A 72,089-nucleotide genomic window follows, 5' to 3' on the forward strand; every position below is an offset into this window, starting at 1 on the left:
ATGACTGAGTACTACTACATACTATCAGTCTGTCTGTCTGTACTGTAGTAGCTAGTCTTGCCCAGTGCCACTCTTTGTGAAAGGTTGTAATATAAAACTCATATTCACCAGTAGCTCGTACAATCCGTTGGGTCGTTGTCTTGTACTACTTTTTACTCTTGTTGATGTTTAGGCTTTGAAAATTCACAGCAACAGCCCTACCAGATTTCTTAATATTTTGATATGATACCCTATAGGACATACAACTGTTGTAGGGATCTTGCACATACATTTGCACCAGAAAATAGGATGTTGGTGATGGTAGGTTGGACCTTCCTTGCACACCTCAATCAGAAATTCCGCACCCACCACAATTCCACTGCTTGACTATAGTACTGTCTTGTCATACCTATTAGGTCTCGGAACCCTCCCCCCAAGACAACCAACAAGTAGACAACCCAGAACATTAACACACCCAACCTCTGTCGTGGAAGCAATTCACATGCACACCCTTACTTTAATTTGCTCAATCGTGTAAGTTAGTCCACTCCACACCAAATACCACAAAGTCTATGTAAGTTTAAAATTTTTATTTCAATTTGAGAAGGTCTGTACACTGTTATCTTAGCAGCACCAACCGGCAAATCAATAACATTAAAACAAAATACATTGTTACACTAATACAGTTGGGAATTAAATCATGATAACTGAAGTGGTGGAAGGCAGCACCACCATCCCATAGCAATTTAGTTTATATACATTTATAAATGAAGATGTGAGTGAAGGGACCCCTCACCTCAGAAGAACCTAGTACTGGTAGTTGGTGCATCGTTCAGAAGCTCTGGTTCGTAGAAGCGAATCTTGCGTCTGTAATGCGAAAAAAGGAAATGGTGTGCGTTAGTATATTGCAACTTGCAAGCATTTCTCAGCCGTGCCAAAAAGTGTAGCATCTATGGATAAGCAATATGGACTAACAGTAACAGTAGTACACCAGTTCTTCCTAAAAAAGTGGCTTGTTAATGTTTGTTGACCGCCTGTACGCAGCGCGTAGACTAGACAGTAGCAGTGTGAGGCAGGTCATGTGGGCTCAAAGGTGTCTTAAGAAGCTGCAAGGTAAAGGTAACGTCACATGTGCATGGCTAGGGCTAATCAAGCAAATGCTACAATGATCATATAACTTAGTGTCTACTCTACTACTACCTGATTTGTACTAGTGATTTATGTTAGTATTAACTCATTTTTCAACCTTGCTACTGATCAATAGGGGGGAGGTGTATATGTTGCCTAATAAATGTGTAATGTTTTCTAGGCGCACTACCGACCACCATTGCTGGGGCCAGCGAAGGCGACGCAGAGGGCGAGGATGCGGCAGTTGCAGATAGCAACGGAGGGGGAGTGGCAGCACCAGTGGCAGGCGGTGGTAAGTTAGATTCATAATCTTTAACTATTGTTGAACTTGACAGCACACTCACTGCAAAGGTGTACTGTATGTATATGTATACTGTAAAGTTGTGAATTAGGGCCCCATTAGGATGGTGGGCGTATTGCCCCCGCCGGGCTGGCTGGAATTCACTGCCGTCACAGCAGGGGCAAACCTCCCGCCATCCCTGTAGAAAATATTCAGACATGTCTAGGCGGAAAAGGGTTCAATATGGCGGTGGTGTCTCTCTCACCACACCGGCAGCCATATAATCTGCATTTTGGAATGCCTTTGCGTGGCGGCATTACCGTCCGCCACGGAAAGGCATGCACACATTGCAGAGTATGCTTGGGGGCCCCCATGGAGGGTACCTACCGATGCTATGGTACCCCCCGACTTTCAAAGCAAAACGTGACAGGCTCCGTGCGAGGCCCGTCATGTTGTGCTTGGAAAAGCAGCACAACATTTTAGCATTGCTTTCAGCGTCACTGTGCCGGGCGCATCATCCTAATTAATTGTCCCCACGGGACCCCCACCCTTTTTAGCAGTCGGATGGCGGGCGGACAAAGTCCGCCCGCTATCCGATGTCGTAAGTAAGTATGAGTTCTTGGGGACGTTTGAAGAGTGAACTAGAAGACTAGAATTCCCTTTAATTGGTATAGGACTAGGAGCCAGAGTATTGAGTAACCAATGGCCTCATCTATCTGATTTCAACTCCGCTTTGAAAGTTTTATGGAGAAGAGCACCTGGTGCACTGTTCAACTAAAAAGTGTAAGACAGGTGGAAGGAAGAAGGACGGGCGACATTTAAAATGTTATGTACTACTGTGCTTTATTTTATAGTGCTACTCTACCATGCCACTATGTGTATAAATAATTACCTTGTCCTACTGTTTTATTAAGACTATATTTTACAATTGTCTTGTTTTTTTCTTTTTGATACACAGCTACTCCGAAAATCAACCGGAAGGAGTTGGCCGCCAAGGCACGGCGCCGGAAGCTGGAGGCAATCCAGCAGGAATACCGGCGGCTGGTGGTCCTAGCCGAGGAGGAGGAGGAGAGTGCAGCAGCAATTGAAGCCTCCTCCAGTGCCCCGGGCCCCAGCCACCGCCCTCCAGCGGTACGGCGCCACCGTCTGGCGGCTGCCCGCCGCCACCGTGCCATCTCCGGTGCCCCCCCCCACTGTGGTTGCAACTGCCGCGGCCTTAGACGCCGCGTCGCCCATTTAGAGGACCAGATTCGTGTCCTCCTCCAGTCCCGCCCCACCAGTTAGTCCCTGTCACTGCCCCTTTTTTAATTCCTGTTTGTTTCCTCACTCGTTTGGGCGTTCTCTATTTCTATGGACAGTCGTTGGGGTTAGGGAGGGGGGTGGGTCAGCTTTTGTGGGTTTAGTTTATTTGTTAGGGTCAATTAAATATATTTTTCTATGTTACATGCAATGTTGTTAATGTTTTGTAGGTGGGGTAACTGTTTTACATCACACTGTTTCTTTGCTGGTGCATGGCCGCCCATAGCGTGTGTTTGATTTCAATAATTTGCTGACTGTATAAGACACAAACAGATAGATGCGACACACCTCACTCATTGACTGGTCCTACTATGCATTCTTTGGAGTGGTGTTTGAAACTGACATCATTGACAACATGTCCATTATTGATTCTGCCTCCCCCAAACTTCTCTCTTACCGGTGCTTGATGTTTATGTCCAACTGTGGCACAGCACTGGCTGCATGGTGAAGATGGTTTCCTTTTTCATACATGCCATGATTGGGGTGGTGGTGGTAGTATAGTAGTAGTATACACTGGCAGGGTAGCAGCATTTCCAAAAAAAGAAAAGGAGATAGTCAATCGCCTTTGAGAGACTGTTAGAGGAGTAGTTGAATGAAGTACATCACAGAATTTACCGAGCAACAATTATATGCTCAAATATTTGACAAAAAAAATGAATGCTGGATATTATGAGGATAGCCTACTAGACAGAGTTACAAACTATAGTTTTTTCGACTTGGCTATGCCTACAGTCTAACAGTTAGTGCTGTATATGAGGAATGACAACAAACAAATCAAATCAATGCCGGCAATTCATGCTGAGGTATATGTTCCTTTGTTAAATAAAATAACCTGTGAAATATCCTACTCATGGGTGGGCAAGCAGAAGAAGATCATCGCTCTGCATTGAAATTGAAGTAGTGTTGCTTTCACCACATCCGCCCCAGCAAGTGTGTGATTAAGTATTGGTGTACATTTAATTTAGTTACACCTCGACAATAAGTCACACAGCCCGGGGGAAGAGGGTTAGGGTCCGTTGATTGGATGGGAAGGGGGATTTTGGGAAAGGTTTGACATAGAAAAACAGTATGCATACATAGACAAACAAACGACAATCATTGAAGACTACCATACCATATCCATTCCATATGTTAAGGTATAAAAAAGGAAATGCATGCATGATGAGACCCGGATTACATACACTTCTATTTCTTGTTCTGTTCCGGCCTTAAAACTTTAACAGATAGCAAATAGAAATTTTAAATATTGGTAGTGAAGAATCGTAAACACAGAGCAAACGTAATGATGATTGATAATAACAACTCCAAGAACACACTGTTGTAAAGAATGTATACAAGATATTAATCAAATTATTTAAAAGAAGTGAAAAGTGGATACTGTTACTGTGTTATCCTGGTCAAAAATGTGGACTGGTTTTTTGCATCTCGGCATTCCTCTTGCTCCTCTCGTCCATCAATCTTGGGTGTGTCGCCTCACCACTCGCCACTGCCCGGCTGGAATAAAAAGGTGATTGATTGGTAAGGTAATTAATATGCATTGTAATGTTTTACAAAGTTTTGGACAAGGCCCGGCCTGTAATTTTAGATTGAAAACCAAAGGGGATATTCAGAAAGAAAGTGAAAACAAATGCACAAGTGATGGTGTAGTGCAACAAGAACACTTTCCGAGGTGGCATGTATGCATATGCATCATCTCTACTGTAGTCTGTTTCCAGCATAGACCTTCAACAGTAACAGGAGAGATCAGGCCCACAGTGCTTACCATTAGCACATCCTACGTTAACACTTTAGAGTCCTTTTTTTTTTTCTCTCAAAGAGTTGGACAAACGCAAAGCACATTATCCATTCCAGACATAGCATTTTACAGTTAAAGTTAGTAAAATCAATGCACTGCAGTCATCCCACCGCTACACTCTATTCAACTTCTACACAGACATTTGGGTGTGCTGTGGTTGTGGTTCACGTGTTTACCTTTAGGCTTTTCCGTTTTATGCCACTCATGAAACATCCTCCTGACTTCATCATCAGCTCTGATACTTCTACTGACTGAAGATCGGCCTGCAGTACAAGTGTAATTTTTAGAACACAACAAGAGTAGAAATATAAATATTACTGACTTGAGTCATTCTTTATTGTGTACAGAAAGATAGATTAACACTAGTACACTTTGACATCATTCACTTTGTGCACAACAAACAACGCAAACACAAAGATCAATAGCTCAGAGTCAGGTGTCCAATGCATGCCATTAATTATCATCATTTATTACCTGTTACTTCTCATCTTAAGTTAACGGGCCGTCTCTTTCGCCATCATCATGACGGACGGTGCTGTTTAAGTCACAGTCATTTGCATTGCGCAGCAGATTGAGTGAGTCCCCTTCCTGTATTGAATTAAAAGCAATGTATCACCAAGATGCAGGAGAAGTACACATTTCTTGTTTGCCAGAAGAGGAAAATTAGTAATTACTAGTGTGTTCTGTAGAAAGTTGATTAGTGGCAGTGCACAATTACATCAATTCATGCGAAACACACCACAAAATCTACATCATTCAGTCTGCTATTCTGCGGCCAATGCATGGCATCAATCATTACCTGTTGCATCTCATCTCGTTAACGCTGCAGGCCGTCTCTTTCGCCATCATCATGATGGACGGTGCTGTTAAGTCACAGTCATTTGCATTGCGCAGATTGAGTGAGTGCCCTTCCTGTATTGAATTAAAAGCAATGTATCACCAAGATGCAGGAGAGAAGTACACATTTCTTGTTTGCCAGAAGAGGAAAATTAGTAATTACTAGTGTGTTCTGTAGAAAGTTGATTATTGGCAGTGCACAATTACATCAATTCATTCATGCGCAACACACACAACAAAATCTACATCACTCAGTCTGCTTTTCTGCGGACAATGCATGGCATCAATCATTACCTGTTGCATCTTATTTTCAGTTAATGGCCAGTCTCTCTCGGCTCTGAAGGAGGATAGCTATAGAAGTCATCAGATTCATGGTCCACTTGTTTTGGAAGGACGAGGAAAGTTTGAATTTGTTGTTACCATCATCCAATCATCATTCATGAGGGAAATGGAATTGACCAGGAGATGCAGTATGATCGAGCGGAGGAGCTGGATTCTGAGGACTGTAGTGTCAAATGGCAGACACCTGAAACTTGTATCTTAAATTAGAAGATTAGAAGACGGTGATAATGCATTGGTTGCGATTCACAAGTTTATAACCGGAACAACAGACACAAACAAAGGGGGAAAAAAGGGAGGAAGACAGTAAGTGCGAGCCTAATTGTCAGGGAAGTATAGCTCGTCCTCAAACTCTGGGGGATCGTCCAGTAGTAGGTAATCATCTGACACAATACTTCCGTCACCTGAGCCGCTGTCCTCATCTTCCTCTGTTGATTCATGCATTGTGTAATTCGGTGGTATGAAGTGCTGATTCATTTTGATCATTGTTAACCTCTCCACGTTTTTGGGAGATAGACTGGTCCTTCTCAAGGTTACAATGGAACCAGCAGCACTGAAAACACGTTCGGAAGAGACACTTGCGACAGGGCAAGCCAGATAGCTTATTGCCAGCCTGCTGAGCTGTGGCCATTCAGACCTTTTCCTATACCAATACTGCACTGGGTTTTGATCAACGTACACCTCTGTTGGGTCGTCCAGATAGGCCTGGACCATCCGCTCAATGTTCAGGGTTGCTGCTGGTAAGCTTTTGTGCTGTTTTTTCTGTGCATCAGCACTGTGCTTACGGCCCATCTTTACATACCAATCTGATAATGATTGTACTCGGCTGAATGATCCAGTTATTGTTTTTGTAGTCGATGGTGATGGTGAGTGTTGCGATTGTGAGCCAACCGCACTGCCCTCAGCCGACGAAGTTGCACTTGATTCTGCATGGCCTGCTTCAGTATCAGTACTTGTTGTGGGTTGATGTGGCGGGCTTTTAATTAGCAGCCCTTCGTTTTCAAACTTGATGGCTGCTTCAGCTATACAACTTTTGTAGCGGGCAACATCAGTGTCGGAAAAAGAAAGGAATAGTCCTAATTTTGCACGTGGATCCAGAATTGTGGCACAAATGTAATGGTCTTGTGACAAAATTTTATTTTGTATCCTTACATTTTCTGATAAGCGCCTGGATAAGCTCTCCACCAAGTCATGGGCTTGCCTTCTGTCCTCTACACCTTTGTAGGATTCAGACACATTATTCAGCTCATGCTCTAGCATTTGCAACAATGGGATCGCTTGGCCCATTGTACAGTCCTCCTTGCTGACTTCACGTGTGAAGACCTCAAAAGGAGACAGCATCTCAGTCAGGCATTGAATTAGGGTCCATTGCTCCCTCTGAAGGGTCATGCCTTTAACACTAGCATCACTGCTTCTGTACCAGACATTATCATTGAGTGACCTGTGCTGTTCGTACAGACGATCAAGCATGTAATACGTTGAGTTCCAACGTGTTGCCACCTCCTGGATGAGTGCCTTGACTGGCACCCTACGCTCACGTTGGAGGATCCTCAGCTGCTTCCGAGCTTTAAAAGAATGGCTGAAATGAGTGCATATTCTTCGGCAGATGGACAGTAAATTGCTTACTATGGGTTCTTTTTTCAGAAAGTCTTGCACTATAATGTTTATGCAGTGTGCCAAACACGGAACCCTGAAATAGGAACCAAGTTCCATGGCCTTAAGTACATTACTGCCATTGTCTGTGGCAACAAAACCAATACCAAGCCCTCTGGGCTGCAGCCATTCCAAAACCTTGGTGCGAAACTCTTCTAAAATGTTTTCAGCCGTATGAGATTTCTCCATGGCGAACATGGCTACAGTTGCATGTTTCCGAGTACCTTCAAAAATCGCAGCTGTGTCAACAACACCTCGTGCAGATAGTTGATCTTTAACCCCCACAAAAGAGATCCAGTGTGCAGTGATACACATGTAATCTGTGGCTTGGCAACTGGTCCACATGTCTGTTGTCAGGTGGATATTGTGCACAGCACTCTTCTGCAAAGCTTGTCCAACCAATTCCAGCACATCATGATGTAGTGCCGGAACAGCAATTCTTGCGAAATAGGACCGGCTTGGAACTTTCCATTTCGGGCAGATGGCAGACACAAATTCAAGGAAACCCACCCCTTCCACAAATGAAAAAGGAAGAAGGTCCAGCGCTAACATTTTAGCCAGCTTCGCATTGTACAATCGTGCCGTTGGGTGGTTGCGTTGGAACTGCCCCTCCAACCTAAACATGCTGTCAATGGTAGGCTGGCTTACTTTCCTTAGTGGTGCCATTAACCCACTAAGGCTCAACGACACAGATTGTCTCATTGAGGTACTCGCCGCCGGTCGCCTTGGTGTCTCACCCACACTCTGAGTATGGCTCTTACTGCGGTGCCACTCTGATGTTACTGAGGAGGATGTGGGCGTTACCACTGCAGTGACTGCACTACTGGAGACAGGGCTAGAAATGCCTCCCTGTTCTTCACCTGCCACCACAATAATATCGCTCCCTGATTCCTGACCAACTTCAAAGGGTTTAGTTTTCCTACTTTCTTTTAACTTAAGTAGGTGATCCTCCCACACAATAGTGTGGTGTATTCTGAGATGACTTGCTTGTCCTCCGGTACCATAGTTTGTACCAAGCTTACCACGCCGAACACCTTGCCGACAAATTGCGCATATAGCAATGTTCTCCTCCTTGGCGCTAACAGAAAAGAAGTCCCAAACTGGGGAGGAGAACTTTCTGGCACTGCTGGATGTGCCACTTTCAACACCAGATGAACTTGAGGGGGTCCTTGAAAATATGTGACCCTGTCCACCTACACTGTGACTTTTACTACCACTTCCTACTGAGGTGGTTGAGCTGGATGTAGGTCCCTGCCGGGCCTTGGAAAATATGGCAGCTGGAGGTAGTGGTGGTGTAACCTGTGTTGGTGAGATCCGTGCTGCATCCCACTCAGTAGCAGCCTTTCTGGATAGGGTTAGAATGTCGGTCTCCAATCCCTTTGGGGCGGGAGTAATGTGCGTGATGACTGGCTCGTCTTCATCAACATCATCACCCTCCTCTTCTACATCTACCTCCATAACTCTAAGTTTTTCTGGGACCTTCCTTTTCAGAAGCAATGTCTTGTGGCGTACTTCACTCTCAGACCGAGCTGGTGGGACCCAAGTGTCATCACGATCATCAGAAGCGGGGCTTGAAGAAGAAGATGATGGACTAAGCCTCCTTTTCCTTGCTGGTGGTCTGGAAGACAATAGATGTTCTGAAACAGTGGTTTGACTTCGCTCCGCTTTGTCTGCAGGAAGCTCGATTTCCTGAAATGCCCCTACGTCAGGAGCAACAACTACTATGGTGGGCTGTTGTGGCGGCTGCTGCTGTTCTGGTTGCGGCGGCTGCTGCTGCTGGTCTGGTTGCGGCGGCTGCTGCTGCTGGTCTGGTTGCGGCGGCTGCTGCTGTTCTGGTTGCGCCGGCTGCTGCTGCTGTTCTGGTTGCGCCGGCTGATGCTGCTGTTCTGGTTGCGCCGGCTGCTGCTGCTGTTCTGGTTGCGCCGGCTGCTGCTGCTGTTCTGGTTGCGCCGGCTGCTGCTGCTGTTCTGGTTGCGCCGGCTGCTGCTGCTGTTCTGGTTGCGCCGGCTGCTGCTGCTGTTCTTGTTGCGGCGGCTGCACACTGATCTGCTGAGTTTGCGCCTGCGTTGAACTTGATTGTGTACTACTTTGCGGTAATGACATTTCTTCAACATCGCTGCCCGTTAGTAGACTGGCTACCTCTGCGACAGTAAAGCCCTTGGGCCTAGGTTGGTGGGGTTGCTGGACCGCTGTGCTGCTCCCAGCTTGGTTCCCGGACAACGCTTTGGTGCCAAAAAAAACCTTGGCCGGCACACCACCAGTCGTGGTTAATGGCACTTCCTTTTTCTGTTCCTTCTTCTCACCAGCAACTTTCTTGGTACTGGACCTGGTACCTTTCTTTGGGGCCATCTTATTCCGACGTCAGGCAGGAGGCAGATGCACAACAAGTTCTGGTCACACGTGGGCGTGATGCGCAGCAGGACTTCTGTCTGGCTGGCAGTACAACGGGTAGCCAGGTGATGCCGATGACACCTCCTACTCTGTCTTTTGTGCACCTAAAAGCAAAGAAGACAGGAGAAGAACATCAGTGAAATGTTGCATTTGTTTTTGTGGTTCAGTTACTTAGTACTGTACTAGTGCAAACAAAAGATAGTCTAGCCATTTATGAATTTTTTTTAACTAGAGCTATGTTATACTACTAGTACTGTGTACAGCCACACTACACTCTCAGGAAGGTGATGTCTAAAAATTCAACAGATCACATAGAAAACACTTGATCAATAAAGCTGTGGCTACCTGCTCTGGTAGCAGTGGATGAAAGCAGGCCTGCTGGCAGACAAGGCCAGGCAAGCTTGCAGGCCTAGGCCTCAAAATGGCCACCAGCCACATGGAGAGCCCCAACAACAACAGCAAGGCCACCCCAAAATACACACTTCCCCAACTCAATCCAATGCCATCCATGCCCAAAATGATGTCTAAAATCAACAGAACACACAGAAAACAGTAGATTACTAAAGCTGTGGCTACCTGCTCTGGTAGCAGTGGATGAAAGCAGGCCTGCTGGCAGACAAGGCCAGGCAAGCTTGCAGGCCTAGGCCTCAAAATGGCCACCAGCCACATGGCGCGCCCCAACAACATCAGCAAGGCCACCCCAAAATACACACTTCCCCAACTCAATCCAATGCCATCCATGCCCAAAATGATGTCTAAAATCAACAGAACACACAGAAAACAGTAGATTACTAAAGCTGTGGCTACCTGCTCTGGTAGCAGTGGATGAAAGCAGGCCTGCTGGCAGACAAGGCCAGGCAAGCTTGCAGGCCTAGGCCTCAAAATGGCCACCAGCCACATGGAGAGCCCCAACAACATCAGCAAGGCCACCCCAAAATACACACTTCCCCAACTCAATCCAATGCCATCCATGCCCAAAATGATGTCTAAAATCAACAGAACACACAGAAAACAGTAGATTACTAAAGCTGTGGCTACCTGCTCTGGTAGCAGTGGATGAAAGCAGGCCTGCTGGCAGACAAGGGCAGGCAAGCTTGCAGGCCTAGGCCTCAAAATGGCCACCAGCCACATGGAGAGCCCCAACAACATCAGCAAGGCCACCCCAAAATACACACTTCCCCAACTCAATCCAATGGCATCCATGCCCAAAATGATGTCTAAAATCAACAGAACACACAGAAAACAGTAGATTACTAAAGCTGTGGCTACCTGCTCTGGTAGCAGTGGATGAAAGCAGGCCTGCTGGCAGACAAGGCCAGGCAAGCTTGCAGGCCTAGGCCTCAAAATGGCCACCAGCCACATGGCGAGCCCCAACAACATCAGCAAGGCCACCCCAAAATACACACTTCCCCAACTCAATCCAATGCCATCCATGCCCAAAATGATGTCTAAAATCAACAGAACACACAGAAAACAGTAGATTACTAAAGCTGTGGCTACCTGCTCTGGTAGCAGTGGATGAAAGCAGGCCTGCTGGCAGACAAGGCCAGGCAAGCTTGCAGGCCTAGGCCTCAAAATGGCCACCAGCCACATGGAGAGCCCCAACAACATCAGCAAGGCCACCCCAAAATACACACTTCCCCAACTCAATCCAATGGCATCCATGCCCAAAATGATGTCTAAAATCAACAGAACACACAGAAAACAGTAGATTACTAAAGCTGTGGCTACCTGCTCTGGTAGCAGTGGATGAAAGCAGGCCTGCTGGCAGACAAGGCCAGGCAAGCTTGCAGGCCTAGGCCTCAAAATGGCCACCAGCCACATGGCGAGCCCCAACAACATCAGCAAGGCCACCCCAAAATACACACTTCCCCAACTCAATCCAATGCCATCCATGCCCAAAATGATGTCTAAAATCAACAGAACACACAGAAAACAGTAGATTACTAAAGCTGTGGCTACCTGCTCTGGTAGCAGTGGATGAAAGCAGGCCTGCTGGCAGACAAGGCCAGGCAAGCTTGCAGGCCTAGGCCTCAAAATGGCCACCAGCCACATGGAGAGCCCCAACAACATCAGCAAGGCCACCCCAAAATACACACTTCCCCAACTCAATCCAATGGCATCCATGCCCAAAATGATGTCTAAAATCAACAGAACACACAGAAAACAGTAGATTACTAAAGCTGTGGCTACCTGCTCTGGTAGCAGTGGATGAAAGCAGGCCTGCTGGCAGACAAGGCCAGGCAAGCTTGCAGGCCTAGGCCTCAAAATGGCCACCAGCCACATGGCGAGCCCCAACAACATCAGCAAGGCCACCCCAAAATACACACTTCCCCAACTCAATCCAATGCCATCCATGCCCAAAATGATGTCTAAAATCAACAGAACACACAGAAAACAGTAGATTACTAAAGCTGTGGCTACCTGCTCTGGTAGCAGTGGATGAAAGCAGGCCTGCTGGCAGACAAGGCCAGGCAAGCTTGCAGGCCTAGGCCTCAAAATGGCCACCAGCCACATGGAGAGCCCCAACAACATCAGCAAGGCCACCCCAAAATACACACTTCCCCAACTCAATCCAATGCCATCCATGCCCAAAATGATGTCTAAAATCAACAGAACACACAGAAAACAGTAGATTACTAAAGCTGTGGCTACCTACTCTGGTAGCAGTGGATGAAAGCAGGCCTGCTGGCAGACAAGGCCAGGCAAGCTTGCAGGCCTAGGCCTCAAAATGGCCACCAGCCACATGGAGAGCCCCAACAACATCAGCAAGGCCACCCCAAAATACACACTTCCCCAACTCAATCCAATGGCATCCATGCCCAAAATGATGTCTAAAATCAACAGAACACACAGAAAACAGTAGATTACTAAAGCTGTGGCTACCTGCTCTGGTAGCAGTGGATGAAAGCAGGCCTGCTGGCAGACAAGGCCAGGCAAGCTTGCAGGCCTAGGCCTCAAAATGGCCACCAGCCACATGGCGAGCCCCAACAACATCAGCAAGGCCACCCCAAAATACACACTTCCCCAACTCAATCCAATGCCATCCATGCCCAAAATGATGTCTAAAATCAACAGAACACACAGAAAACAGTAGATTACTAAAGCTGTGGCTACCTGCTCTGGTAGCAGTGGATGAAAGCAGGCCTGCTGGCAGACAAGGCCAGGCAAGCTTGCAGGCCTAGGCCTCAAAATGGCCACCAGCCACATGGAGAGCCCCAACAACATCAGCAAGGCCACCCCAAAATACACACTTCCCCAACTCAATCCAATGCCATCCATGCCCAAAATGATGTCTAAAATCAACAGAACACACAGAAAACAGTAGATTACTAAAGCTGTGGCTACCTGCTCTGGTAGCAGTGGATGAAAGCAGGCCTGCTGGCAGACAAGGCCAGGCAAGCTTGCAGGCCTAGGCCTCAAAATGGCCACCAGCCACATGGCGAGCCCCAACAACATCAGCAAGGCCACCCCAAAATACACACTTCCCCAACTCAATCCAATGCCATCCATGCCCAAAATGATGTCTAAAATCAACAGAACACACAGAAAACAGTAGATTACTAAAGCTGTGGCTACCTGCTCTGGTAGCAGTGGATGAAAGCAGGCCTGCTGGCAGACAAGGCCAGGCAAGCTTGCAGGCCTAGGCCTCAAAATGGCCACCAGCCACATGGAGAGCCCCAACAACATCAGCAAGGCCACCCCAAAATACACACTTCCCCAACTCAATCCAATGCCATCCATGCCCTAAATGTGATTGAAAATGAAATATATTCAAAAAACAAAAGGAACAGTTGCTTCATCATGCACACACACACCCATGAGGCCATGCCCATGGCTAGCTCGGGCCTACTACTACAACCCACAAAATTAAAATAAATTAAAAAAAAAAAAAAGGAATGATGATAATTAATTATCAAAAATAAATTGTAGTTACACAACAACTGCAATGCCCACAATCAAACACAACAACCACTTACTTGTAAAATATCCTATTCCAAAAATCCTGAAATCCAATTGCAATGATGCAGCAGACAAAAAGAGAGATCTTTCCAGCTCCAAATCCAAAGGCAGAATGAGCAGGAGATGGACAAAGCACTGGGAGGAGCCTGCTGGACAGGAACAGGAAGTTGGAGAATCTGTGTCACTTCCTCCCTCTCTCCACTTTGTAAAAAAAAAATGACTCCTGGAGTCCTTGCACAAAAAAGGAAAGCCAAATGTGAATGTAAGGAGTTCTTTTCATCCAAAATCAGTATTTGCAGATGGTTTCATGCTGCTAGAGCCGATATTCCTCTCCAAATTGTAAATTTTACATTGTTGAGTTCTCCAGCTTCACATTACTTCCGCCGGCGTGTCGAAAACGATATGATCGCGTTCTCTTCTTTGTCCCTGTCGCGTTGGATATGACGTGTTCGCGGTCTCTTTCTCCTGTTCGCGTTCGATTTCATGTGCCCGCGTCCTCATTCTCTGGCTCGCGATGTAGAATGACATGTTCGAGATCTCAATCTTCTCATACTCGCGCGGTGCATGATCGCGAGAAGAAATACCTGATCGCGCGACAAATGACGTGATCGCGTGAAAAATGACTTGAATGCGGCCGCGAACTCTCGCGAGACAGCGCAAAATGGCTACCAAAATCCAACATCTCGTGGAGAACGCGACCGGGTCAAGAAAACTTGTCGGAGAACGCAGGGATTCAGGTAAGGCGATCGCGCGCGCGCGAGAATGTATTGTTTTACAGCGCGAGCAAGAAAAAAATTATCGCTAAGCTGCGGAATGCGGAAATTTTGACATTTTCGCGCTTTCCGCGGAACGCGAGAATGCCAAAATATCGCAACTTCCGCGAACGGAACGGAATTTTGGCCCAGGCCTAATCCTAACTATAACTACCTACAGGTTACCACCAGTAGGTAACATATATATATATATATATATATATATATCCAACAAAATCGTTACGCCGTTTTTTCAAGAAACGATGCCATGGCCACAGGATTATCTCAGCGTGTATTTATTTAGATGGTTTTTGTCACTCTACGCGTTTCGGAGAACACCTCCTTGTTCACGAGTATATATATATATAGCTTCTGGAAAGTTCGAGGGCATTTGTTGATTCATTGTTGCAATGCGGCCTCCTCACCGCATCAGGAATGCACCATCTTCATGATGAAAGAAATGAAGAGGCTGGGGAGAAAAACTTGTTCGAAATCTCTCAGCGCAGCGAGCTAGATATAATTCACTTTCCAGAACTTCTTGCATTCTACTATAGGATTGATAATGGACATTGATAACGTATGTGACTGTGGACTTACTCAAGGGAAGTTACAGGCTCTTTTCTTTTCTTTTGAGAATAATACAATTCCCAGAATGCAACAGATTGGAACACAAACTGAGTGCAGCCCACTGAGGGCTGGGAACCAATGAGACATTTGCATGAATTGATTAAAAAGGGCCTGTCACACTCACAACTAGTAACAGCCTATGATTAAGGGGTGGAATGCCCTGAAACGTGTCAGGCAACATAACTCACCTAAGAAGTGACGTAAAGTTACATCGTGGAAAGTCGGAGGGTTAGCTTGCCGCTGAGTGCATTTGTTGATTCATATATATATATATATATATATATATATATATATATATATATATATATATTCTCTCTTATATCACCAAAGCCAGCTCCTCACGGAAAAGAATTGAGCCGCACTCCCAGGGTGAGTCAAGTCATTTATTTATTTCTGCATAGGCAAAATGCTGACGCGTTTCGGTCAACTTTGACCTTCTTCAAAGGTAAGCCTTTAGGCATCCACCACAATGATTGCTGTCATTTCTAATTTTGGCCCTCAGTGACCGACCTGATGGGACATTTTTAGGAAGCATGCTGGAACTTGTGGTGTATTGAAAGTTCAATCCCTCCAGTGGGCGATGCATTCAATGTTCAAAATAGAATCAATTTCTGCTCACAGCTGCTCTCTGGCATACCTATTTTTGAGGTTGTTGGAGTCCGTACCGAAGCCAGTGGCGCACTGCTGAACCCTTTTCGTTTTCACGGACACTCCAAAGGTCTGCCTGTTACTCCGCAAGCCTGCCAATGAATCTTCAGTGTCAGCCGTGGCGGCAGAAGCCACAGTGCATCTATCGAAGTCCAGATTCCAATCGGAAAGGAGGCGGCACACCAATTCAAACCACGGGTAGTTTATTTGAGCAAGAACAACGCGTTTTGGCCAGAACGGCCTTTGTCGAGATTGGGTACCCATGTGCGGGTTCGCGATATGTAACATTTATATGTCATTACAGTAGTTTAGTGAGGTACCTGGAGAATATTTTCTGTCCAGGAGACACTTTTTGTTCTTGCCTCTAAGTGCATGTTACCATAGACCTGGATAAAGGCAGACTCCTGCTTGGTATATAGGTTGATTCTGTGTATAACATAACATGTGTATTTGTAAAGCATACGTTCACCCAGAGGTCTCTTGGCACTGAAGAACAGATGTTTATGTATGTTCATGTATACTGTTGGTATGGTTGATCATGTATAATTCAACATCTTCATTGTTTGGCTTATCTTCATACAGAATCTTCTTTCGCATATTACTTACCAGTACGCTGTGCTTTGAGGTGCCGGGTGTTTTGCCTATACCTCCTAGGTAAGAAACAGTGCTAGCACAGTTTTTCCGTTTACCATGCCCAAGGGTATAGACACCTTAGTGAGACATCAGTCACGTTGCTTGGGTGACAAGTTGCTCCCTAACACTTTTTACCTGCTTTAATAAATAACTATATCTTCCTTTTTGTTCCATTTACAATAGCATATATCCTGTGATTGGTTCTCTAAGGTAATGCTATTTCATTCAATAGTACTTTTTCTCCCTGTTTACGCTTTTTCTAATGGTGCTTGTGTGTGGTGTTGCTCTTATTGGGGATTGTCTAGCCTGTGGACGTTCTCCATAGTTTTTTAATCTGTATATACATTTTTGAAAAAGTCAGTTGGACGAAACACGTGTTGGCTGCAAGTGTGTGTTTTTTATATGAATTTGGAGAAGAAAAGAAGAAGAGAGTAAAGAGAAAGCAATACTTTAAATGGACTTCCTGTGATTACTACGTTGGTTACTGCCTATGTAGCAATATGGACTAATTCTGTGTGCCTCAGCAAAAGCGTATGTTATGGGTGAATAAGTGGTTGTTTGAAAAGCTGTGTAGGTGAGTGGCTGTGTGATTGGTTGTATTGGTGAATAAATGGGTGTGTCAGTGGCTGTATGAGTGAGTGAGTGGCTCTTTGACTAGCTGTATGGGTGAGTGAGTCGGTGTCTAAATAGCTGTATGAGTGAATGACTGTGTGTGTAAGTGGCTGTATGGATGAATGAATGGCTGTTTGAGTGGATATTTGGTTAAGTGAATTGGTATGTGAGTGACTGTATTGGAGAGTGGCTGTGTGTTAGAAAGGCATCCTTTTGCCCTGTTCACCTCAAATTTTTGCTGAAAGATACTGGTGTTAACGGACTCTGACTGTACCCTGGACTCTGCAAACCAGGCCCAGGGCCAGTGCTATGTTTAAAAAGGTACATGTAATACGGCACACTTAGAATTGGCAATGGCCGACCCTATAAGTCCCTAGCAGATAATAGGGTCAGGAGGTGCAATCTATATATAAGTCCCTAGTATATAATAGGGTATGGAGGTTTAGAGGCCTAGAAGATTTCCTTCACTTGGATGTTTTCTCTGCTGTATGACTGCTGTCCTTTTAAAGGCAGTCCTGCCTAGCAGCTTGTCTTTAAAAGTACATTTTCACAATTGGTATTGATACACCCTATAAGTCCTTAGTATGTGATAGGACTAGGGGGTTCAAACTACCTATACGTTCCTAGTATATGATAGGGTATGGACGTTTAGAGGGCCCCAGTAGATTTCCTGCACCTGCATGTGTGCACTGCATGAGTGACTGCTCTCATTTTAAAGTCAGCCTGGTTTTGCAAACTGTTGGTAAAAATTAATTGTGTGCAAATTCAACTTTGGTAGTATGGGCACTTTAAACGTGATAATCTGCCTAATCTCTATATATTAGGTGCCCCCAAGGTCTTCCCTAGGTGTCCCAGGGGTGGGGGCATAACTATAAGCAGGGACCTTATAAAAGATGTTTTATATGCACTGGTGAATGTAAAAGTGACTATTTCATTTTTCCCCATTGGAGATACTTACATAGGCTAACATAGTAATATTTGATTTCATTTAGGTATAACTGTTTCATGGAAAAAAGGAATATATTATTCAATAATGTAAAAAATTGGTATTGATAAAGTCAATAATTTGCCACTGTTAAATTTATCATAACTGGTACAGAAGAGAATTTATATAATGTTCTCTTTGGTAAGCCAAATTCCAGCCTTCTAGTGGTCTCTGCGGACAGGTCAATCTTAACAAGTTTATCCAGGCTACTTTGATTAGCTGATAAGTTATTGGCCAGAGCAGAGGTTATCTGATGGAGAGAACTCAGAAGCAGTGGAGGATAGGTCATAAAGAGGGGTCTTGGTAAATCAAACTGAGCTCAAAGAGAGAGCAGATCAGTTAGGAATGTCAGGCACACCTATCCCCCACATCCTGTGCCCCAACCAGATCACAGGCTTAGGACAGGAATTTATAGCGGTCAGGGGAGGGGAGCTAATGGCAATATAGTGTTGGTTGTTTTAGCCATCTCTTACTCCTCTGGGGAGGAAAATCACCTTTGTTGGATTTTGGAAGTGCTGTGCATTGTGGGACAACAAAAAGGCCACACTTTGGAGGAAGTTGCCATGCTTTTGGGTTTCACCCAGCATCTCATTGGACAGAGGTGCCCCCTGCTTGCCGCCCAAGAACACTGAATAAATATGTAGGAGCTGCAAAGTCTCTCAGACCAGCTGCTAAAAACTACAAGGAGAAGAAGGACTACCCTGCTTGAATGATTGGTCTGCACCCAAATGCCTGAAATCTGAATGACTGTGCCTGCTGCTCAATCTGGTAATACTGCCCTGGAGACCCTGCCTTGCCTCAAGGAGGATTAAGGAGTGGATTCCCCACAAGCTACAGGTCAACATAGCTCACCCGCATCATTTCCACCAAGAGTCCACATCCTGGAGTGCGTCCGGTGGACTTTTAAGGATATGGCCATTTGCCTTATGGGAATTGTAGTCCAGACATCCCAGAGACTATCTAGGAGATTCCAGACCTTTGGATTGGTGATTATGCCACTTTGAACCCACAAGGAAACCTTCAGAAAGCACCTACTGAAGTTTGGAGAACTTTTGTGAAAAAGCTCCATGAGGTGACTGGCCCGACTGTGAGATTCAAGCCTTCAATCGTGACCCAACCTGGATTTCAGGTTTGTCCCGCTGAATGATCTGAAGGTCCAGACTTCAAGGATTGGAGCAGGTCCTTGCAGAACGGTAAGCTGGCAAACCCTTACCAAATTCTGCCTGCTGTGGAGGGTCAAGCGACATAGCTCCAGAAAAGTTTCTAAGTGTGAAGGGAGCATTTTGAGCAGGACTTCCTGCTTAGTGTATCCAACCAGGACTCCAGGGTTGGCCTCAAATTTTTACTTTGTCCCTGTCAAGTGCGACCAGATGTCCCAGAGTTAAGCTATGTGTTTTTAAGCACTATAAAGTATTAGTCTTTTATAAATTCATATCTATGGTTCCCCACGTTGGATTTTGGTTGTTTTGGTGTCTATTTGTTTATAAAAATATCTCCTATGCTTAGAAATTGGTGTGGTATTTTTTATTGTCTGTTGTGTCCTGCTTATTTGATATATTGGTGTTTTTAAATGCTTTACACTCCTGTCTCCTAAGTTAGGCCTGACTGTTTGCTGTCAGCTACCAAGGATTGAGCAAGGACCTAATTTACTTGACCCTATACTGTGTTGGTGTCTTATTACTTATGGTAGGTGCATACTTACCCCTACCAATAACCCACTTTCCTTTTTTTTATTTTTTTTTATTTTTATTGGTGCATGATTTCAATACTATACAGTGATCTTATAGTGTAAAAGAAAGAAGAATCAAACACAAAAAAGAGAAATGTTAAATCACATTTGTAACATTTCTAAATTATAGTTTCATGCACATTTTAATAATTTTTCTGCCGCCCCTCCCCCCTCCCTTCCCTAGGTTGACCATCTATTTACATGTGATATCCTTTTGTAAAGTCTTTTAATTCCCAAGCCATTTAGTCAATGGTTCCCAAATTTTAAGACCTTTTGAGCTGGATTGGATCCCCCTTTTCCTATATAGAGCTTTTTCAAAATTATAATTCGCAATTAAACGTGATAGCCACTGATGGTATACTGGCGGAGATGGATCTAACCAGGCTGATGTATGGGTAAGGCGATATATTGACATACTTATTAATATATGTTATTCTCCGGACATCCCTTGGGTCTCCTGATCTACCCCTAAACAGATCAGGGCCGAAGAGATATTAATATCTCTTCCTAGAGTCTCTTTGAAAAATCTCTTAATATCAGATTTTAAGATATTTAGTGTAGAGCATGATGCCAGCATATGTTCTAAGTCCACATGAGGCAGCGAGCATCGCGGGCATAGAGTCCCCTTACCAGTTCCCCATTTAGCAATCCTTTTCGGTGTAAAGTAGAGTGAAAAGCAGGTTTTATAATACTGTGCCTGCAGTCGTGGTGGTATTAAAAGCTTCTGTGCTAATTCTGTGGAGTATAGAAACAGATCAGATGAGACATCTATTTCTTCTTTCCATTTGTTAGCCCGATATCCCATGTCATCCATCATCAAGGAATTGAACGAATTATATACCATCCCGATTGATTGATTGTTCTGTCTTAATTTATCTATAATGGAGTTGCTTAAAAATCCTATTGGTCCCCCACCCTTCCTACTTAAAAAATCACGTATTTGTAGATACTTAAAAAAATCTCTCCAATCTCATCCATATTGTATTTTGAGATTTTCAAAAGTGATTATATTCATAAGAGAATAGGAATCTCCAAGCTTGGTTAAGCCTTTATTAATCCATCTGCTAGTTGTAAGGTCTGTAAATATTAACGGCAAATTAAAGTTATTATTTATCGGAGTGTAATAATTCAAACGGCCCAGTCCTAACATCTTCCAAATTGCCTTCATATTTTTATATCCTGCAACCAGCGTCTTATAGCGTACCTTTTTGTAGTGGGAGTCATTTAGGAATTTCCAGGGCCAACCCCAGGCTTGATTGCCCATTATTAATTCTATAGGTGTGGGGATATAGCTGGGCAACTCATCTAGTGGTTTATCAGAGAAAAGGGTATGATTATGTAAGAGAGTAGTTGCCCAATAATAAAGTTTAATGTTTGGAAGAGCCAAGCCGCCCCTATCCCTTGGTAGAGGGAGGAACCTATATGCCCTTCTAGGTTTCTCAAAAGACCAAATAAACCGGGAGAACTAATCTTCAATCTTTTTTATACATTTGAGATTAAATTCCAGTGGGATACCTCTTATCAGATATAGGATTTTAGGGAAAAAGATCATTTTAATTATATTGCATCTTCCAATTATAGAAAGATGCAAGTTGTGGAGTCGTCTCAATTCTGGTTCTATTTTATCGATCATTGGATCGATATTTGCTTCAACTAGCTTTTCAATATTGGCGGTAATATCTACCCCCAGATAAGTGGCATTTCTTACCTGTCTCGTGTCATCGCCCATGTTGACATTTTTACAAATGATATGGGTTTTAGTTTTGTTTAAGGAGTTTCCGGCCACAAGGCCGAATTTTAACGCTTCCTGCTCTACTTCTGCCATTGATTCTTTCGGATTGGATGTTACTAGTGCTATGTCATCGTCATATGCCAATACTTTTGTTTCCCAGCCTTGACTGTTAATTGGCCTAATCCTCTGATTATATTCTAGAGTGCGTAAGAAGGGGTCGATATAGATAGCAAAAAGCAGCGGTGAGCTAGGGCATCCCTGACGTGTGCCACAGGTTATTTTAAAAGAATTAGTAAGTGAACCATTTATAAATAATTTGCCGGTTGGATGAAAATACAACATCTTGAATGCTTGTATACAATGTTAGCCGATCCCAACCCTCGACAGAGACTCCCAGAGAAATGGCCAGGAGAGTCTGTCGAAGGCTTTCTCGGCATCAAGTAAGATAAGTGCCATGGGATTTCCAGAAATTTGTACTGTATCAAAAAGTGAAATGGTTCTTCTTATATGATCTATGGTACCACGTCCCGGGATGAATCCATGTTGCCTTGGGGATATTATTTTATGGATCACCCCTGCTAATCTAGTCGCTAATATTTTAGAATAAATGTTGCTATCCGTATTTATTAATGTAATTGGCCGATAAGAAGCGGGCTCTAGTACTGGTTTATGTTTTTTCAAAAAGACAATTATTTTTGCTTGCAACCATGATTCCGGTGGTCTTCCCCCTTAAAGACATGTATAAATAGCGGAAGCATAGCTTCTCTTATTTCGGTCGAAAATTTCTTATAAAACTCTGCCGGAATACTATCTAGGCCTGTTGCTTTACCATTAGAGAGACTATTGATACACAGCAGGGCATCAAACCATTTGGAGGGCTCCTCAAGTTGGGCCTGGTCATCTGGAGATAATTGTTCTGTTGAAATTTGATTAAGATAAGACGTAATACGATCTGGCTGGAATTTGGTAGATTCTTGATATAAATTTTGATAATATCTTAAAAATTCATTACGTATCCCTTCTGGATCTGTAATTGTAGTCTGAGAGATGTCATTCACTGCTGTGATAGTATTTTTTGTAGCTTTTTGTCTAGCTCTAACTGCAAGATGGTGTCCAACTTGTTCAATACATTCGTACGCTTCTTTTCTCCAAATCTCTAGTTTATCTGCTGCATTTTTGGCGATGACCTCCATAACTAAAGATTTAGCTGTAAGTATTTTCGCCAATGCTACTGTAGGATCCTCCCCCTCTCTATATACCTTAATCAGGTTTTCTTCTGCGGCTGCCAGTTGTGCTTGCAGAAGATCCAATAACAGACGTTTGTCCCTATTAAAAGCTAACAAGAGGCTCATTGTCTCTCCCCTTATAGCGGCCTTGAGTGCGTCCCAAACCACTTCTATCTTAGTACTGGCCAAATTCTCCTTGATGAATTGGGGGATCCATTGTCTCATATGTTTGCAGTGTGCATCATTAGCAAGTAGAGAGCGATTGAATGACCAACTAATCATATCTTGGTTAACCCTTGTTTCCCCTCTTATTTCTAAAAACAAAGGATTGTGATCCGATATGATTTGTGTATGTTTTTCTATTGAGCACTTGTGGAGAATAGTGTAGGATGCAAGAATGTAGTCTAATCTAGCCAGTTTTCTATGCGGAAAAGAGTAAAAGGTGTAGCCTGGATCAGTAGAATAATATGATTGCCAAACATCAATTAATGCTTGCTCCTGGCTTATGGTCTTCAAGGCTTTAAACACCTTAGGTTTCCTCCCTATATAATTCCAGTTGGTGTCTGAGGAGATACTTTGACTAGGTGGTATAGTTATATTAAAATCACCGCATATAATTATAGGCAGCGACCACTCGGCCAATTCATTATTTAAAAAATCAAAAACTGCAGAATCATCATCAATACTGCCATAGACTGTACATATCGTGATTATAGCTCCGTTTTCCCTTGGGCATTCAGTTATAACCCACCTTTCATTATGATCTACTGATGTGCGTAAGAATTGAAGTATACTTTTGGCGGATAATATTGCGACCCCCGTGTCCTAACACTCTGTGAGGTGGCACCTATTAATTTAAATCCCAGTGTACCTAAAAGGTGAGTCTGTGTCTTATCAATATGTGTCTCCTGTAGACATAAGATATCAGCTTTCAATAATTTAAGGGCTACTGCGGTATTACGACGTTTCCTTGGGTCATTCAAACCACAGATATTTAATGTGGCTATGCGTAGTTTACTCATTTCTTAGGCTTACGGTTAAGACCATTCGAGAGGACCCTCGTCAAATCATAATAATGTCTCCTATTGTCGCCCCAGCATAAAGAGTAGGAGAATTTAAATAGTCGAGAAACATTTGAGAAAAAGCTCATTATTAGAACAGATTTTCTTAGGGTCAACCCATTACCCCCTCCCTTCCCCTTCCCTTCCTCTTCCCCCCTCCCAAAAACCCCACTTCCCCCACCACCCATCACTGAGGCCTACCTGGTTCAACTTGAACCAGGGTGTGAATATCTAAGACGGCAGTGTGTCGCGAACCATCCCTCTGATCCGGTCCAATGTCCTGAACTGAACATTTTTATCGATTTCAATACCTAACATGTTGCCCCCAATTCAGACCTTAAAGTGACCCTAAACCTTAAGTATTGAGTTAATATCAGTTCAGCTTGTGGATCTATCTCAAGTTGTCTTTGTAATTTCCTGTAAATAGGCTTGAGCTTGAATTTCTGACGTAAAGCTACGAGTAGCCCCATTGAAAATATTTTTTAACTATGCCGGATTCTGTAAGTATACCGTAGCTCCAGCTTGCTGAAATGGCATGAATAGCTGTCTCACTCTCCATCTACGTTCAACGGTAGCATGGGCGAAATCTGGCCTAGTAAAGAAAGCGATGCCATTATATTCTTTTTTGCTTGTTGGTCTAGCAACATCAAAAAGAGCTTGGTGCAAAAGGAAGTTTCCAAAATATACTAAGATTGCACGGGGATATTGGTTTTGAGAAGTGGGTCGTTTAGAAGGTGTCAAGGGAAATCGATGTGCACGTTGTACTTCTTTATCCCAGTCCCAGGATTGCATCTCCGGAAAATCGCCTTTAAAAAGTGATATGATATATGCCCTGGGGTCATTACCTTCCGTTCCCTCCGGAATCCCGAGGATGTGTAAGTTATTACGTCACATTCTATTTTCCTGCTCCTCGATTTTCCCCATTAGGTCTTTCACTATGGCATCATGCGCAGACATCTTTCTCTAGATTCTCAGTTCGAATTTCCACAGATGACATCCTATCTGCAATTTCAGTGCATGTTCGGCCCACTTTTCTAATAGCGCCTTGGAGTTTTTGTGTAGCTTGTCGGCCTTTCCGATTATCTTGTTTAACTTCTTCCTGAAAGCCCTTAATTGATTGCAAGACTTCAGCAAGGGTAGGTTCTGCTATATTTCTAGCATCTCCACTCAAGGTTGTAGTCGAAGAAGGAATATGCTCTGATCGTACCGTGCAATCTGATGGTGTCGCAAATTTAGAGGATGAGCAATCCCATCTGAGCTCGGGATTACTGTCCTGATCTGAGGATCCCCCGGTTTTATGATCACTATGTCTTTTTTTTCTTTTATTCCTCTCTTGCTTCTTTTTTTGGGCAACCTTTTGCCACAGGGTCTCAGAATCAGTAGTATCACACCATTCATTCTTTCCTTCCTTATTTCCTCTTTCACTGGATGATGATGATATACCAGTTTCATACATTTCTGAAGATTATTTGTTACGCTTGTTACATTTATTGTCTTCAGTTCTGGGCCTGCGGCTCCTAAAACGGTAGATGGGGGTACAGTCGAAGACTTTTCTCTCTGCTGACTAGTTTCAGTATTCCTTGCTGACTTGCAAATCATATCTGAATTCGTCGGTGAAGTATGGTGTACTGTTTGTACGATAAGGGCCACTGGTGATGACGTAGGGGGTTTGATATTACTCCTCCATCTCCTCCATCTACTGAGAGTGGTACAAAGACTTCTGCGGCTGCCTCCTCTTCTCGAGACTTGTTGCCCAGCCCACCCATTTCCACTGGGCTGAACAAATTAGAAATTAATGGCTGTGAGCTATATGTTTGTGCCTTTCTGTTTGGCTTTGGCTTTGCTTTATCATCTGCAATTGTTAGCCCATTCTGCTCATTTTGTCCTTTATTCCTTAATCCTCGTGTCTCTGGGCGTGTTTGTAAACTTTCAGACTGCATGGACTTATTTGTATGTGTCAATGCTTGATTGCTTTTGGCTTTCCCTCCTTTCGTACCTCGCCCCGACATCCTTGCTTGGTTCCCCCTTTTAAAACTGCTGGCTGCCGGGTAACAAAGTATCCTCTGTTGCGTCCTATCACTCGATTGATTCCCTCGCTGTGCTGCACTCAGCGCCGGCGTCAACGTCAGCAGTCTCCAGACCTCCGATAGCGTAGCACGCACGCCGTGGAGAACGGCTGCAGGACAGCAAAGCGCAAGAATACTGGAGCTGCCTGACTCGCCTGACTCGCTTGACACGCCAAACTCCCCAGTTGGAATGCAATCGGTGGTCCGTCCCTCCAGCACAGCACCGCCAGCAATGCAAGCCGATCCCGGCGCTGCCTCGGAGCCAAGACGACAACCATACGAGCGGAAAGCCACCAGAAGCCGCCAAGCAGGTCAGATATTTTCCAGTTTCTTTTTTCTTTTTTCTTTCCCCTTTTGTTTTTTAAAAGTTAGAACATCGTGATGCAGTTAAGATTATCAAAGGTCGTTACGTATGGACCGGACAGATAGAGCTGTGCCGGTCTACCGCCGCTCAGACGCCATCTTGCCTCACTGTAGTCAACCCACTTTCCAACACTATGTGAATGGCTATTTAGGTGGTTTTGTGGGTGTGTGAGTGAGTGTATGAGTGCTTGTGTGGACGAGTGGCTGTGTGAGGGACTGTATTGGTGAAAAAGTGAGTTTGTGAGTAGCTGTATGGGTGAGTGTGTGCTGTGTGAGTGACAGTATGGGTGAGTGCCTGGTTGTATGATTAGCTATACGGGTGGGTGAGTGGTTGTATGAGTGCCTGCAAGAGTAAGTGGGTGTGTGAGTGAGTGACCCTATAGATAGTGAGTGGATGTGTGAACACTTGTATGGGTCTGTGACTGGATATGTGAGTGGTTGTCTGGATGTGTGACTGGGTGTATGAGAGGTTGTATAGGGGGTGAGTGTCTGAGTGGGTCTGGGAATGGCTGTATATGTGTCTTACTGGGTGTGAGAGTGGGTATGTGAGTGTCTGAGTGTGTCTTTGAGTGGGTACATCAGTGTTCGAGTGGGTGTCTGAGTGGGTGTGCGAGTGACTGAGTAGGTCTGTGAGTGAAAGCCAGAGTGTCTGAGTGGGTTTGTGAGTACCTCCATGAGTGTGTGAGTCAGTCTATGAGTGAGTGCATAAGTGTCTGTGTGGTTCTGTGACTGGTTGTGAGTCTCTGAATGGGTCAGTGAGTGAGTGCATGAGTCTCTGAGTGGGTCTGTGAGAGAGTGCCTGAGTCTCTGAGTAGATCTGTCAGTGGGTGCGTGAGTGTCTAAATGTGGCAGGGGGGCAGTGCAGCCAACCTCCATGGGACGATTTTGGCCCCAGGGATCGCATCCCCCAGGGCCCGGCCATAAATCAATGGGGGAGGGTGGCCCATGAAGTCCCCCCCTTAATGGGCACATTTTGGCCCTGAGGACCCCAACTCGGAGGGCTGAGACACATCTCTCTGGGTGCACTGGATCCAAACCAGGGCACCCAGTGTGCTATGATGGGGACAGTGGGGGGGAACCTCAAGGCCTGGCAGTCCCAGCTGGCTCCCCGCCTTCTGCGGGAGCTCGTATTGCTCCCGCATGCAAGGAGCTGCTAAATGTGCTGTTTCCTGCATGCTGGAGCAATCGTTTCATCTGTTTCCCTGCCCACGTGACAGCAGGCAGATAAACAGATGAAGACTCTGCTTCCAGCAAGCAGGAGCAGTTTGACAGCTCCCACTTGCTGGAAGCGAGAGATAAGTTTGCTCTCGCTTCACAGGAGCTATCACAGCTCCCGCTAAGTGACAGCAAACAGCTATGTCCCAGGGGTTGATATCCTGGGACTTAGGGAGCTGGCCCTGGAGGGTGATGGTCTCCAGGGACATTAATGGCTGCTGCTGGAGGGGGGCTGCCTTCCCATTTTCACAGTTCTTTTGTGCTCCTGGGAGGTGGCGTTCCCTGGGGCAATTAGGAGCTAAGAGGGAGGTCTGAGTGGTCCCCCTCATATTTAATTCAAAAGCCCTGGTGAGATGGTGGTCCCTGGGGCCTTTGAAGACATAAGGAGGGGGACCCTAGGGAGGTGGGAGTCCACAGGGGGGCCAGTGACCTGGTCGACGCAGGGGCTCATAAAAAAATAAGTGTGGGAACTCGCTCTTGTTTTTTTTTACTATTTTGCACCGTAGTCATGAATCTGTCATGATATTCCTACGCTGCCCCCTTTTCTTTTTTTGGGGGGAATCAGCTGAAGCTGAGTTCCAGGATGGCTGCCAACACCTACTAGTTGGCAGCCAATCAGACATCAGCAAGAGGACCATCAGTTCCTCAGAGGATCTGCGTCCCTACATATATAAATTTGGGTTTCTTTTAATAACTCTAAAACTACTTAACAGATTCACACAAATAACAAAAAGCACTCTTTCTGGACCAAGAGCTAGTTTTCTGACAAATTTGATGTAATTCCATCCAGCAGATTGGGCTGTGGTTGTGTTCAAAATTCCCATGGGAATTAACATGGGAAACACACTTTTTTGACCCCCTGTTTTTCTCGGTCCTGCTTGACGGATCACCCTGAAACTTTCCATGCAGAGCTAGAATCACCAGCGCACATTTCTTGGAAAATTATGTTACGATTTATGATGATACGGTGGAAACGATATAGGCAAGTCAATAAATGCTTTTCCCATGTAAACATGGTCCCAACTATAATTGACTACTGCTATATATTCTTAGCTACTGTTGGTGTGCAGAGGCAGATAAATATATTTTCCTGTGGTAATCCACTACAAAGTTATCTGCATGTTTTTTTTAAGCCTTACTAAAATTTCTCTTCATATTGAGTGGACTTGTATGGTACATGTGGTTCCTCTTTGTCTCAAAGAAGAATTGGGTGTAGACAGGGTGTGGGATGTATCTATGTGCTTTCATTGCTAATGTTTGTCAGAGATTTGTGATTTTCCTCAGGTGATGACTGTTTTCGTATTCTTTTCAGTCTTTGTTTTACATAATATAGGTGGAAATCTCTACCTAACCAGATCTACGCATATCAACATATGCATAGAACATTCCCATAGACTTACCAGTAGTAATATGATTGTATTTTGAGTCATCTGTGTTGCCACCCACACATTTCATTTGGTGGAGGCTATCCTGCTACTAGGCACCAATCGCTGCCTGTATTTGTCAAGTTGCATCTTGGCAGATATGTACACCTAGGCCTACATAGAAATCTATGTGTGTGAAGGACTTTGCCCATAAATTTCACTTTATGATTCATGTACACAAGTGTGAAAATGCAGGAGAAGTCCTAAAACCCAGCTTAACATACTTCTCACTTTTTTGACATTTAAAAAGCCGCGTCAGGCACAGTTTTCTAAAAATATTATTGAAGCTTTCATGTTACTTTTTAAGGGTGGGCTAGCCCATCCCTTTGTGGAGCTGTACATAGTGGAGAATTTAGCATAGTGGAAACGACACCCCAAAAATATATTTCTCTGTGGAGAAAGTTCTTCCTCTAAACCCCAGCAAACTTGGGGCTCAGCTTGTCCCCTTCCTGTCCTAGAAGACGAGTCAATCCAGTTCCTGACTGAAGTAATTTTCTGACAATTTTCCAGGCGGCAAAGGTCTGATTTCAGAAAATAAATGCGCACTAGTGTAATTGTTTATCAGTGTTCACAAACTTACAAGGCTAACCACGCACCTTCCCACCACTGATGTAAGGTTCATATTTTTCTTATTATTGCACTTCATATATTCAACCCTGAAAATGAAACTTTTTCATATAGAATTGTTTAATATTTGCTTTATTACAGGTTGATATTTATCGGGCACAAATATATTTGTTTGAGATGGATCTGAAAAATTGCTTTTCAAGCATCTGTATTTGATGTTTTGACAACTGTTTATTTCAAAATATTCAACAGTGTTTCACATTGTTGAATATTTGTTTCAAGCACTTCAGTAATTGTTATTGCATGTAATTCAAATAAAATCAACTTTCATCAAAGCATAAGTAGGTCAAAGTGCATTAAGGCTCATATATTGATTGTTGATTTTTAGTCAATTCAACAAACTAAAAGGAGTATTTAAACCGCACACAGACCAAGGTGAGGGAAAGAGAAATCTTTGCGTCCAAGAGAAATCTTTGCTTCCAAGGAGCACAGTGCTGAGAAGTTGCACAGTTAAAATCTGTAACCAACTTTCCCTTTTTGAAGACAAAGGGCAGGCACATCAAGCTGCTAGACAAGTCTTATCTGCTTGTTTGGGGCACGCAACAGCTGTCCTCATACAGAAGAGTAATTTCGTTATTCCATTATGTATGTGGGTAAAAGGCAAGACCATCTAAAAAGTTTACATATGCTCCTTATGTTAAGATTAGCTTAGTTGGATGCAAGGAGGAGGGGTTGGAGAACAAATGCAGAAAACGCTAAAATACTGTTAGGTTTTATTTATTTATTTAGAGTTTTATGAAGTGCGAACATGACCCAGAGATATCAAAACAGTGCAGAACTGTACAAAAAGAGTCCCATTACAGAACATATAGATATACGTATCATGCAGCGAGAGTACTCTGGACAGCTTTATCAGCCCACACATATCAAATTGTGGTCTGCAGAATCCACGACAGAGAGCGTGCAAAAAGATCTTTGACCACAAATGCCCTTCAGTGGAGTGGTGAAAAGATTGTACACTCATCAAGATAAGTCAAGGTTTCGGTGGTCGCCGAATCAGGTTAGCTCATATATAATTAGTAAGGAATGTGGCTAGAAAAAATTCTTGACCTCTTATTTGGAGGACACTATAGCTGGGAATCTCCTCAGGGAGGGAGTTCAATATTCTCAGAGCGGAACTGTAAAAGGTGCAAGCTTTTTGTTTTATGTTGGAGGTTCCAGTAAGAAGGATATAGCAGTTCATAAGGTGGCATCCTCCTGAGATATTGAACTTATTTGTGAGGTATCTAGGTTCGTAATGGTGCAGGACATGGTATGTCAAGCATGCTATCTTCAACTGTATCCTAGCTTCGAAAGATATCCAACGGAGAGATCATAGGGAAGGTGCAATGTGGTTGCCTTAAGTGGTGCCAGGCTAGATTTTAGTAATCCCGTTTGTGTCACACGTCCATGGTCGAATCCTGCAACAACTAAGGATTGTCCGGCCGTCTTGAAGTTTTGAGTAGGAAAGAAAGGTTTCACCTTCTTAAGGAGCTTGAGTTGGAGAAATGCATTGGGAGTGGATGAGATTAGGTGTGCTTACATGTTAAGGTTCTTGGCAAGGCTAATCCCAAGGGATTTGGTTGGCTCAATGGTGGTTGGTTTACAATTGATGTCCTCTAGGTGTTTAATCCTATCCTTCATCGGTATCGAACTGTGAGGTGGGGAGAAAAGTAGGAATTCCGTTTTTGATGGATTTAGTTTGAGGTTGTTACATTACAGGCAGGTTTGGAATTTTGCAGGTGAGTCAATGGGTCGAGTAATATCTTCAATGGAGGCCTTTACGTGTAGCTGAATATTGTCTTCATACATGTGGTATGACAGGTTTGCCTGTTTGAGTATCTCTGTTAGTTGTTCCATGTATAGTTTGAAAAGTGTGGGGGAGGTGGTTGATCCTTGAGGGTCTCCCATTTTGGTCATGGATGTGTTTGACAGTGGGTTACCCACTTTGACTTAACGGTGTTGGTTTTGTAGAAAAGAGGTGAACCACTTGAGAACTGTGCCCCATAACCTGATTCTGCATTTGAGAAACTCTAAAAGGCAGTCACGGTTAACTGTGTCAAACGCAGATGAGAATTCAAGTAGGATAGGAAGGTAGGAAACATTTTAGTGAAGAGTATTGAGTACATCATCCGTGCTTTAGAAATGCTAATTCTGTGTGCTGCCTTGTATAAAACCCGGCAACTTGAATAAGAGGTTGAAATGATCAATGTGTTTGCATAGTTGGTTATGAACACATTTTTCCAACAGTTTCTCAAGGAAGGGGATGTTTGATACTGTGTGAAAATTATTTAGGTTTTTCAGATTGACACAGTTTTTTTCAGGAGAGGCCATCCTGTTACCATCTTCAGTCTTTGGTCATTTTTTGGGTTAGAGATGCGTTTATGATTTTTGTCCAGGTAGGTATGACAAGATGGCTGGTGTCTTTTATGATTGTAGAGGAGATTGGATTGTTGAAGTATGCTGTTGGTTTCGTAGATGCTATTATCTTGCTGAACTCTTCTTCATTTAGGGTTCTGAATTTGTTCAAGTTAGCTTTACTTATGGTTATAGAGAAGTGGATATGCGTAGGAGTTGTGTCAGTTGTTATAGATTTCAGTATTGAGTAATGTGAGATTCTGCTCGGATTTCCCTGCAGATCACGATTGATTATTCTTTTTTAATTATTTTCTTTTCAAAGAAGGTTGAGAAGGCTTCACAGCGGGATTGTTGGTCCCTCTTTGCTGTTTAACTATTTCCTTAGACTTTAGAGTTTCACGTTTTTGGCTCTAGTTTGGCTCTGAATAAAGATGCTTTGGCATGCATTCCATGTGATCTTTTTTAAGTATTTATTTGCTACCTTAGTTGCTTTAGATGTAAAGTGGAGGGTTTGCGTCTCTATGATTGCTCAACGAGTCTCAGTCTCCTCGTCTTCTCTCTACATTTAAGTTTCGATTGAACCTGGGGTGAGATAATTTATTTTGTCTTTTGCAGCAAAGCGGTGCTACCTTGCCTATAATTTCAGCCATTTTGTTATTGTAGAGTTCTGTTAGATCTAGTACATTCTGTAATTTCCTTGGGGTGAAAGGTTTATCTGGCAAACAGTGGCGTAACAAAACTTGAGGGGGCCCCCCTGCAAAACACAGAGAGGGGGCCCCCAACCGGCGGCCCGGCTCACCTCTTACCACTTTGCCCCACCGCCCAAAAATCTGGCATATTTTGATTTGAAACCTCCAACATTTAAATGAAATGCCTCTATATAGTCTTTCTCAAAGTTCTAATTAGGAAGTGGGAAACCCTCTTAACATATAAGGTACCCCATTTGTAACAATAATGTCAGAAGGAGAATATTTAATTGAGGCAGCAATCAGAACAATGCCAAGGAGTGATCCTATTGTCTCAGGAACGACATCAATTTGAACAATGCCAAGGAGCGATCCTATTGTCTCAGGAACGGCAGCAATCAGAACAATGCCAAGGACCGATCCTATTGTCTAAGGAACGGCAGCAATTTGAACAATGCCAAGGAGCGGTCCTATTGTCTCAGAAACTGCAGCAATCAGAACAATGCCAAGGAGCGGTACTATTGTCTCAGGAACGGCAGCAATCAGAACAATGCCAAGGAGCAATCCTATTGTCTCAGGAACAGAAGCAATCAGAACAATGCCAAGGAGCGGTACTATTGTCTCAGGAACGGCAGCAATCAGAACAATGCCAAGGAGCGATCCTATTGTCTCAGGAACAGAAGCTATCAGAACAATGTCAAGGAGCGATCCTATTGTCTCAGGAACGGCAGCAATCAGAACAATGACAAAGAGCGGTCCTATTGTCTCAGGAACTGCCTATGGCTGTAGAAAAACTATGAATGGTCTGAATTAGAATTGACACAAGATTTAAGGCACACAGATTACAGATATGTGCGAGCAACACCATAAATAACATTGCATGTAGAATAAAAACAAACCAAATCAGCAAGTACCCAATGACAATCAATACAAACTGTAGTTGGTAAAGCAAAAGAAAAGTGCAAATACTTTCAAAGTGCACAATAAAGCAATCACCAGTCCAGCAATAAACAAAAATCAAACATGTTTAGTAAAACAATTAACTTTCTTTCTTTCATCAAAATGAAAATACATTCAAAGTACATGGCAACAACAAGTCCAGCAGTATGCAAAAATGAGGCCAGGTTAGTCAAACAATTCCCCGTTTAGTGTGTGCATAAAGGCACATATATTTCAAAGCAACTGGTAAACAATAACAACTACAGCACCATACAATAATCAAACCACTTTTAACTAACAATTTCCTTTTTGAAGTGTCACATATTTCAAAGTAACTAGCAAAACAGTAACAAGTACAGCAGGCAGCAACATACAAAAATCAAACCACTTTAGTCAACCAATGACCTTTTGGTCTGTGCTTGTGTATGAAGGTGCAAATATTTCAAAGTGACTTGTAAAACAATAACGAGTACAGCAAGCAGCAGCATACATAAGTATATTTTCCATGGACCTAGACGTGCCAGCCCATGTGGTAATTAGGGCCATCATATTCGCAGATGACACCAGGAACATCTTAAGGATATTAGGGGCCAACCGCCAAACATATTTGGGGATCCCTGTAAGAACAGTTTTGAATTTATGATCCTATTTCAGCTCTTTCATGCCCCCTTTGGGTGAGTCACAGACAGTGCACAAACACACTAGTCCAAATTCTTAATATGTTTACATGTAATAATCAGGGAAAGCACTTTTAATTGTGTTCTAGGGCTGCCTGAATGATACAAATTTCTGATAATTAAAGTGAACAAAGACAGAAAAGTCACTTTACAAATCAATACTTACTTTATTTATAACCCTATTTATTTCTGGCATTTTTCTTTTGGCAACCTTACTTTATATTCCTTTTCATGGAATGCATTCTCACACTACAACAGTAAATGTAAATTTCAAATGTAAGGAATTGGCAGAGTGGGGGCCCAGGGGTACTGGAACCAGAAAAAGACTAAGCCTCTGTAACCAGTTTACAAAAGGTATGTAAATCTGCAAATGGTCTCTGGCCTCAAGGCAGTTGCCTTCAACCCCCTTGCTGCTGGGACTGGAAGCTCAGGTCACCTGCACCCACCGCACATGGCACGCACCATTTAATTTATGAGGCAGGACTGTTATGAGGCAACTCACTGGTGCAACCAATGCCAGCGAGAGAGTGTAGTGCTGCCTGTGTGCGCTACAACACTGATGGGGCCCCTGGAGGCTGGAAAATGGGGGCTGCTGCGGGCATATCTGCCAAGGTTTCAGATTGCCATGCGTGACATTTTCATAATTTCAGTGTAATTATGAGTGACATTTAAATGACTATGAGTGACTCTTTCTTGCGAGCAAAATTATGAAACGAAGACAATCAAAACATATAAATATCAGAAATTACACCCATTTGAGCAAGAAGAAACTTGAAGATCGTAAAACATCAGAAATGGTGCAAAGCACCAGAAATGGAAGGGCACTCAGTCATGGAATGGCACAGTATGGCCTCTCATTGCATAGTAGATGGTTATGTACTGTGCGTGTTGTCTTTCCCTTCCACAGAGGCCAATGGGACATTTCCAAGCCGTGCCATCCTTGAAGACGCACACCTACAGGGCATAGAAACTTCACCGCAATACACAGGGCACAGTGCTGGCAACGTAGAACCACCTTGATACAAACTAACTTCCGGGGCCAAGCATCATAAAAAACACATACTGAAACCTCATGCCGGGAAACAGAAATCAAAGGTTTTTGCCAACCTATGGGTCGGAAGTAGGCCTGGGCGGTAAATTCCGTTCCGCTCGCGGAATTTGCGGAATTTCGGTAATTTCGCGTTCCGCGGAGAACGCGAAATTGCCCAAAATTCTGCTTTCCGCGACTTCGCGAAATTTTTTCTTGTTCGCGTTCTCAAAATGCGTGTTCGCGAGATATTTCTCCCCGAGCACGCAAACAGCAACTGTGAACAGGAAAAAAGCATCGCGAACAAGCAATTCCGCGTGTTCGCGGAATTTCTGCGTGTTCGCGGAGATTTTTTGCCGTTTCGCGGAGATTTGCGTAACGCGGTTACGCAAATTCCGCCCACCCCTAGTCGGAAGTGTGTTTTGTCAAAAGTTATTAGGAGTGTTTTATAACACAGGGCTGCTGGGAACACGGTTTAAGCACATGAAATGGCTTGTGGTACACATCATGATCAGTATGAAAACCCCCATGTTGTATGTGGGGGTAAAAGGAATATTTAAAACACCTCCTGATACTTAATCTGTACATTCCCATGTGCTTTTATGAAATACAAGTTTGCTGCCTGCTGCAGAGGCGCCCCTAAAATTGCCAGCCTTTGTCCACACTGGGCCCCCTCCGTGCCAGCAATCACTCAGGAGAGCACCAGGACTCCAGGGCCTCTCTGTCCACGTGGGACCCAACCCAACAGGATGTGAGGCAGCCCCAACATGAACAGTTACAACACACAAATCCATCTTAGCTGCCCAAGTGTGACACTGACTCGCACACGGACAGGCACCATACTGCATTATCCTCAGGCTGAGGCAGGAGCTGTGCAGTAAGCTCACGGCAAAACCAACAGCTAGTATGACTGTCAGAAGAGACCCACCCATTTTAAATTATTACCCACAAGATACAAACAAAGCACGGCTGCCAGAAAGCCGGCTGCATTTGCCAACAAGCGCTTGAAACAATGTACTTACGTACCTGCGGCATTGCAGCCAACTTTTTAAGATTGCTGATGTGCGACATTTCAATTGCGATTCCAATCGCAGAGCCCACCAAGGCACCAAAGGCATGTATTAGACACAAGTGGTCTCAGAAGTGTAAGAAAGTGCACATAAAATTCCCAACTTTTAAGGTTGTATGAGGCTTTGAACATATCCCAGTCCTACACGTTCCGTTTTTTCTGAGCACGAAAATGCAAAAATCATAGAGAAAGGCCTTTTCCAGAACAGTAAGGGAAGATGTAGAGCTACATCTCGTAAGCCTATCGCATCGGTAATCAGGTAAAACATGAGAAATTGTCACAATGCACAGGCCCCTATCTATGTATGCTATAAGGTATGTTTCTTTGGTGACTACGCGGCCGCCCATTACTTTGTAGACTGGAGGCCCATAATATGCTCTCACCTTTGATTATGGTTGCGGCTTTGCACCGTTGCGTGGCTGCAATAAATCGAATTTTTTACATCCTGCCAAGCACCACGCATCAGGCGTTAGAGTAACGCATTTTAATGTGGTGGTACGCATCACCGCATTGAAATGCATTATTTACCATCTTTACTAATGGTCTGACCACCTGTGCGCTGAGGGTAAAGCAGGGAAATGACTGCAAACGTCAAAGATGCCTTTACAGCAGCTAATGATGAGGGCTGGGGCAGCTGAAGTGGGGCTTGCACAGCTGGTTCCTGCGGCAGGGCAACTCTGAACAGGACAGGCACATTACGGAATTTGTGCCCCTGTTGGCCCCGGAGCAGCACACCACCGCCTGCGGCACTGTGTCACAGTGTCAGTCCCTTTCTGGGGAGCTAGGCACTTGAACCCACTCACTGTCACTCTAGCGAAGTACCCAAGGATAGCTACCTCCAGCAGTTGCCAATGCACCAGAGAATGGCAGTGCAGGGGCAAATCGGTATAATTAAAGGGCAACGCAATTCCTGAAGAGGCCGGAGGTAAGGACGGCTTGCTTCTTTTGCAAAGAACTTAAGGCACGCTTTACAGCCTACCACCAGCACTGCACTTCGCTGCACATGTTTGTCACAGTGGTCTCAGTTGACAGCATTAGCAGCTGAGACCTCACCTCGTCGGCTGCCTCAGTCTGTGACTGCCCTAGTGACGTGGCCTGCAAAACGTCCGTGCCACTGCTTAGACGGGGATGGCACCTTCCCAGACTTGCTGCTTTCCAGCAAGGAACTGGCACCAACCCCAGTGTCAGTGACCTTTTGGCGACTTCACATTCTACCGCTGGAGAAGCATGATGAACGAATGGCGGGTAGTGTCAATCACACAAAACATTCTAGCTACTTCCATGCTCTATTGAAGCCTCTGGCCCCTGGGCTCTCACCGGTCTGGTGTTATGTTGGCAGACGATCACAGACTTTCGTGATGCTGCTTGAGGAGGATCTGGTCAGCGCAAACGGTGGCAGGAAGTATTTAATCATTTAAAATTGATGCCCGCAGCCGGGCCCCGGGATTTGCTGCTGCCTCCCGGTGCTGGCTGAGTTTAAATACAGTAAGACTAACACTTGTGTTCGACCTCATGACCTGCCAGGTGCAGGTTAGCGCCCTTGCACGTCTTGTGCTTAACAGCAGTTACACAATCATCTAAGAGACAGAGGGGCAGATGTATGTTTGACTTGCGCCTCATTTACGCCGCCGTTGCGTCACTTTTGTGACGCATCAGCGGCGCAAATCCTGCACCATGGTGCGGGGTATTTACAACGTGATGCATCTGAGAGATGCGTCACGTTGTAAAGCCCTGCACCACATGTAGGCGTTCCAGGGCAGTTGGGGGCGTTCCGGCGCAGGAACGCCTCCTAAAAGTGGCTGAGTGAAATCTACAAGATTTCACTCAGTCACTCTTGAGCCCAGGTTGCGTCAAAACCCTGCGCCTGCTTGAAGCAGGCGTAAGGATTGACGCAGCATTGTGAAGATAGGGCCCCCCAGAGCATTGCTGGAGCTGCGTCGCGCTTGCGACGCAACTCCAGCAATGCGCCACTTTTACGGCACAGATGCGTGACGCATCTGTGCCGTTTTTGCCCCATGGTGCGCCGCATTATAAATACGGCGCATCCATGATGGTGGAGCTGGGGTGCAAAATAACTGGCGCATCCTTGCTGATATGCAGTTATTATAAATATGCCCCAGAGTTTCTTTGTGTAATTTCTGATATTTATCTATTTCCCTTGTCTTCATTACTTAATTTTGCTCGTAACAAAGTGTCACGCATAGTCGTTGAAATTTCAATCATATTTACAAAGATATTATGAAAATGTCACACACAGCAATCTGAAACTTTGGCAGCTTTGAATCCTCATGAATAAAAACTCGCACTGGAGCAATCTTCACGGTCTCCGTCTCCACTTGGCAGAACGGAACCGACGTTTCACTTTTAAACCCGACCGCCCGCCCCACCATGCATCCCATTCCAGCCTACCCTCTAACATGAACTCCTTGCTTCTTGGACGTGGATGCATGGACAGACTCACCTGCGGGCAGAAATAATTAAATTATGGCCTGCGGCCGCATGGTCCCTTTCAGAGTTTGTCATCTCACTCTGTGATGCCTCGCCTCACCAGTCACGCTTGCGCGATGCGCATGATACCGCGGCGCTCACCAGACCAGCCCCACCCTAAGGGAGAATACTGTGCAGCCGCGGAGCCATCCGTGTGTGTGCGCCGCGCACCAATATGAAGAGGCCACTGCGAGGACCAGGTGCTGGTGCAACGAACAACTGCCATGCACGTAACCATTTTTCATTAGCAAATACCTGACGATATGTAGTGCTTGATGGCTCCCGCTGAGGGGGCCCCTGGAGCCGCGGCCCCCCCCTCAACGCGGGGGCTGCGGGTGCCTGTGTTACGCCCCTGCTGGCAAATGGAGGCTAGGTCATCCCTGCTAATGGGCCTGCTGTTTCTAATCCAATGTTTAGGTTTTATCCCTTGATCTCTAGCTTTCTGATTCTGTGTGTAGATATGGAATGGGATTTGGTGATGGTCTTCACAGTCAGTAAGGTTAATAGAGTCAGTGCTAAGGACTCCGTCTTTTGATATAATTAAATCAAGTGTGGCATCTTTGATGTCGTTTGTCCAGTGCATGCTTATTGAACCCCTTTGCTGCTATAACTGTTTGTCCACATAAGGTGTCTACATCAAATTTGTGTACTATTTTTCCAACATCCCAGGAATTCTAAAGGTACCCAGGATTTGTGGATTCCCCTGGAGAAGACCAAGAAATTAGCCCATTTTGTTTTTTGGGGGGGAAATGGGAACCAAATGCTGCAAAAGAAAGCATCTGGATTTTTTCCTGTAAATGGCATCATTGAATGGTTTACGGTGCTAAAATTGCCACATTCCCAGCTTTCAGGAACAGGAAGACTTCAATCAGAAATCTACATTTTCAACACTGATTTGACATTTTACTGGGAGGTGGCCCATTTATCCTATTTTCCGTGCTTTCAACCTTCTTTCAGCTAGTGGTGGAAACAGGTGTAAACCCCATGGTGGATTCAGAAAAGTTACACATTTCTGAAAATTAGACAAAATTCTGAATTCAGCATGGGGATATTTGCATAGATCCTTCAAGGTTTTCCTGTATAAAGTAACATTTGAATAAAAAAATATTGAAATTGAGTTTAAAAAAACAGCCATTTGTGTCTAAGTTTTCATCTGTAACTTCTCACTTTGACGGATTTTAAAAGCAATATACCGTTGCATCCACTAGACCCTTCTGGTTGCAAGGATATGTATAGGGCTTGTAGGTTCCTCAGGAAATGTGTGATTTTAGTCATATTTTGAGGTTTGCAGGGCATTGTGGGTAAGAAAACTGGATGGGATCCACAAGAGGCACACCACCAAGTACTCCCCTGGCTGTTTACTATACAAAAATATCTAGAGTTAGTAGATTTTCCCATAGAAAATAAACACCTTGGCAGAGATATTTAAAAATACAAATATTACTGCATAACTATTTATTCCTCAAGTACACACATATATTAGTTGGATTTGCCACAAGGGTGAGTGAAAGATTCAAAATGTAAATTTTATTAACAAGAGTTTTCACAAAAATGAAATTCACTGATAATAATTGAAACCACCACCAGCAGCGGCCCCAGCACATTACAATACTCACATCAACAGACATTTCAAGGCATCATCACTTTCATACGTCCACATGACTGACACAGCAGTCCCACCAGCTGGCAGAGTGTGTGGACTGGTGATTAGCTGGCAATATGTGTGTAGTGACCAGCAGCAAGTCACAACACACACACCACCAGTAAAATGCCAGCTTACACACAACACCAGCCAAGAGCCAGTCCATGCAAACCACCAGCCAAGCGCCAGTCCACGCATACCACCAGCTAAGCGTCAGACCATCCACACTGCCAGCCAAGAGCCAGTCCACACACACTGCCATCCAAGCACCAGTCCACACACACCAAAAGCCAGGCGCCAGTCCACACACACTGCCAACACATTTTTATTAATAGGAAAACACACAACCCTATTTGAAGAAGATAAAAAAACAACTATGACCTCACACTTAACAGGTCTAACTAAATACATCAAACTACTGCAAACCGTTAAACTGAACAAAAAATAAAAAACTATATAGACCTCTCAGTATGCTTTATGCTCATGGTTGCTCCCCATAATTCTGTTACGTGTAGTACAATTTAAAACATGCAGGCACACATTTCCCAGGCTTAGAAGGACACTCGGGCAGTCCATGCAACTCTCCTTCCGCAGACTTCTTTAGACATTGTAGTGAAAGAGGCACTCTTGTGATTTGGCACCCTATGATGACCTTCGACTACCATCATTTTAATTGACTTTAGTGTGTTATTGTACCCTAGCCTTAATGTAGGACGGTCCTGCATATGCCTGCTTCTCTTCTTTCTTGTAATCTTGTTGTTTTTCAGTGGGAGCTGTCAGGGAGTAGAATTGTCTTGCCAAGAATAGAAGGTGTGGGATGTGCATTTGAAAGCATGAGAGGGAGAGAGAGGTGTGGAATGTATTCTTTAGTTTCGAAGTGCAGTGTTGTGGGCAGTGATGCACACATGTGCTCGGTGTTGTACATTGAGAGAAAAAGTATGTAATGCTATAGGACATTGAGACATAAAGTATGTGATGCTATAAGCAGTTGTGCAGAAATGTGTATTGTGTTGTACAGTTATGAGAATTATGAGTTCTTACTATTGGCTTTGACATGGCCTCATGTCATCTTGTTTTCTGACTTTGCCTTGCTTCAAGCTTTTCTGCGTGCACAGCTGTGCTTGCGAGGTGTTTGGGTTATGAGAATTATAAGTGCTTACTATTGGCTTTGACATGGCCTCATGTCATTTTTCTTCCCTGGCTTTACCTTGCTGCAGTTTTTCTATGTGAACAGCAGTGCTTGCGAGGTGTTTGGGTTATTCACATTCAAGATCTTTCTGTTTTTCTGAGCGATTACTTTTGTTTAATGTACTCTGGAAGGCCTTGTGGGAGCTTCGTCAAGATACAGGCTGGAAGATGTGAGAATGTACAACTCTGCCTCGGAGTCTTCTTCATCAATCCACTTTATTCGATTAATTAAAATCATAAAAGTACAATGCACAACAATACACAGCCAAAACAGACATTTAAATATAATATACAAAAAACACTATAACTTATGAGGTCATCATGTGCAAATTTTCAAAATTAAAAATTTCCATGAACCTAATTTAAGCAGAATTCATCATAAGGTTCCTGTTTTTCTTAAACCTCATAAAAGTGCAATACACAACAATACACAGAAAAAACAGACATTTAAATATAATATATAAAAACAATATCACTTAAGAGGTCATCCTGTGCAAATTTTCAAAATTTAAAATTTCCGTAAGCCTAATCTAAACGGTATTCATCATAAGGTTCCTGTTTTTCTTAAACCTCACGGCAGCAACTAAAAATCATGCAATATAAAATATATCCCCTGGGTTACTCAACATCTGTAAGTAAACTAGCGCTGGTCTAACCTGTAAAAAACCCCTCCCTCTCAGAATGGGTAACAAAAATTTCATGAGGATGTCAGTATAAAAATGACAAAACATAATAAAATGTAGGGTATCCTGAGGTGAGAAGTTGTCACAATGGCAAGGTTCTGCATCCTCAGGCTTACATCACTCCGGAACATCCCCCAGTGAAAAATGAATCAAATTAAAACGGAACCTAGTTAGGAGCCAGCGAAGAAAAGGCTTATTCACCAGAACCAAGTATGGTTCAATGTGAATAGTTGTTTTTGTCAAAAAATGAGTTCTAACCAAAGGTTTGCTTAGCTCCTGATCTTCCCGCTCCAACATAAATAAATTCTTAAAATTCAATTTCACCCACAGCACGTCTTCCTTCCGGATCTTATCTGGTGTTTCATATAGATCAGGCCGCCCTATTTTAGATAACATACATTTAACATAGGACAGCCACTTAATTTTATAAGACTTATCTAAATTGACACAATCCCTTAGGATCTGATGATTCAGGGATAAATCGGGATTTAGCCAAGTTTTGAGCCAGCAGAGCAACGGAGCTGTACTCAAAATATCAGAGACATAACCTAAACCCAATTCCTGATGTAGAGCAAAAGTTGGAGTAGATTGTGGTAGGGACAGGAGACTTCGTAAAATTTTGTTTTCAGCTATCTGAATCCCAGTCTGCTCTTTAAATCCCCATATAGAGGCACCACAGGTTGCAATGGCCAAACATTTTGCTCTATAAATCTTTAAAATAGCCTCTATGGGTCTGGCCCCCAAACGCTTTACAAACCCCAATAGACCTAAGGAGGATCGGATAACTGCATTATTTTTTATTTTTCGGTGAGGTATCCAGGAGGACCTATCATCAAATAAAACCTCTAGGTAGGTAAAAGAGGACACCTAAGAGACTTCCAGTCCGTTACAATAAAACGATTGAACTTTTCTAGATCTAATACCTGTAGACATAACATGTGACTTTCCGATATTCACTACCAAGTCCAAAGACTGCATATAGGCTCCAAAAGCATCTAGCAGCCGCTGTAGCCCTATCGCGGTACGGGCTAAGAGGACAGCATCATCTGCGTATAGGAGAACCGGGATTGAGCAGTCTCCTACACGCGGAATATCCAAGGATGCCTCAAGTAAGGACTTATCCAGGTCATTAATGTAAAGGGTAAAGAGCAGGGGCGCCAGAAGGCATCCCTGCCGAACACCTCTGCTTGATTTAAAAGGTCTTGTACAATTACCAGCCTGGGAAATCCTGACCGAGGCTTTAAGATCTTGATGAAGGTTGGCCAGAAAATATACTAAACAGGGGTCAAGACCCTTATCCAGCAAAATATTCCATAGCTTGGACCTGTTAACCAGGTCAAACGCAGAGGATAGATCCATAAATGCCATCCTCAGACATCCTTCTTTAGCCATGGTATATTTGCTGATCAATAAATATAAATTAAGGCACTGATCCATGGTGCTACGACCCTGCCTAAACCCATACTGTAGGTTAGATAAGACCTTCCTCTCACTATCCCAATCTGTGATTTTGGTTAGGATCACCTTGCCTAATATTTTTACATAGGAGTCAATCAGGGATATGGGTCTGTAGCACCGCGGATCCCCTCTCTGGCCCTTTTTAAAAACAGGGATAATAATCGATTGGGACCAAGAAACAGGAAACCCTTGAGAGCAAGAAGCATTAAAAACATTGGGCAAAATTTTGGCCCAGTATTTGGGTTCACTTTTATAAAGATCGGCAGGAACACAATCTGGGCCTGGAGCCTTATTACTGGAGGTATCTCTAATGGCTTTCTCAACTTCCTCCTCATTAAAAACAAGCGGCGCTGTAAGTTGAAAAAGTGAGGTCCTGGTAATACTGTCCAGTACCTCATTAGATTCATAGATAGCCTCAAAATTAGACAACCACTGGGCCTCTGTGATATTGTTTCCCAAAATCTCATTATCCTCACCACAAAAAAAAGGGGTTTTAATGATTGCCCAAAATCTTGAGCTATCCTTTAACACATCAGCGGATAGTAACGCATTCCACCCTTCTGCCTTGATCTCGGCTTTCCGGCTATGCAATGCTATCTTGTACTGCTCCCTCAGTCTAGCAATTAAAGTCCTATCCTGAGGTAATTTTTTCAAGGCGAAGACTAAGGAGCGATGAGCTCGGGAACAATTATCATCAAACCATCTTAGACCATAAGTGATTCTTGATTTGGTCTTAACGGTTAAGTCACATGCTATCTATCTACAGATACCCTCAAAGGTTCTGAGAACCGCATCCTTGGGACTAAAAGAATCAGTACAAATTGTGATATTCCCTATAATTTTCTCACACAGATCCATTAAAAAAGCATCAGGCACAACTTTGGACCATCTGAGCCTCCTCCCCTGGTCACATGATTCTATACCGCTAGGGGCCAGGTTCTTACCACCTTTACCTATTAAACCACAACTCTTGTCCAGTTCTAAAATGACAGGGTTAGGATTAGGCCTGGGCGGTAAATTCCGTTCCGCTCGTGGAATTTGCGGAATTTCGGTAATTTCGCGTTCCGCGGAGAACGCGAAATTGCCCAAAATTCTGCTTTCCGCGAATTCGCAAATTTTTTTCTTGTTCGCGTTCTCAAAATGTGTGTTCGCGAGATATTTCTCCCCGAGCACGCAAACAGCAACTGTGAACAGGAAAAAAGCATCGCGAACAAGCAATTCCGCGTGTTCGCGGAATTTCTGCATGTTCGCGGAGAATTTTTACCGTTTCGCAGATATTTGCATAACGCGATTACGCCAATTCCGCCCACCCCTAGTTATGATCACTAAAAGGTGATTCCTGGGCGTAATAAAAGACTACCTTACCTAGCAGCATGGGAGACAAGAAAATATAGTCAATGATGGTATCTCTGGTCTTAGATTTAAACGTAGGGCACCGATCATGAATATTAGCGAAACCAGGCTCAAAAAGGTCTACTTCAGTCAAAAGAGACTCTAGGCCCTCACCCCGTATTGAGTGTTCAAAGTGGGGGATTGTCGCATAATTATAACCATGAGGATCATGAAATAGGCAATGCAAGTCACATATATGAATATTAAGATCACCCATAAGTAGTACGTAATAAGAAGTGGATTGCTTTGTCCTATAATCTATTAAAAAAGATTTCAAATTATTCAGATGTTGGTTCAAAGAATCACACTCCCAGAGTTATAAAAATTCACAAATAATAACTTTGGGCAGTTTAGCTTAGTTACTTCTACAATCAAGCAATTAACAGAATCCATCTCAATCCTTTTTTTAATCCCCATTAATTTCAGTAAAAAGAGGAACATAAGCCCACCCTTAGCTCTACCCGCTGGAGCTGGACAAGCAGGTAAGAAATAAGAACTAAAGCCATCCAACCAAAAGTTATCTCCCCTTTCCCAAGTCTCCTGGAGAGCGATTATATCAAATGTTTTAATAAAATTTAACCAATTTGGGTCATCTCTTTTTGATCTTGGACCCGCAATATTCCAGCTCATGATTCTACAATTAGTCAGGTTTTCTCCCCCAATATCAGCCCTAGCCAAGATATTGGGACTTAAAGCAGGTGGACAAACCTCAGCACCAATATCACCACCAACAGATTTATTAGAACTTAATGCTGTTAAATAATCTTCTTTCTCCTCTAGTCAGTCGTTCATATCCAACCCACAAAGTGGGGCAAATCTGTTTAAAAGAGGCAAGCCTACCTCATTAGGTTGTAACAATAACCCAGCAATTTGGGCAAGATATCCCCCCTTCCAGACAGACTTACAGAGCCTGAGACAAAACGTATATTGTGCGACTGACCCAACAAGAACTGATGAGAGCTTTTAACCCCTGTCCTGACCGGGGCGCAATTTGCGCTTACTGGTGGGTAAAAGTAACCCAGCAGTAAGGCGCTTATACCTCCTCCATATACCTCAGTAGCGTTCCAAAATAACCTGTCGACTGTATCCCATTTATTAAAATTAATAATTATACAGTCACCAGGAATTTGTTTGGGTCGATAACCCACCCAAGACACCCGTCTAGCCATTATAATATGGTCAGATATATTGGGTTGACCCGTACAATAATTGTCACACCAACATTTTGATTTACGCAACAAACCCTCTGTGGATTCATTATCGGACTCTTTTAGAGGAGGGACCCCAACTAGAACCGCAACCAAAGGGGTAGCTTCTGGAGGGAGATCAATCATACTATCACTAAAGATTTTATAATTCTCATGATAGACAGGATTCACCCCACGAGCTTCAGATAATTCCCTAGATTGCGAGGTATCAGAACAGGAGCCAATGTTAGAAATTTTTACTGCCCTTAAATTAAAATTTTTGGGATCTTCAAGCCTGCCACCCAAGTTCAACTTTGCTCCCCCCCCCCCCCCCCCCGGAAAAGTCAACAGATGAGATCCTTGAATTTTCCCACACATAGTGGTCCCGGTTGCTTCTAAGGATATAGAAGTAGGTAGTGGGTCTGAGTTCATAATAGCTTCCGAAGGGCACATTTTATCCCTCAAACATGAGTCCACAAAAATATCTAGATGCTCACATTTTTTCGTCAGGTCAGTCACACAAGAGTTCATGGTGTCAATGACATCTTTGGCTATAGCAGTCAATAAAGATTCAAATCGAGTACTAAATATATCCTCAATAAGGGTCCGCAGTGTCAATTGAATATTCTCATCAACCCCCGGTACCATCTTAGGAATGCTGTTTTTACAACCCTTGTGCCGCTTTGTTACTCGGAGTCAAAATACGGGAGCTTGGCCAGCCCCCGTCTTGGCCTTGACGCAGACTGGTACAGCCAGCTCAGTTTTTTCTAATGAGAAGGGGGCGAGGTTTTCTAGAAGCTTCACCTCACGTTGAGTATTGATATTTAAGCTGGGAACCTTTGAGGGCCAGGTGGAAGTTCACCACAGAATAGGCGTATTGCTGTGGAGGTGACGGAACTTGAGTCCTGATTGAACTCCTTCCTGGGCTGCTGAAGGGCTTCCCCAGCTTGAGTTGGCAAGGATGACACAGATTCAATCGGTGATGTGTTCCTAACCATTTTGTATATATTTTCTACTCTTCGCTACTTGTATATACTGCATTCTATTCTAATTGTACATTTTAGTCACTTGACATTTGGGAACCTGCATTTACTGATATATTTGGCCTACCGTTCTAAAAATAAACTTGTGTGTGTTATTTTAAATGCACCTGAATTTGTTTTCTTGCCTCGCCTAAAGGGAGTGCTTCGCCCTTTCCTCGTCTCTAGGGAGTGCTGCTCAAAGTGCATTATTTAAAGGTGCAGTGGTATATTTGCCTCCAAAGTGGGAGTGCAGGGTTTGGGTGTGTCCTTTTAGCGAAAAGCACATTCATTACAGACATAGACCCTACATCTCCTACAGGGAAATATTTTTTTGGCGTGGGAGGAATGTAGTCAGGAAAGTGATGATCTTTCAATCTACCCTGTCCTCCACCAGTCCAACCTTAGGAACACTTGCCTGCTCCACAATAACAACCCTGCCTATCACAGCCTGCTGAAACTGAACAAAAGTCATCTTTGAATCTGGATTCTGGACTACACTTCTTGAATCCAACAAAATTATTGAAGGTTGCTAAATGAAACAGATGGAGAGCCAACTTCTTATACCAAATTTATGACTTACAAACAGCCATGTAAGGCTCGAAACCTCTGATCCACTCTAGTAAGGCTCAAAACCTCTGATCTTCACTATCAAACCACCCATGTGCTTAAAATAGTCCAAAATGCACACATGTTTGCGCACTTCTGCAACCAGACCCCAAACAGTGACAGGTGAAGTACTTTCATCATGAATGGTTGTCAGCATGTAGATATCTCTCCTGTCTCAAAATGTCTCAGTTAGAAGTTCATCACTACCCAAGGCACTGCACTGTCCCTACTGAAGACTTTTTACAGACAAGCTCTTTAGGGTAACCTTTACGGTTATAGCAGCTTGTGCCACATGCTAGGGTGTCCACTTTGAACAATTTCTTGAACAAATGTACACCAGTGTGGAAGTTATTTATGTATAAATGGTGCCCTTTGTTAAAAAGTCCGCTACCAACTTCCCACACATCTTTCTCACTGACTCAAAAAGTGAACGGACAACTGGGGGGGGGGGCAACAGTGGAATCCCTTCCGTGTATACCCTGAAATTATAGACATATCCAGTACTTCTCTCAGACACCATATACATTTTGATTCCGTAAAGTGCTCTCTTGCTAGGAATGTACTGCCTAAAATCAAAATAGCCCTTGAACAGGATCAAAGACTCATCCACAGCTATTTCTCTCCCTGGAACATATATCTCCGAAAAGTGATCTATGAAATGATCAAGGACAGCCCGAATCTTGAAGAGACGGTCACAGTCAGGGTGATCCCATGACAAGCTGAGCCATTATCAAAAAAATGCAACATCCAAAGCACAAGCAAATACCGATCACATCTCATGGTTGCAGGAAATATAGCGGTTGCCATCAAGGGACTAGTAGACCAATATGAAGCAAGCGACAGCTTCCTTATCAATCCCATCAAAACCGTTAAACCCCAGAACTTCTTCATCTCAAACAGATTTGCGGGAGTCCAATGGTAGGGTTTAAGTCTGGCACTGTTGTCCTTTAAATACTACTCAGCATACAAATTAGTCGGTTCAACAATCCCATCCAAAAATGCATTGTTAATAAACAACTGAAAGATATTTATAGGCAAAAGTTTTCAGTATTGGCTCTACACACTGAGAGACCACTAAAGGCAGGCAGCACCAGTAGCACCATGTTTTGGCCAACCCAGAGTTCAGCACTTCCGATGGAAAGAGGCAATCCAGGTGCCTCTTGCTGCACTTCAATGCCCTCTTCTAAAATAGGCATTCCCGCCTCCCTGAGAGGTGCGGGACGGGTGCTCGCTTGAAAGGCAAGATGGCGACTGACTGAGTCAGTCGTTCGGCAGTCTCCCGAACCGCGTCTCGACCTTTCGAACAGAAAAAGAATACGGCAGGAAAATAACCGGCAGTAAAAAAATCACAAAGACCCGTAAAAGACTCACAAATCAAAGGCGAATTCTTTTTTTGAAAAATGCCAAATATCTTAAGAAACGGGAATCACTGAAGCAGTAACAGCTCTTATGAGAGATAAAACCAGAGAGGAAAGGAAAAAGCGGACCGTAGTACGGGAGATGGATGGAGCGAGGTCGCTTTTTACCCACATGAGTCTCTACGATGGTTCCAATCAGTGGGAGGCCGTGCTGTGCTGTACAGAGCTGGCGAGAGCACTCCTTGTCTCTCTGCGAATTGTGACGGCTGGCGGAGAACAGGGGAAGTGCTGTCGGTTTTGCTTTGGTGGCTCCCCGGTGTGTTGCTGTGTAACCATGGCCCCAAAAATCTCCGCTACAGCGGTTAAGGGGAAAACAAGGTCTGGTCTGACTGCAGCTGCTGGTTCATGTCCCAAAGCTAATAAGCCAGAGCCTCAACTACGACAAGGAGCAGTGAGAAAACCAACAGTGGGGGCTGTAGGTTCTAAGAGCAATAAGGCAGAAGAGAAGAAAAACCGTACCACATTGCCTCTTGTTAATGAGCCCTCTGTCTTGGATCTCCTGCATGTAGCATCCAGTTTAAAGAAGCTGCCAGTGCAAGAAGGTGAGCAAATACAGGGGGGGAGAGGTAAAGACGACAAGGAGGAGATTGGGGAGGCTGTTGGGGACTCTGGTGTTGTGCAAGAACTTGTGTCCACTACTAGCACAGTGGCAGCTGATGCAATCAAGGATACCCAGTCCACAATGCCAGTTCTCCCCCCCGACGCCCGCCCTCACTGATCCTACCGCTTCCACTCCCTGTTTACAACTGAATTTAAATAACATCACAGATGAAACCAACCTAAATGCAGTCAGGGGGCAAACATTAGCCAGTACATCGAACTCTACTATGTTTAACTCCCCGCTCACAGAGGCTCCAGTGGCAAACCATCCTGCCTCATCAAACCACAGCGAATAAGATATTGACTATTTTTTTTCTCTCTCAGACGGGGTTTGGTCCGTGTCAGGCTCTGAGTCAGGGTCTGGTTCACTGGGAGACTCTAGCGAGGAGGCCTCTGGTAGTGGTAAAAAAGAGTTTGTCACTACAGTGTGTAAGGCAGTAAGGAAGACAATTCATTCTAATCCACAAAAAAAAGCTTGAGATGGGTCCACTCAGGCGCAGATTTACTTAGTACCTGCATAACAGCAATCCCGAAAAAAGATAACGCAGCACCCGCAGAACCTCTTATGTTGGACACGTTCCTTCAGTGCATTCTCTCCCACCGCGAAGAAACGCGCCTAGATAGCAAACGCGCACAGACGGCTATGCGTAAGATTCAAGGGGCCATAAGGAAGGTGGCAAAGTCATGTGTCGACATCAAAGAGCGGTTGTCCACTTTGGAAACTCGAACACAGACCTTAGAGAATGACTTAGCAGCCGAACGCACTGCCTTGAATGCTCATGACGCTCAAATAATCGATGTACAATGGAAACTAGAGGACCATGAAAATCGACAACGTCAAAACAACATGCGGGTGCTAGGTGTACCAGAGGGAAAGGAAGGGTCTGAAGCGCGGACTTATATGGTCAACATGCTATCGAAGGCTTTCCCGGATCTTGAGGGGTGGGATTGGTCAATGGAGGTGCAGAGAGCACATCGGGTTCCTTTTAACCTTAAGCACCCACCGAAGCCTGACACAAAGCCCCGGGCGAAGCTCGCCTATTTCGGGAATTTTTTACTCTAGCAGGCAGTTTACGAAAAAGCTAAGCCAATATCAAAGCGCAATAGAGGAGACTATTCATTTTTTGTCCAACCAGATTTTTGCCACTACAAAGTGGAGAGACGATGGCGTCTTTGCCAGATGATTAAGCCAGTACAGGATCGGGGGGGACAGGCACATCTGCTGAATCCGGCGCGTCTGAAAGTGATCAACGGAGACCACACGCGGTTCTTTACTTCCGAAATTAAAGTTAAAGAATATCTGGAAGCCTGGGACCATAAAAAATAGACCACTCATCAATGATCGAATATGTGAATCTGTTAACCTTTTTTTCCTCTCTTTCTCTCTGTCTCTCTGTCTCTCTCTCTCCCCAGCATAAATAGTAACCAATAATACTTTAGTGGGAAGATGTTTTTGGGGAGGGCTGGGAGGTGGACGAGAAGGTGCTGGGAACTTCTCTCTCATTTTGTCTTTTTCCTTTTCTTCTTCCTAATTTCGCTCTTAGGTGTCGAGAAACCTAACTGTTGTAAAACTAATGCCGGGTTCGGGGGCAGCACTCATCACTACAGACTCCCCAGTCTGGATGCCTTTCTACAGGGGAAGGGGTGGTGGCAGGGTCCAAGGGCATGGGGGGTTGGGGGGTGGCTAGAGGAAGGGGTTGGGGAGTGGGGGGGTGGGGAGCTGGACACAGGGTGAAAAAACAAATAAATGGAGAGGGCATAACAAAGGGGAGCAAGAAAATAACCTTAAACAAGCAAGAGCGTTTAAACAAATCAAATGACCCAGATGGGTAGAATAACTATTTGTTCAGTTAACATTGGTGGACTTAATGACAAACAAAAATGCTTTAGAGTTGGTGAAATATTAAGAAGCCTTAAAACTGATATAATATGCCAACAAGAAACCCATATTCCCTGGGGCAAAAGAGAGTTGTTAGCCATAAGGGGCTATAACCTTCTTGCCTGCTCCACCCAAACTTCAACTATCAGAGGAGTAGCAATCCACATAAAGAATAGTATTGGTCCCGCTAAACGGGTATTGGAAGATAAGTGGGGAAGGTGGACTATTGTACAGCTCAAAACGGGACTGATTATCGGCACAGTATATGGCTCAAATGAAGACGACCAGCACATTTTTAATGACTTAGAAATAGAGTTAACATCCTGGTCTGGCCCATTGGTGATCTGCGGGGACCTGAACATCCATTATGATACTGGGAGTGGGGGAATGCAGAGGCACCATGGTAGGAAACCCCGGGTTCATCGAGCCCTGTCGGCGTTGCGGGATACTTATGATCTGAGGGACGTGTGGGGAGTAAAACATCCAGTTGATCCCGGGTATACCTACTTTTCAAATCCCCACAAGAAGTATGTTAGGCTGGACTACTTCTTGGTATCACCCCCTCTGATCACACCCGTTGGGATAAAGAAACTGCCTAGGTTAATGTCAGATCATAACCCTCTTCTCATAGACCTAACATCTCAGATAGAAGACCAACCACAGGCAAAATGGACGTTTGATAGATCTTTATTAATTAATGATGAATATCTTAAGCACATTAAACAATGGGCCATACAATATTAGGAGATGAATCGATTTAGTTCCTCGAGAGGCATAGTCTGGGATAGCTTTAAGGCAGACCTTCGTGGGGAAACAATACGTTTTGTGGGAAAAAAGATAAAGCAAAAGAAAGAGATATCAGATCTGATAGTTACATTGGGACAATTAGAAGAGGAACACACTAAGGCAATCAAACAAAACCAAGAGGTGGGAGAATTAGAATTTCGACAAAAGATAACTATTATAAAAGCAGAAATAAATAGTTATTATATAAGAAAGGGGGCAGCCTGCTATCAGACACATAGGAATGAAAGATACGAATACGGCGAGACGATTGATAAGATACTTGCCTTACGAACTAAACAAAGAACAACTAGAAATAACATCACTGTTATAAGAACCCAAGATGGTAAATGTCAAACTCAATTAAAGGATATCATCAAGGTTTTTGAATTTTTTTTAATCAAGATTTATATCAGCAGGACAACCTTGACTCTATGCTCCATAAAGAAACGGAGCTAATTTTAGGCAACTGCCGTAGGCTCGCTGAAGCACAGCGACAAGAACTGGAAAAAGAAATTACGATGGAAGAGGTGCTAGTAGCTTTGAAATCAATGGCCTCAAGGAAAGCGGCAGGTCCCGATCGGATCCCACTGGAGTTATATAAGTCAATTCAAGACTAAATACCCCGATACTCCTAGATCTGTATCTTGGTATACAACATAGTGGGATACCCCAGATTCCTGGCAGGGAGCAGATATAGTGGTGTTTTTGAAAAAGGGGAAACCAGCTGACACCCCTGCATAATACAGGCCCATATCCTTGATCAACGCAGATGTTAAACTCTATTCAAAAATTCTTGCGTCACGACTAGGGGGGATCATAGCCAACCTTGTTTCACCATGGCAGCACTGCTTCATACCAACAAGAAGCACTACGGACCATATCAGACGTGCTTTCCCTCTGTTCGATATAACTGAGACTGCAAGTGAAGGGATGGCTATGATCCTCCTGGTTGCCAAAAAAGGCATTTGATCGCGTTTCATGGCAATATTTATGGAATACCATGATACAGAGAGGATTTGGGTCTGGCTTCATGACTGCAATTAAAGCAATGTATCATAGGCCTTATGCCAGGTTAAATATCATGGGGCAGGAATCAAAATCGATAGATATCGCAAGAGGGACAAGGCAAGGCTGTCCCTGCTCCCCAATCTTATTTGCCCTCTACATCGGCATTTTTATAGAACAAATATTACAAGATCAAGTAATTATACCAGTCATGAGCAATGGATCAGAAACTAAGATTATGGCTTATGCCGATGACCTGGCAGTAGTCACCACTGATCCGGCAAATGCAATTAGCCGAATTCAGAACCTAGCTTATGAATAAGGCCGCAAGTCTGGCTATCGATTAAACGTAGGGAAAACCCAGATCCTATGTAATTCCATTACCCTGTGTAAAGACTCTCGAAGCCTTGATGAGGTAACCTATCTAGGCATTAAAATCAGCAGTAAGATAGAAGAAATCTGGAATATAAATATAACTCCTATGATAGACAAGATGAGCACAGATTTGCGTAACCTAGATAGATTACATTTAACTCTTATAGGTAGATGTAACATTCTCAAGATGGCCATGCTTCCTAAGGTTCTCTATTTGTTTAGATCAATACCACTAGCAATAGAAGATTCACTCTTAAAAAAAGTAGACAGCATTTTCAGTAAGTTTGTCTGGAAATATTCAAAAATCCGGCGCTCCCTTAAATTTCTAGCGTTACCACAAGAGCGAGGCGGATGGTCTGTCCCTAATCTTAGATTCTATTACTATGCAACTTTCTTACAACAAATGGCTCTAACAATTATACCTGGTGTGGGTAGCAGCCAGCAGGCTATAAACATTGAACCTCCGTCGATCTATGACCTGGCAATAGGCACGAATGCACAAGAAGTACTTTTACGCTAACTAGAGCCTAGCTACTATAAGAAGACTAAATTCAAGATTATACTCGCAGTCTGGCGTAGAAGGAAAAAAATGAAAGAGGTTAAGAGGATATCGAACTATAACAGATATACGCCATTGTGGATATCCCCTCTCTTTCCTGCATTAAGGTACAACAATCTGGCTAGGCAATGGGAAGAAAAAGGCATATTGAAGCTGGGAGATATCTACTTTAATGAACAACAGTTGTCATTCTTAGAGTTGCAGCAAAGATTTGGCATTGCGGCCGGAACATATCTTAAATATAGACAGATCACCGGCTTTTTGAATCAGATCAATAAAGAAAGAATTTCTCTAGGGAAGAATCTGGTAATAGAAACTATACTCACACCGCTAGTAAAAATTAAAAACTTCTATAAGATCTTGATAGATACCCTTCCAGATGACCTTGAGGCAGTAGAAACCAAATGGGTTACTAAAATAGGAGACACTGATGCTGATGTGTATAATTCACTAGCCTTGGACAAAGGGACGTTTCTCGCAGCTAATTTGAAAGCTCAGCACTATTATACAGTATACGACCTTTATTTTACCCCAGCGAAATTACATCGGTGGGGGAAAAGAGATCACGATAAATGCCCATGGTGTGATCAAGGGCCAGCAGACATAGTGTATATGTTCTATGGCTGTGAGAAAATTGGTGCAGTGATTAAGCAGATAAAGAATTTCTGTCATCCGCAATCAACACAAGTGTTAATATAACCCCAACCTTAATGTTGTTAGGATGTGATGAAAAGGCGCAATGTGATCGGCACAGGGACAAGTTTGTCTTTGTCTCAATAGCTGTATTGCGACTCCTTATTGCCACGCATTGGAAAGATGCAGACCCCCCTCAATTTCCAGCTTGGCTGGGTCGCTTGCTGGCAATCTACCATCTGGAAGAAACCCTATTAAGTGCAATGGCCATAAAGCAAAAAAGCGGGGCAAGGCTATCTAGGGCCCCTATGAGCAATTGGATCATAAAACAGAATGTTATCTAAAGAAAGGGCGAATTATGTTGTATGTTTCCTTCTTATCGTTTAAAGATCTGTGGATGAACCACCACGCAAGTTTTCGCTCCCTAGGACATGGTCTTCTTTACCTCATGATTTCTCATTTTTTCTGTCCTATCTGAATTATTGTGCTAATACGTATGAAAACGCTCTCGTGTTACATGCCAAATGTATTTTAAGGTTTATGAAATGTAAATGACTTTTCTATTGATATACTCTTGCCAAATAGATAACTAAAAAAAAGAAAAAAAAGAGAGTGGCTTCATCATCCGAAGATTGCACTTGGACAAAAAGGTCACTGCCAGAATCTTGGACTTTCTCCTCTGCCTCTGATGCAGAGTCAGTCTCATAACCATGGAAGATTAAAAAAGCAAGTTAACAACCTGCTGAGTGGGTATCCTGAGGCTACCCATAATCCTTACTGATAAAAATAACACAAGAAATGTCAACAATAATCAACACTGTTTAAAATAAAGGTAATATACAAACTGTGAGGTTATCCCACTGAAAGTAAATCAACTGGCATACAGTAATATGGAGGGAAAAGTCAATCAATACAAAACACACAAAGGCCTATTTACTCAAAAACTACACTAAGCACTTGTCAGAAACAGCGGGCCCGATTCACAGAATTAATTTAAGACTAAATCCTAAACTTACTACTTTGTGGTATTCACAGAATGCACTTACTACTTTTGGTATTCACAGACTGCACTTACTACTTTTGGTATTCACAGAATGGATTTACGACTACTAACTTTACGTCCGCACTCGGGCTGGAAATTCCGGCCCGGAGGCGGAGCTTCCGGCCCGGAGGTGAGGCTTCCGGGCCGGAAGCTCTTCCGGCCGGTGGCAGAGATTTAGCCATGGCCGAAATCTCCACCTCCGGGCCGGAAGCTCCGCCTCCGGCTCGGAAGTCCCACCTCCGGGCCAGAAGCTCCGCCTCCGGGCCAGAATTTCCGGCCCGAGTGCGGACTTAAAGTTAGTAGTCGTAAATCCATTCTGTGAATAACAAAAGTAGTAAGTGCAGTCTGTGAATACCAAAAGTAGTAAGTGCATTCTGTGAATACCACAAAGTAGTAAGTTTAGGATTTAGTCTTAAGTTAATTCTGTGAATCGGGCCCAGCTAGTCTGAGGGTCACCTGCACCTACTCTGCACAGACAATGCAAACATCAACACTATCCCACTAGAAAGGAAAAACAAAAGAAAATTACACCAAAGACAACACAGTTCACATCTTGCACAAATCCAAGGAGAATTTGACATGCAATGAAAGTAAAACAGAGAGAATATGCTGCTATTATTACAAAATGTCACTGCCAGAATCTTGGACTTTCTCCTCTGCCTCTGATGCAGAGTCAGTCTCAGAACCATGGAAGATTAAAAAAACAAGTTAACAACCTGCTGAGTGGGTATCCTGAGGCTACCCATAAATACCTGATAAAAATAACACAAGAAATGTCAACAATAATCAACACTGTTTAAAATAAAGGTAATATACAAACTGTGAGGTTTTCACACTGAAAGTAAATCTACTGGCATACAGTAATCTGGAGGGAAAAGTCAATCAATACAAAACACACAAAGGCCTATTTACTCAAAAACTATACTACGCACTTGCCAGAAACAGCTAGTCTGTGGGTCACCTGCACCTACTCTGCACACACAATGCAAACATCAACAATACCCCACTAGAAAGAAAAAACAAAAGAAAATTACACCAAAGACAACACAGTTCACATGTTGCACAAATCCAAGGAGAATTTGACATGCAATGAAAGTAAAACAAAGAGAATATGCTGCTATTATTACAAAATTTACAATAAATGCATTCATGCAGGGCAATGATGCTCGTTTGAAGTAAACAGTACAACATTGTTTTTCTTTCCAAACACATGCAACTACACAAACTGCATAGCTACCAATAACAAAACCACAAACAGGTGTTGTAGCATAGGAAATCAAAAGCTTTGCACTAGAATATGAATTAGAAATAAAACATTAGGATCACAAATGCAAATGATGACAAGAAATAAAACAGTTAGCATTATAAAAACACTATGAAGTCTGCCCATCACCATCCAAATGTCAGCCACAAAACATCGCCAGCCAGAAGAGAGTCAACACATACCGTCAGCCAGAAGGCAGTCAACACACACCACCAGCAAAATCCCTAATTCATACACACTATCAGCCAAATGCCAATCCACACACTCTGTCAGCCAAGCACCAGTCCACATACATCCCCAGTAAAGCGCCAGTCTACACACACTACCAGGCAATCGCTGGTCTACATTTACTGCTAGCCAAGTGCTTGTCCACTCACACCGCCAGCCAAGCGCAAAGTCCACACACACCACCAGCCAAATGCCAGTACACACACAGCCATCCTAAAGGCAGTGCACGCAGGCTGTCACCCGAACTCCATTTCACACACACACACACACGCACACACACACCCCCACACACACACACACACACACACACACACACACACAGAAACGTTCCCTGATGTCTAGCGATTGGGACTAAAAATATCACAAATCTGCCCCCCTATGGGGGCAGAAACTGCCAAAATATGTGCTCAAAATAAAAGGGTGCTCTCTGAATTGTGCTTATTCCTGTTGTCTAGTGGGTTTCTAAAAATGGGGGCAGAAATGGACAAAATATGTGCCCAAATTGAAAAGGATCGACCCTTGCCTAAGAGGACAGTCCCTGGTTTACATTAATTGTGTGAAATCCCTGATGTGTAGCCCTCTTTCGTGCCCCCCCAGATGGCAGATCAGGCTAAAAATGGCCGATCTACCCTCTGGGAGGGGGTGGAGTGCAACAAAAATGCCCCCCCAGGGGAACCCCTGTCCAAGGTGTTGCTCCCCCACAGCAGAACAAGCCCTGGTGGGCTTTCACCTCACCTCCGAGGGCATATCAGCCTAAAAAGGCCCGATCTACCCACTGAGGGGGGGGCAGAATACAACACAATGCCATCCAGGGGAAGAGACCCTTACCCAAGGGGTTGCTTCTCCATCAACAAAACAAGCCCTGTGGTCTAGTGGACTTTTACCCACCCCAGATGGCAGATCCGCCTAAAAACAGCTGATGTGGAAGGGGAGTGGAATTCTCAAAGAAATTCTCCCCCAAGGGGAGTGATCTTTGCCTAAGGGATCACTTCCTGTAATCAATTCCCCAAAAATTCCAGATTTTCTAGTGGGTTTCAGCTCCCCTGGGGTCGGATCGGCTGACAAAAATGGCAATCTACCCCTCAGGGGGACCAAAACATAGGTAAATAATTTGACAACATGGGGGGTGTCCCTTGCCCAAGGGGTCCCTCCCCCAAAGCAAAGGAAATCCCTGGTGGTGCAGTGGCAGGATTCCTGCTCCATGATCGCAGGCCTCGCTGTGATCGTGGAGAACGAATCCTCTCCAAACTGCACAGGGGGAAAGGAAAACTCTTTTCTTTCACCCTGTCTCCATTTTACCCCAAACCCCTCACCCTGGAGACGGAAACACACCAGGCAGACGTCCTCTCTCTTGATGTGCTGGAAGCAAATGACTTCCAGCATGCCGCCGGCTGCATTTGATGACATCGCCGTGCCATGCATGTGCCTATGTCATCAGATCGCTGTTGGAACGTTTGGGGGGGCCATCAGAAGTGCTTCCTCTGCCATCCTTGGTGGGGGGCTTTGGAGGGTCAGCCCACAGGGGGAGCGCCAGTGCTTCCCCCATGGTTGGGTGAAAGGACAGCATGGAGTCATCCTCAGCACACGCGCACAGCGTGCAAGGACAGCTCTGAGATGTCCTCGGCACACAAGGGGTTAAGGTTCCGATCAGTGTGGATGTTTTTTTGATTGGACACTTGTCATCATTCCAGTAGAGGTTGGCATCACCTGGGAGGATGGATTTATGGTGCAGAAGGGAGGGAATCATGATTGTTTCCAATATTCCTTCTACAAACAATTGGTTGTCTCCCAGGGGTAATAAAGATGATACATTCTGGCTAGATATCTGCCAGCTGTAAAGATTTTGACTCGCATGTATTCACATGAGAACAATTTTTCCACTGGGAGAGTGTTAAGGTGCGTGGAGTTTTGTTAAATGCCTGCAATTCCACCGCCCTGGCACAGTGGACGATCTAGTCTTTGATGGCAACATTAGGGGGTGTTAGTAAATACATAATGTTGCAATTGTTTCTAATACTCTGGTTATTAGCTGCTATTGTCACCACTAATCTGTTTGTTTTTGTAGTCATAACTATATACATTATATTCACTAAAAATTGATTTTCATTTGTAGTTTGTGGGTTACAATCCACTGTTTTTGTGCCTCATATTGGTATGTTGACTAAGTCTGAGATGCCAGAGACTCCAAAGCCTGGCCTTATTCTGAATAGATTTCAGAAAACATATCACCACTTCCCACCATTTTTTGAGATTTTCTACTGTGAATTTCTGTGCACACTCATGAAGAAATAATCAGTAGTAACTATATTTATGCCTTCTAGGAATATTTAGTGATTTCCTTGCAGGTTTTTATTATGTGTTTTGGATTGTAAACTTATGTTAGAGCCAAAAATATCTTAGTGAATTGGGTACCCCATGGGACTTCACTCGCTGATAATGGCATCTGCAGTCACCAATAAACCACCATAACACATCCCTATCTAATAATCTCCTTCTTTCAAAACATTCAGCATCTCAGACACTTAAAGCATATCTTACATATGTCCACTGGCGTAACCAATCTTGAGGGGGCCCCCCTGCAGAATACATGGAGGAGGCCCCTCCGTACTCACTCGGGCTCTCAGGTTAGGGTAATGTGCTGAGAGGGCCCCTGAAGCTCGGTGTCACTGCGGGGGCTGGAGGGGCCTTTGTTATGCCCCTGCAGATGTCTATAACCAACACATATCCGGTGCCAACTCCCACCAAAACAAAATTTCTACTGCTTGCAAAGAATGGGAGGAAACAACTAGTCCGGCCCTTATTCGAACACCAACATTCACCAAGACGCTAAGCCACTCAAATTTACTCTAAGTACAGACCTTATTCTGAAGGAACACATATGCAAGAAGATCAAGACAGCTTCGGGCCGGTACTTTCTGCTGAAGAAAGTGAAAGTATTCCTCCCAGAAAGTAAGCTTAGAACTGCTATTCAAGTTTTCAGATCTTCAGATCTACATGATTATGACAACGGGCACCATGGCCTCCCAGACTCTACACTGCCTCTCTCCAACCTAAGGGCATCCTCATTACAGACTTGAACAAATATGGCCACATCACTGCTCTTGATGGAACTCCACTTGGTCCATTTTCGGTTGTTACAATCTTCAAATCCAGCTTTGCCATGTACAAAGCTATCCTGACTGGCAATCTGCACCTATCAAACTGACAAATTCACCTTCTATAGTTGGTCTCAGCAGCACCCTTAGACTAGAGATCAAGAAATGCAAAAAGAGAGAAAATTAGGCAAAAGGATTTAAGAATGTACACACCTGGGAACAGGAACAATATCACAGTATCCATCCAAACCGCCGATACATTTTTCTATTTAGGAATGAGTTGAAGGCACACTTCTTAGAGAACATTACTTCACAACAATGTAACAGTCTACTTCCACTTTCAGTTCCCCTCTTGCTCTCCTCTCATGAACTATATCCTTGACTATAACCTTGTACAAATCTCTGTTGACATTCTGCCAGGTTTATGATGTACACATACCTTATAAATACATACATTCAAGATACCATCACATGATTTCGTTGATGTTACTTCTGTCTATCAACTACTCAGTGATAAAAATAAGTTGCAAAACAGCCACATAAGCTTTCCCCTTCAATATTAGCAGAACAACTATAATCTAATTGGGAAAAAAGGGTATTCCACTAATGACTCTATCACATGTTAAAACTGTAAACGGTTGCTCATTGGCTCTTGGTGTTGTCTTGCTGGTCGAAAACATCTTGATTGTGTTGCGTGAACATCAATAAATAAATAAAATCGTTAGTGCTATAAAACATATTTGATGGCAATGCTGCAGTTTTGGTATAGTGAAGTACTGCAGTTGGAACCCATGACCATAGTCGTGACGTGAAAAGGGATTTGCATAGATATGTATATAGCAAGTGAGAATCAGAATTTTACAAGTTGGGGAATGTATTACTTAAACTGCCCTAGGTGGTGCTATTGTTTTGGTTTTGGTCTGTATTAAATTGCACCATGTTGCACCATAATACATATTTAAAAGTTGTAAGCAATTTGTAGCATTCCATATAATGGGTTAGAACTCAGTTTTGTAACTAAAAAACTAAAATTATGTTTGTACTTAATTAATAATAGAGAAAATGTGTACCGTAATTTTAATGGACCATCATTTGTCACAATTGACTTTAGCCCTAAATATCACTTCAATGCAAATTAGCCCAACCAAAAACAAACTTCATCACTCAAAATATTTGTGCATTGCGGCCCAATAAGAAATACTGGAGATGCTTGAGGTAAGTGTGTGTTTTATGGACAAATGTCTAAATAAACTTGTTTCTGAACCTGAAACCTGAGCTAAGTGTGCTGCCAATAGTGGAGTTTGCAACAATCATTACAAACCCCACCTGTACATTCTTTAGCACGGGCCCACAATTCCACTACTGTTCTGCTGTAGTCCACTGATGGACTGCCTGCAGAATTCAAAACCCATATTTTCCTGGTTTTTGTGAGGAATCTATATCAAATGATAAATGTGTCTCCATTTTGACTTGACACCAACATAAACTCCTATAAATAGGAGCATGGAAAGAAAGCCTTATTTCAGAAAATAATTTAAATGCACATGCATGCAGTACATCACAGACCTTTGTCCTAAACTGAACTATTGAACGCACACTGACAGACATACTAAAGTAAACATTTCAAAAAGCTTTCAATTTCACGGCACAAATTGTGGTGTCACACATGTGGGGTAATGCCTTGAATTGTCACTCCACCTGACTGTACAACTGTAGATGTGATTTTGACGTTGCTGTGTAAAAGATTAAATAAACTGTTTATTTAGCACTACGTTTGCTGCACAACAGGCATGGCACCACATTGGCGAAAAGAGCAAGTTGTCCTCTAGCCTGCCATTGAAGCTCACCTTCGCTCTGCCAACATCCCACCTACCCCTTAGTGGCATCTCGACAATCAGGAGTGCTTGCATCGAGCCCTTACAACATTCAGACAACAGCTCTCTACAGTCCGCACCCCAGCCCAAGTCATCACTTGCGTCACAGTGTTATATGCGCAGACAGGAGCTTTGTGAACACATGCTCTGCCAAAATCCAGCTGATCCCTCTGAGATTCTCTCACAGCGAGGCTCTGGCACGACCGCCAAAAGAGTTCAGGAAGGTGAAGAGATGAAGGAAGATAAAGATTAAAGGGGCATATTTATGGGAATGGTGGCGCAGGGGAGCGCAGCGCGGCCTTGGGTCACAGGAAAAGGGCAGGAATGCACCATATTTATCCAATATAGTGCATTCCTCTCCTTTCCCCCTGCCCTGGCGCCATTTTGCCATCCAAGCATCAATGGAGGCACCCTTGCACCATGGTGCAAGGGTGACTGTGTTGCAGGGAAGATTGTTATTGTGCAGGAAGGGGCACCTTCCTGCACAATAACAATACATAGTGGCATTCTCCTCTTTCTATGTGTGTTGCAGAATGTGGCACACATAATAAGAGGAAAGAATGGGGTAAAATAAACATATTTCTCTTTGTTACGCTTCACCTTGGGAGGCGTATCTTTTTGGCTCATTCCCAGGTTTACCAGGTTTGGAAAATCTGGAAATGCATCAAAAACCATGGGGAACACCCACAGCAACATCCATGGAACACCTCCCTTGCGCAGAGTAATGCAAAACAGTGATTTACAGTGGTGGTTTGCATTACTCCATATTTATGAAGCCATTCAAAGTCACGCAAACTGGCTGTGAGAGGCTTCATAAATATGACTTGGAGATTTGCGTTATGCATGTACCACGTCATTGTGTTTATATAGCACTTACTACCCCTGACGAGGTGTTCAAGTGCTTTTCGGTGAGTAGCATGCTACTCCGGCGTCCAAGGTGGATTAGTGGTGGATTAGTATAGGGAAATCTAAGTTGTTAATTAGACCAGTGGACATGTAAGTCTGTTAGTTGCACTGAATAGGATATAGGAGGGATAGAGGAGGGGAGAGTCTATGACAGTGAACTGGTTTCCCTCTACAGTGTTCAAGTGACCACTAATTGATTTTTCTCAGCTGTTTTCGAATTATCGCCAATTGGTAACTAACCTGGAGATGCTTTAATTTTTTTTTTGGTATACTTTGCCACATTTAACTCAATATCGGCACTTTGACATATGTCAGCAGCCTTCTTTTTATGACATGATGTTTTATATTGTGATGTTCTTATTTAATGGGTGTTTTAGCACTTTTGGCCTAATATTTAATTATTAGATGTGTTAGCATTTTGAAGGACAACTTTTTATTGAAACACACAAAGCTGTGTCTTTTCTAGCTTTTCAATATTATACTTACTGTTTGGATTTTATTGTGTGTAACCATGTAAAATGTTACAACTCCACCATTTTTTGTTAACATCCCCTGGTGACCCGCCTATTAGATGGCAAAAATGGCTGCCCTTCTCTTACATTGCCTTTGTTCGGAAGGACAAGAAGTGATTGATCACTTACCTGAAATAGATGATCCAAATTTAAATGAATATGAAATTTGCATGCTGAAACTAGACAGGCATTATTTACCCAACGTAAGTACTATCCTGGAACACTATCATTTTGGTTGCAGGACACAGAATGAGGGCGAGTCTGTGGATAATTGCGTTTCTGCTCTAAGGAAGTTGGGGTCATTGTGTAAGTTTGGAGCATTATCGGAAGAAAGAATAAGGGATCAGTTCATGTTGGGTTGCAATGTACAGAAGGTCCGAGATGATTTATGGCAGAAAGATGATCCCTCTTTGGATGAAGTTCTCACTATTGCTAAACAAATAGAAAATTCACAAAAGTGTGGGGAAATTATAACTAAGCTCGAAGATATAGTCAATTTTGTCCACTTGGTAAAAGGTTGTTCCAAGGAGAAATATGTGAAGAAAGGGTATAATGGTATACCTGAAATGAAGAAGGCTGAAATGAGAAATTCTCGCACTTTCCAACCCGAGTGTTACAGGTGTGGGAATGTAGGACATCTTGCTAATGACAAGAGGTGCCCTGCACTAAAAATTAAGAAAGTTGGACACTTTACTGCTTTGTGTAAGGCTAAGAGAAACAAAGGGATGGTCACTATATCACATGACAGCAATAGCGATAGTGATGACCGCTCCGGGTTTGACTGTGGTCAAATTATGTCACAGGTGACAGACAATAGCAAGAAAGGTCCTTTAGACGAAGTGTTTGTTGAAGGTAGAAGTGCTAAAGTACTTTTTGATTCAGGAGCAAAAATCACCATAATCTCCAAGCAGTTTTACATGTGCAATTTGAAAAATAGAATAAAAATACAGAGGGCCGACATCAAGCCCAGTGCCTACGATGGAGAACCCATAAAGTTTATAGGATAATTTTGGGGTTTGATAGAATACAAAGGAAGGTATCTTACAGGTAAAATGTATGTTTTGCAAAAAGGAGATAGTATCCTAAACTGGTTCCACCAGAGAGATTTAGGGGTGATATTTGATCCGAATAATGACCCCCCCCATCATTTTGAAAGAAAATGTTCCCATAAGTTAAGTCAGCACACAAGACAGTAGCAACAAATACACGTCAATTTTAAGAAGGGAATTCCCCAGTGTATTTAGGAAAGTGTTGGGTCATCTGCGTGATTATGTGCATGAAATATGACTTATTTCTGGGGCTGTGCCTGTTGCAGGCAAAGTGAGTGTTGTGCTTCTTACGGTGAGAGACTAAATCAAATCAGAATTAGAAAAGCTCAAGGCTGAAGGAATTATTGAGGAAGTGGAAGGTATCCAATGGTTGGCACCAATGGTAGCCGCCAGGAAGGCCAATGGAAGTCATGAGTGATGTCATTTGAGATGTCGCTGACCATGTCATGAGTGATGTAATATGTGACGTCATCAGCAGTGCATTGCGGTGGCGCGAGTTATAGTTAGCTCTACTAACTATAACGTTTGAATTTCTCTGGTTTTGTACGAGTGAAATGTCAAACTAACTATAACGTCCCTGAAATCTATGGTTTTTTCAGTGAATTTCTAAGGTTTTTTAAATGCTAATTTCTAATTATAATGTTCATTAAATCTATAGTTTTTCAGTGATTTTAAATTATCATTCCAGTCTCAACCTGGTGAAAACAGCCGATATCGCCAGTTTTCCAGCAACAGCTTCCGCAAAAAAAAATCGCCACAAATGAGAGCAACAAGTAATGCTAATAATATGCAGAGTAGGCATTTCTATGCAAAAATAACACAAAAACACTACTTCCCGATATTTTCAACGAGCGTCCAAATCTGCGGTGCGATCCAAAACAGGCGATAAGCTGCGTTAGCAGTAGGAATGTAACATCTGCCTTTTACTGTTGTAAAGTAGGACGACTACCTACAGTGTGAAAGGGAGCCCATCCCAGAATCACATCTGAAGACCAACACATGTCATAGAGCTACTGATCATGCATCTCCTACACCCAAGGAGGCCACAAAACCCACTACCACCACCCGCAGAACCTCCCCCTGGACCACCCCCCCTACTACCACCGAGGCAGCACACAACAGGACAGCGAACCTTCCAAAAATGGCATGGCCCCTCAGCCACACAATAGCTGAATGTTGCGAGATGTGGCAACCAAACGTGTGAAGGACGCAAGTCACCCACCAATAATAATGCACACAATACCAAGTGTAGTGGTGATGTGCTGGACAGACCTCACTATGCAGAGCACAAACCTCTCCAAGTGTACATATACTGCTGGTGCTTGTAGTTTTGTGGACAGTGGACACAACCATGTTAACTCAGGCAGTGGGGAAGATCTCAGTCATGTACCTGTGTCACCCTCCCCTGCAAGCGGAAGTGCATTGGGCTGGTCCATTGTACGCCACTCCAGCGTAGAAGTGTGAATAAATAGGCCGGGGATCTGGGCGTGGTTCACTTGTGTGAAGGCCAATGTGTCTGCCAGAGCGGCGGCACTTACCTTGCCACATGGCTGCCGCCATGACCGTGGGCCTCCTCGACACAGGCCCCCGCGAACACAGCGGCACAGCACTGCAGAGTTATGTCTGTACACACTACTGCCTTTGATCTACACTGCGGACAGCAGGGCTCACAATTCAGATGGAGTCGTGATTGCAGATGACGCAGTCCAATAGGCAAGACACATTGCTCCCAGTGTGGCCCGCCCGGACCACGCATCATCGCAGGCTGCTTACACGCTGAGCGCCAGAGGCACCACAAGTCAACGCCACGTGGCCTTATTAAGTCAGAATTCATTAGACACAAGACATTGCTACCAGTGCATCATCACATGGTGCACACACGCTGAGTGCTTCAGGCGCCACTAACTCAGTGCACCACAAGTCACCGCCACATGGCCTTACTGAGGCAGAATTCATTAGACAAAAGACATTGCTACCAGTGTGGCCTACCCGGACCACCATCATCACAGGGTGCGCACACGCTGGTTGCTTCAGGTGCCAGTACCTCAGTGCACCACAACTCATGGACCCTTTATGATAGAATCTTTTGTGTATGATTTCAGATCTGCCACCCCTACCTCAGTGTACCACAAGTCATGAACCCTTTACGATAGAATCTTTTGTATATTATTTCACATCTGGTGCCCCTAACTTAGTGATACCAAAGGGGATGATGGACTTTGCCACTGGATTCAAGATAGCCTGGCTGATGAGGGTTATGAACCCGAAACCGGTCCCAGGATGCTTTTTTCCGGTCCAGGGAAGACATGGCTTGGCAGTTCGGGCTGGACTGTTCCCATGAGGCACAGGGTCAGACTGATTTGCATATGGCCATGTCTGAACTGGGGTGGTGGAGTGCGCTAAAGTATGATAATGGATTAAACCCTGATCAGTTGACTGGGGGTGAGTGTTTGACTTACTCTAGCGCTCCGTCCATCATCCACTTTGGTATCGCCCTAACTTAGTGCAGCACAAGTCATGGACCCTTTATGATTGAATCTCTGTGTGTGATCCGATGATTACTGTTGTACTTGTTGCCAGCACCAACCATTCCCTGAGGGCTGGCTTACACTCACCCCACACGCATCCAGCACAGACGTCACTGGACATGTGACCCTGGTAATAAAAAGGGGCCGAGCGGACGTGCCCGTACCCAGTTCCACTATCTATCTATCTGTGTCCGTGAGTTCATTATATATGCATGATGCTGCCCCTGGGACCTACCACATTACATTCTGCTGTGGACAGCGCTCGCAACCATGTTACCTCTGGCAGTGGGGAAAACTTTGGTTATGTAACTTTGTCTCAGTCATTGTATAAGTACATAGGTAGAGACTGGATCATTAGAATACTGCAAGGAGAGTGTATAGCGAATTTATAAGTGCTTCAGAATTGGCGGAGTGATTGGATAAGTACATATGTTGGTGGAGCCTAACCCCCGAGCACGAGCTTGGCTCTAATTGGCTGCCCTCCATGTGCCAAAAACAGAAATTTGGGCTTTGCATGGCCCTGTATTGCTACAGCTCCACTGAATGTGCAATAAACATTCATATCCACACAGACCTGTCATGTGCACGATCTTTCATGTGTGGAAATATGGATGAATGTAGGTTCAGTGGTTCCCCCTACCTTTCATGTTGGCCAAGTTTTAGGACTTGGGTCACAGGGTGACACATTGGCGCTTGCGGCCCGGGTGGCGGCAGCACTACAACAGGATCACCCGCATCAGTTGATTCCTCATACTGCCCAGGACAGAACCACGCCCAGAGCTCCGGAGTCATTGTTCACAGCCTCACGCAGGACTGGCATACGCCAGGCCAGTCCAATCTGCTTATGCATACAGGGAGGGACAACAACGCTACATGGCCCAGATTTTCATTGTAGTGATCTGCTGCTCTCAGGTCTAGTTGTCAGTACACCACAGCCACTCCCTGAGGGCTGGTCTACACCCACACCACACCCATCAAGCACAGGCATCACAGTACACGTGACCCTGCCAATAAAAAGGACCAGGTGCACGTGCTCCACACCATTTCCATTTCAGACTTGGTGCACTAGATGCACTGCGGCTGGCACAGGCACACCGCCACGGGACGGTGACTTACGGTGCACTGAGGTAGGAGCACTGTAAGTGCTGAACGGGTGTGCAGCCTGCGATGATGTCCCGTCCTGGTGGTCAGAACAGGTTAGGTTTTGTGTGCCCTGCTGGACCGCAGTGTAGTCCTGAGCCATCGACCAGCGGGGGCCTACCACCACGTGGCGTGGCCTCACTGATCACAGAGTTAGTGGCACCTCAAGGGCTGAGCGGGTGTGCAACCTGCGATGATGGCAGGTGCACTGGTATGTCCTCTGCCATGGTAAAATCAAGACGCGGCACCAAATGTGAGACCTGGTGGCCTGCGGAGCAGGGCTGCATGATGTGGAGGGTGCCATGTCCGCGGAAAGGTGAGTCCTGGGTGCGCAGGGGCGGGCAGACACCTCTGGGTGGAGGGAGTGGATGGGGTGCAGCAGCCTGGGTGCACAGTGGGAGGCAGACACCTCTGGGCAGTGGAAGTGGATGGGGTGCAGCAGCCTGGATGCACAAAGGCGGGACAGTGATTTTGCATGCACAGTCGTATGTACTCTGCCATTACTAATTCTGTTTCAGATGAGTGAACTTGAGGGCTCCACCATGTCCTGGCACGTAGTTAGAGACACACCGGTGGCGGAAAGGTGAGCTGTGAGGGTTTTGTCTACAATGTGGGCACTCACTGTCCCTCTCCATCTCTTCCTTTCTCTCCCTCACACTGTTTCTCTCTCTCCTCCTCTCTCTCACACTGTTTCTCTCTTTCTCTCTCTCTTCCTCTCTCTCACTCTTTCTCTCTCTCTTTCTCTCTCTGTCACTCTTCCTATTTTTCTCTCTTCCTCTTTCTCACACTGTTTCTTGCTTTCTATCTCTTCCTCTCTCGCACTGTTTCTCTCTCTTCCTCTCTCTCACTCTTTCTCTCTGTCTTCCTCTCACTCTTTCTTTCTGTATCTCTCTCTCTTGCTCTCTCTCACTCTTTCTCTCTCTCTCTCTCTCCTTTGATGGACGCAAGACGCACAATCTTATCTTGCTTTTTGTCTAGCAGGCCTGCGATGATGCGTGGCCATCCTGGCAATCAACACCCACCCTGAATTGTGAGCTTGGCTTGACTGTGTGTACGCAACAGCTGAGGAGGTTGCTTCAGCATGTGGTGGACCCTCTTACACAAACGCCGGTGGTGGAAGGTGAGCAGAGAGCCTTGTTTCCGCAGCAGCGGGCAGTCACCTCTGGGTGGTGGGAGTGGATAGTGTGCAGCAGCCTGGGTGAACAAGAGCAGGCAGACACCTCCGAGCAGTGTGAGTGGATGGGGTGCAGCAGCCTGGGTGCATAGGAGTGGGCAGACACCTCTAGGCAGTGTGAGTGGATGGGGTGCAGCAGTCTGGGTATGCAGGAACGGGCAGTCACCTCCGAGCACTGGGAGTGGATGGGGTGCAGCAGCCTGGGTGCACAGCAGCGGGCAGACACCTCTGAGCAGTGGGAGGCAGGGGCGAAACAGAGAATTACGCGTGTGCAGTTGTATGTATTCTGCCATTACTGATTCTATAATATGTTTCAGATGACTAAACTTGAGGGCTGCACTATGTCCTGGCATGTGGTTGGAGACACACCGGTGGCAGAAAGGATTTTCTTCATAGTGTCAACACTCACTCTACCTCTCCATCTCTTCCTTTCTGTCACTCACACTCTTTCTCTCTCTCACTCACTATCTCTTCTTTTCTCTCTCTCACACTCTTTCTCTCTTTCTCTGTCTCTTCCTCTCCTCACTCATTCTTTCTTTCTCTCTCTCTTCCTCTCTGTCTCACTCTTTCTCTCTCTCTCTTCCTCTCTCTCACCCTGTTTCTCTCTTTCTCTCTCTCTTCCTTGTATCTCACTCTTTCTCTCTCTCTTCCTCTCTCTCCCACTCGTTCTCTCTTTCTCTGTCTTCCTCTCTCTCTCACTCTTTCTTTCTTTCTCTCTCTCTTACTCTCTCTCACTCTTTCTCTCTCTCACTCTTTCTCTCTCTCTCCTTTGATGGACGCATGACGCACAATCTTATCTTTCTTTTTGTCTTGCAAGCTGTGTCGAGGAATGACATACCATGCCTGTACCTACTTTTATTTTGTTGTTTTATTTAAGTAAAATGTTGTATATGTAAATCTATAGATGACTGAGATTCTTATTTGTCCAACCTCACATGCATGTTCTTAATTCTAACTGTGCGACATCAGCCAATTTCTTACGTTCCAGATTTCCTAAGGTTGCTCTCACATTTTTTTGTGGGGTGTGACGGTGAGGGGGGATGGCGGACATGGGGCTGGTGGCGGGGGGTGTCTGAGCAGTGTTGGGTGCCTGAACTGCCCGATCGTTGGCTCCATTGCATCTGTTGTCATTCAGGTTTGGCTCTGGTCTGGGCTCCCTTTCATGTTGCAGGTTGTAGTCCGACTTTACACCTGCTCAGAGCAGGTGTAAACTTCCTACTACTAACACACCTTATCGCCTGTTTTATACTCTCTTCGACGATCATGCTGATGTTTGAGAAACTTGTGAAGTGATGTGTTCGCTGCTTTTTGCACGGGTACGCCTACTCTGCATCTCAATCGCAATATTTGCCGGGGTCATCTGTGACGATGCTTTTTGAGTTTGCTTTCGCTGGTAAACTGGTGATATGGGCGGTTTGCTCCAGGTTGTGAATGGTGTGTTAAATTTAGCACCATTTTGGTTTCAATAAAGTGCCGTTAACTCAGCGATGTGTCCTTCAGAATATACCCTTTGGTGTTTGAAAGACTTAAGAAGTACTCGAGTGCCGCGCTGAGAGCCGCGCAAGAAATAAACAAGAAGAGGGCCATGCCGGCCCCTCTCCCGTGGCCAATTCCAGCCCCAAGGCACCCATCCCCCGAGGCCTTGTATCACCGTTGGGGACCATGGGGGGAGCCCCAATGCCCCCATGGTCCCGCCGGCTCCCCGCGTCCTGCTCTCGCTTCCAAAATCCAAAGCAAGTTTGCAATGACAGGGTGGGAGCTGCGCGGCTCCTGCCCTGTCATAGCAAACAGCAGTGTACCGGGGTGGGCACCCCGGGACACTGCAGGAGCCGGCCCTGGGGGGTGGCAGTCCCCAGGGCCATCACAGGTTCCAGGAGGAGTTCCACGTGCCCCCCTCCCAACATGAGTGAAGCCCTGGGGAGGTGGTGGTCCCTGGGGTGGCGGGGGCCCCAGTCGCCCCCGCTATTATTTTTTAAAAAATGCCCCCGGGATCTAGCCCACCCAGGGGCCTCATTAAAATAAAACGCGTGAATTGCGTGTATTGCGCTGAATATTTTTTTTATGCTTTTTTTGGCCCTGGGGGTCCTTCTGGGACCCCCTGAGCAGGTGTAGGGGGTGAGAGTGTTTCTACCCTGCCCCCTTCTCTTGTTTTATATATTTCTTTTTCTGTTTTCTGGTCACTTGCTTCTACCGAGTCACAAGATGGCTGCCAACACTTCCTGGTTTGGAGTGTTGACAGCCAATTAGAATGAAGCTCG

Source organism: Triturus cristatus, chromosome 6 (genome assembly GCF_964204655.1).
Source record: "Triturus cristatus chromosome 6, aTriCri1.1, whole genome shotgun sequence".
In the NCBI taxonomy this organism is placed as follows: Eukaryota; Metazoa; Chordata; class Amphibia; order Caudata; family Salamandridae; genus Triturus; species Triturus cristatus.